Source organism: Gossypium raimondii, chromosome 4 (genome assembly GCF_025698545.1).
Source record: "Gossypium raimondii isolate GPD5lz chromosome 4, ASM2569854v1, whole genome shotgun sequence".
NCBI lineage: Eukaryota > Viridiplantae > Streptophyta > Magnoliopsida > Malvales > Malvaceae > Gossypium > Gossypium raimondii.
The window spans coordinates 15654260-15726348 of NC_068568.1; the positions used below are offsets into that span (position 1 = coordinate 15654260).

The 72089-nt window shown below is 33.8% G+C and overlaps 3 protein-coding genes across 9 annotated transcripts; 2 read left to right on the plus strand and 1 right to left on the minus strand.

Moving 5' to 3' along the window:
• The first annotated feature begins 19885 nt into the window (after positions 1 to 19885).
• Positions 19886 to 24842, plus strand: LOC105768030 (OVARIAN TUMOR DOMAIN-containing deubiquitinating enzyme 12). Of its 6 annotated transcripts, none has more exons than XM_012587723.2 (12): positions 19886 to 20325; positions 21540 to 21886; positions 21979 to 22142; positions 22314 to 22387; positions 22463 to 22517; positions 22593 to 22667; positions 22792 to 22865; positions 22957 to 23005; positions 23292 to 23376; positions 23499 to 23576; positions 23990 to 24046; positions 24368 to 24842. In XM_012587723.2, the coding sequence occupies exons 2-12, from the start codon at positions 21565 to 21567 to the stop codon at positions 24421 to 24423; spliced, it is 1089 nt and encodes a 362-aa protein (XP_012443177.1). In that variant the 5' UTR covers positions 19886 to 20325; positions 21540 to 21564; the 3' UTR covers positions 24424 to 24842. The 6 variants fall into 6 exon arrangements, with proteins under 6 accessions (XP_012443177.1, XP_052485368.1, XP_012443178.1 ...); XM_052629408.1 differs by having other exon boundaries at positions 21540 to 21851; XM_012587724.2 differs by having other exon boundaries at positions 19925 to 21427.
• A 12021-nt stretch (positions 24843 to 36863) lies between these two features.
• LOC105767271 (uncharacterized) lies at positions 36864 to 37708 on the minus strand. Its single transcript, XM_012586777.1, has 2 exons — positions 37297 to 37708; positions 36864 to 37126 (listed from the first exon to the last, which is right to left on the minus strand). The coding sequence occupies exons 1-2, from the start codon at positions 37706 to 37708 to the stop codon at positions 36864 to 36866; spliced, it is 675 nt and encodes a 224-aa protein (XP_012442231.1).
• A 21571-nt stretch (positions 37709 to 59279) lies between these two features.
• LOC105768026 (RNA polymerase sigma factor sigF, chloroplastic) lies at positions 59280 to 62750 on the plus strand. Of its 2 annotated transcripts, none has more exons than XM_012587719.2 (8): positions 59280 to 59584; positions 60034 to 60194; positions 60361 to 60482; positions 60587 to 60781; positions 60862 to 61132; positions 61231 to 61602; positions 61860 to 62060; positions 62209 to 62750. In XM_012587719.2, exons 1-8 carry the CDS (start codon positions 59491 to 59493, stop codon positions 62494 to 62496), a joined length of 1704 nt encoding a protein of 567 aa, XP_012443173.1. In that variant the 5' UTR covers positions 59280 to 59490; the 3' UTR covers positions 62497 to 62750. The 2 variants fall into 2 exon arrangements, with proteins under 2 accessions (XP_012443173.1, XP_012443174.1); XM_012587720.2 differs by having other exon boundaries at positions 60361 to 60476.
• The last annotated feature ends 9339 nt before the right edge of the window (positions 62751 to 72089 follow it).

Below are 72089 nucleotides of genomic sequence, written 5' to 3' on the forward strand. Positions count from 1 at the left end.
AGGTACCCGACGCTTCAGTCCTAAATCTCAAGCTACATCTGTACCAAGTGTGGGTAATACTAGAAACACCAAACCCAAGTGCAGACACTGTAACAAGCTACATTTTGGTGAGTGTCGAATGAAAATTGGAGCGTGTTTCAGATGTGGTTCCTTTGACCACTATCTTAGAGATTGCCAAGAGAAATCTAAAAAAGATAGTATGCAAACTTCGAGGCTGAGAAACATAGCTACGAGAGGTAGACCATCTTGTAATCCTGGAAATATGAGTGGTAGTCGGGGTGTGACAAAATACTCTACTATAAGGTCTGAGGCACAAACACCAGCTAGGGCCTATGCTATTCGTGCGCGTGAAGATGCCTTTGCGCCAGATGTTATTACTGGTACTTTCTCTCTTATTGATACTAATATAACTACTTTAATTGATCCCAATTTGACTCATTCATATGTTTGCACGAAATTAGTGTCTAATAAAAATTTACCTGTTGAGTCCACTAAGTTCGTGGTTAAAGTATCGAACCTTCTAGGCCAGTATATGTTAGTTGATAAGGTTTGCAAAAATTGTCCGTTAATGATTTAGGGTAACTGCTTCTCAGGTGATTTGATGCTATTACCATTCAATGAATTTGATGTGATTTTCGGCATGGATTAGCTAACTGTACATGATGCCGTGGTAAATTGTAGATGAAAGCATATCATATTGAAATGTCAGAATTGTGACATGCTTCATATTGAGTCAGATAAATTGAATGAGTTGTTTATTGTGATATCAGCTATGTCAGCACAGAAATATGTAAGAAAATGTTGTAATTCTTACTTTACTTATGTGTTGGATACTAAAATGTCTAAGTCGAAGCTTGAATCAGCGCTAGTGGTGTATGAGTATCTTGATGTGTTTCTAGAGGAGTTACCCGGATTACAATCGGTAAGAGAAGTAAAAATTTCTATAGAACTTGTACTGGGAACAACATCGATATCGATAGCACCATACAGAATGGCTCCTACTCAGTTAAAGGAGTTGAAACCACAGTTGCAAGAACTGACTAATAGGGGTTTTTCTCGACCCAGCTTTTCACCTTGGGGTGCACCGGTTCTGTTTGTTAAGAAAAAGAACGAATCGTTGATATTATACATTGATTACTGACAACTCAACAAAGTTACAATCAAGAATAAGTATCCATTGCATCGTATTGGCGATTTGTTTGATCAGTTCAAAGGTGTCACGGTGTTCTCAAAGATTGATCTTCGTTCTGGCTATTATCACTTACAAGTGAAAGATTCAGATGTACCAAAAACAACATTTAGAACCAGGTACGGACATTATAAAATTCTTGTGATGCCGTTTGGTTTAACTAATGCACCTGCAGTGTTTATGGACTTGCTGAATAGAATTTTCAGATTGTATTTGGATAGATTTGTCATTGTATTTATTGATGATATCCTGATATATTCCCGAGATGAGGCTGAACATGCCGAGCATCTGAGAATTGTTCTGCAAACTTTGCGAGATAAACAATTGTTTGCTAAATTTAGCAAATGTGAATTTTGACTTCGAGATAAATGATTGTTTTCGGTTGAAGGCATCAGAGTTGATCCGAATAAAATTTCAGCAATTGTTAACTGGAAACCACCGAGAAACATATCTGAAGTTAGAAATTTTCTGGGATTAGCTGGTTATTATTGAAGATTTGCAAAAGGGTTTTTGAGGATAGCTACACCGATGACATGGTTTACAAAAAGATGTGAAATTTGAATGGTCTGATAACTATCAACAAAGTTTTAATCAGTTGAAAACCCTGTTGACCGAAGCACTAGTTCTAGTTCAACCTAAATCGGGTAAGGAATTTGTGATTTATAGTGACACGTCATTGAACGGTTTAGGCTGTGTTTTAATGCAAGAAGGTAAAGTAATAGTTTATGCTTCCAGACAGTTAAAACCACATGAAAAGAACTATCCGACACATAACTTAGAGTTGGCAGCTATTGTATTAGCGTTAAAAATTTGGCGACACTATTTGTTCGATGAAAAACATCATATATTTACCGATCATAAGAGTTTAAAGTATTTGATGTCGTAGAAAAATTTGAATTTGAGGCAGCGTAGATGGCTCAAACTGTTAAAAGATTATGAGTTGGTTATTGATTACCATCCGGGAAAAGAAAATGTAGTTGCAAATGCTCTACGTAAAAAGTCTTTGTTTGCCGTAAGAGAGATGAATGCCCGATTTTCATTGTCTAATGATGGCTCAATTTTAGCTGAGTTAAAAGCTAAACCGATATTTCTATAGCAGATCTGCTAAGCTCAGAAATGTGATAATGAGTTGCGAGCTAAACGAGTACAATATGAGTCGACTTCTGATTCAGAATTTCAGATAAGACCCGATGATTGTTTATTATTCAGAGGTAGAATATGTGTACCAAAGAATCCAAAGCTTGTACAAAGCTCATAGTAGTAGTATGTCTGTTCATCTAGGAAGTAATAAGATGTACAATGATTTGAAACAGATGTACTGGTGGCCAGGAATGAAATGTGATATTTCTGATTTTGTATCTAGATGTTTGATATGTCAACTAGTTAAAGCTGAACATTAGGTACCTTCAGGATTATTACAACCAGTGATGATACCGGAATGGAAATGGGATAGAGTTACTATAGATTTTGTATCGGGGTTACCCCTATCTCCTAAAAAAAAGATGTCATTTGGGTTATCGTCGATCGTCTAACAAAATTTTCACATTTTATTCCGGTACGTACGAATTTCTCACTGGACAGATTAGTGAAGTTATATGTTTCGAAGATTGTTAGGTTACACGGAGTGCCAATCTCCATTATTTCGGATAAAAATTTGCGGTTTACATCGCGATTCTGGAAAAGGTTACAAGAAACTCTGGGTATGCGATTACATTTTAGCACCGCATTTCACCCTCAGACTGATGGTCAGTCCAAGCGTGTGATTCAGATTCTTGAAGATATGCTTCGTCACTATATTTTAAAATTCAAAGGCAATTGGGAGAAGTATTTGTCGTTAGTCGAATTCACATATAATAATAGTTTTCGGTCAAGCATAAAGATAGCACCATATGAGGCTCTGTATGGTCACAAATGTCGAACTCCATTATACTAGACTGAACTTAGTGAAAAAAAGATACATAGAGTTGATTTGATTCGCGAGACTGAGGAAAAAGTGAAAGTGATCTGAAATAGCTTAAAAGTAGCTTCAAATCGCCAGAAATCTTATGCGGATCTTAAACATAAAGATATAGAATTTCAAGTTGGCGACAGGGTATTTTTGAAAGTTTCACCCTGAAAGAAAGCTCTCAAGTTCAGTCGTAAAGGAAAGTTGAGTCCACAATTTATCGAGCCATATGAGATTACTGAGAGAATCAGACCTGTTGCGTACCGATTAGCTTTATCGTCAGAACTATAAAAGATTCACAATGTCTTTCACAAGTCTATGTTATGACGGTACAGGTCTAACCCTTCGCATCTTATCTCCCTAATAGATGTTGAAATCCAGCCTGACATGACATACAGTGAGGAACCAATCAGAATTCTAGCACGGGAGGTGAAAGAATTGAGAAATAAAAAGGTAGCTTTAGTAAAAGTTCTCTGGCAGCGACATGGAATAGAAGAAGCTACTTGGGAACCCGAGAAAACTATGAGAAAGTAATATCCGAACCTCTTTATTGGTATGATTTTCGATGACAAAAATTTCTTTAGGGGGAGAGTTGTAACAACCCATTTTTAATGAAATTAGAACAGTGGTTTCGGGACCACAAATCTGAAGTCAAAAGAAAATTTATTTTAATATTATTTTTGGTCTAATGTATGATAGAAATACAGTATAAAAATTTCGTTAAGAAATTTTACTATTTACATACCTAATTTGATGAAAAGGACTAAATTGCATTAAGTGCAAAAGTTGAGTTCTAATAGCTTTTTGTATTAAATAGCTATAGAATTTGAAATTAGAGGTCCTTATATAGTAATTAGACCAATAAAATGCTTAGTGGATAAACATGAATAGTCATCATTGGAAATTTCATGAAACATTAGGGTTAATTTTGGAAATTAAAAATAAAGTTATATTAAATGAAATAAAAAAAGATATTATCATCATCCACCAAACATAAAAAAAAAAAGAAAAGATACCCTAGCCATGTAAGCTTGAAATATTAGCAAGCTTACTTTGTTCAATTAGGTATGTATTTTTGTCCCGTTTTTTATGATTTCTATGTTTCCGAGATCGTAATAGCTTAATCTAACTATCTCAGGGATTAATTTCAAAAACTGTTAAAGTATTAGGGTTTTTCATTGGTGAGCATACTTGAGTTTTGAAGTTTTATGATAGAAAATGAAAGGTTGTTGTTAGATAAACAACTTTTGAAAAGGGAATTTTGATGAAATTATCAATTAGGGACTAAATTGAAAAGATGACAAATTTATGGTAAAATTCTAAATTTTTTGAAATACATGGGCTGCTATTAATATGTATGAAAATCGGTTAGGCTTGAGTAACGATTAAATTGTATGAATTTCATTTTTCGAGCCTAAGGACAAAATTACAATAACTTAAAAGTATAGGGGCAAAATAGCAATTTTTCAAAAATGTGAGTTAGACTAAATTAAATATCAATTGTGTTACATTGAGTTAAATTCATTCATATAGATCCGAATAGACCTAATATGGAGTTAGATCGAGGAAAAGAGAAAATATTTGATTAGTCGCCTTCGTATCTACATACACTTGTCGAGGTAAGTTCGTGTAATAAAATGGTACATTCATATGTATTAAATTGAATTATTGTTTGTGAATTGTATAATTGTCATGAAGAAATACCGGTTGCATATCCGATGATTACTGAGTCCCGTTTGAACCATAAGAAATTCGTAGGATACAAATGACAATGTCATTAGGGTTACCAATATGGTTGATGTCTTTCATGTGTTGTAGACGCACCACAGCTTGCATGAGCTTTTCGATATTTAGCTCGTAAGAGCTTCCCAATACTTAGCTCTCATGACCTTCCCGTTATTCAGCTCAGAAGAGCTTCCCGTTTACTGCTTGTATGAGCATACATGAATATGAATTAATAGATTTCAGTTCTGTACACCTCGTGTGTACTACCCGTGTATCCAACGATATTCTAAATGGTTCAGCGGGCACATTCTATTATGAAATTATATGAGTTTGATATGAACTATTACAGATATAGATATATTAAATTCATGAAATGTGGTTACTAGATGAATTCATCCATGTGTATTGAATCTTATATGTGAACTATATGGCTAACATGTTGAGTATATGTGTTTAGGCTTTTGGCCAAATTGGTTTGGATATGTTTGTATGCTTACCTTAAATGTGAATAATTGGTAAGTTAAATTCTAAATTATACGAACTTACTAAGCTTAAATGCTTTCTCTACATTATTTTTCATGTTTTATAGTAATTCAGAAGCTTGTACGGCTTGGAAGCTCGTCGAAGCTATTTCCCACTATCCATCGTCTCTTTTGGTAATTTCAGTAAATTAATTCGGTTGTAATGGCATGTATAGGTTATTTTGGCCATTGATGACTGATAAATATTTTGTTGAGATTAGTCATTTGAATGACTTGTGTTGGTATATTTTGATGTATATATATATGTGGTTTTATCATGTTAAAGTGTGATTAATATGTGGTTTGAAAATGCATTTATGAATTGGGTCAAATAGGTAAATTGAGATACTTGGTTAACATGTCTTTAAATTGTCATTTGAGGTGCCTAAGGGCACATTGGTTGTATGTGGTAATATGTCATGTTTGAGACATCATTTTGGTTTGTTTTGAATGCCTTGTTGTGGCTTGTTGATGTGCAAAAATGTTGAGTTAGGTTGATGTCAAATTGGGTGAGAAATGTGGCTTAGAAAATTGTCTATTTTTGTCCACATGGGCAAAGACACGGGCGTGTGTCTTAGCCGTATGTAACACACGGCCATGTACACGGCTGTATGTCCCCTGTATCTTTTAATTTGCACAAGTCAGTATGCTCAAATTGCTCACACGGCTTAGCACACGGGTGTGTGGTTTGGCTATATGACCTAAGGCAGTATACTCACACGGCTTAGCACATGGGCGTGTGGCTTGGCCATGTGTCCCAAGTCAGTATATTCACACGGGCATGGACACGACCATGTGTCCTTATTTTGAATGTCCATACAATCTGAGACACATGCGTGTCTCCTAACCATGTGAGTCACACGGCCGTGTGTCCCCTGTAACTTTGAAAAAATTTTAATATTTTCTGAAAAATTCTTTGAGTATCCGACTTAGTCCCGATTTGTTCCTAACGCGTATTTTGGGCCTCGAAGGCTCATATAAGGGACAATATGTATGATTTTGATTGATTTCTGATATGAATATAATATGATGTGAAATTTTTGTCTATTTGTTCAGTAAACTCCAGTAATTGTCTATAACCCAGTTCCGGCGATGGATTCGGGTTAGGGGTGTTACATAAGCATTCCTAACAAGCTCATCCGCTCCTAAATTATGAGAAGATCAGTTGCTTTCTAGGTACCCGCTTTTAGGTGTTAACACTCTTAAAGTGTGAACACGTTCCCAATGTAATTAAGGGCTCATTTAGGCGTAACAACCTCATACTAATTGAATGCATAATGGAATGGGTCTACAGTGCACGTTTTTTATGCTTTTCATGATGACAACTTTCCTTATAGCGACTTGTCACATTACGTTAATGGACAAGTAGACCTCTCCTATAAATACCCTTTCAATGATGAAGAATGGATCCATTTTTCAACCCTAGAGTTACTCTGAGCAAATCCTCCCTTCTCTCTCTCTCTCTTTGAGTCAGCCTGTCCTTTTGTTCCTTTCTAGCTCTCCACCTCTTTAGGTGAACTGAGTTCCATAAAACCGCCATTAACTTCTCCCTACCTCCTTACTCTCCTCCCTTGTTGTACTTTGTATCAACAAATATAATTTATTTTTATTGTATTAAATATTATTAATATTAGTTACATTTATTAATAATATTTCTAAAGTTGTGTGATTGTTTAAAACATATATTATGATATCCTTTAGATTAAACTAGTTGCATCTAAAAGATATAAAAGATGTTGATAAACTATTATGTAATTAGTTTGATATTTCTTATTTTCACCAAAAACAAAAAAAGATGTTGATAAACTATGCCTTATAAATATATATCTCTACTACTTAAAATCTCTGACGGAGTTGATATTAAATCTCTGACGGAGTTGATATTACAAGTAATTAGACATCAACAATTAAAAATGCTTGACTGAGTTGGTGTCAAAAGTCAATTGGACACTAACTCTGACACAAACTCAGTTAGGAAATGACTAAAATGCTCTTATATTTAGAAAGTAAAAAATATTATTATGAGAGTATTTTTATCAATATTATTATGAGAATATTTTTATATATTGTATAAAATCTATATATTGAAAAACAATTTAAACAAACCATAAGGTGTGCTGTGGTTGTTGCTCGCCTCATCTCTTAACCATCAGGTCAAACCCATGGGAATGGAGCACATTTCATGGTCAACTTTTTGCCTCTTTAGAGAGCACCTACAATAAGGGAATTAGTTACCACTATTGACTGTGGATACCCTAGTTCTGACCAAAAGAAAGTAAAATAATTTAAACAAAAAATAAATTCACAAAATGTGAGACTTGAACTTAAGACCTCAAAATCTCCAAAAAAAAAAAACATTCTGTTTCATCCAAAGGCTCATTTATTTCTTATATAAAATTCTTACAAATACATTTTTACATAAAACTTTTTACTTGTATCTTAGGTATGTCATAATCTCTTGTTTAAAATATTTTCGAAGGCATTCAAATAAAGACTTTTCAATGTGGTATAACAAATTTCAATTTTTTAAGTAATATTTGATTCAATTATTATATATTATATTTTACAAAAGATAGATTATTATTATTTGATCATCTCGCTAAAATATCACATTTTGACTTTTAATGATAATTTTTTCCTTAAAATTTATTATGGATAAAGATTAAAATATATATATTATAAAAACTTTTAATGAATTAATTTTAAATATATTTTTTTAAATTAATTATTTAAAAATTTGAAGTGAAAGTTTGAAAATTTTAACCAAAAATATATTTTTATTGAGGCAAGGAGTATTATTATTTTTATTCGCCAATTGGCACGCCAAACCAATAGTTGTATAAATACTTCAAAAAAGTCAACGTTGCCTTTTCATAACAAGTGTTAATATGCAATTAGAATAATCACTTTGTCTCATTTAGACTACCGTTGATAATTTTATTTTAAAAAATCATAACGAAATAGACGTTTTTATAATTACAATTTCTATACTTACACCAAAGATGATGTTTTAAGACAAACAAATATAATCTCTCTTAAAAAAACAAATATAATTAATATATTTTTTAAAATTTAATAAAATAATATAACTTTCCCTTTATTCTCCATGTTTTTTATTATGTATGTTTTAGATTTTTAATTGTCATATTTAATAATGTAATTTTAAGATCTAAATTTATATTTCTTTTAAAATGCAACATATTTTATCATTACATCAATTTATCAGAATTAAACCTAATAATAATATTTAATGATAAAAACAAGTTTTATTCTCAACCATCAATATTTCCTTCATGAAAATGATGTAGACTTTTCACGAAATTTCTAACCATTAAAAAAGAAAAAACTTAACAACAACTAGCATTTGTTGCAGTAGCCATACGAGAGAAAGAGGACCACCATAAATTTCAATACCAGCCGCATGCTATATAAATTATTTAATGAAAAATTAAACAAGAAAAAATTAAGTATGGTATTGTTGTAATTTAGTAATGCTTTAGTCTGCTTCTTGGCACGACTTTGTCTCTTTCTTGGCACAACGGTTACTTTCTCTTCTCGACTATCTTCTACGGTTTTGATGTTTCTTTCTTTCTTCTTTTGTTTTGCTTCGCTCTTGTCGTTCGCCTATTTGTGGGCACGGTGGTGGGGTTTCATCATGTTTCCTGGGAGGTTATGGAAAATGATTTGGCTACTCTACAAATTTCAGAAGCAGAGGATGATGAAATTCTGATTGTGGTGGCTTTGACAACACCAAATCCTTTGTACGATTTATGTTTGGTGGGTTGTTTTGTTATGGCGTATGGTGCATTTCGCTACGATGCGTACTACGTTGGCTAATCTGTGGCATACATTGAGGGGTGTTCAAATCACTGATCTGTGTGATAAGAGATTTCTCTTTCGATTTTTCCATCGGGTGGTGATTGGTGCCTTATGGACTTTTAACAATCACCTGCTGGTGTTTCATTGTTTGTAATCAAATGAAGATTCGATGCTTGTGCTGTTAATTTACTCCTATTTTTGGGTACAGGTTCATGGTTTGTCGCCGAGACTGTTCTCGGAATTTGTTGCTTGGTAGTTGGGTAATTTTGTTGGTACTTTTGAAGAGTATGTTGCTAAGCAAGTTAGTAGTGGTACTCTTTCTTATATGCGCATGCGGGTAAGGCTTGACATTTGGGCTCCATTAAAGGAGGAAGAAACTTCTACTTTCCCCTGGCAATTCTGTGTATGTTCGATTTTGTTATGAGAATTTGACATTGTTTTGCTACTTGTGTGGTTGTCTGGGACATGGTGATAGCTTTTGTCCCATTCGTTTGACAAGGGACGTTACTGATTCAGATATGGGGTGGGATGCATCTCTATGGGCAGTAGGTTGGAGGGCCACTGTTGTTGAAAGTGTTTGGCTGTGGAAGGAAGCTGCTGGGAGTTTCGTGGATGGGGTTTCTTCGGATAGGATTTTTTGCAGTGGTATTTGGACAAAGCCTTTCGAACCTGCTTCGGGTCCTATCAATCCAGTGTTGGGGTTTAATTTGAAGGGAAATGCTTTCAGGGGACAGGGTGGTGTTTTGGGTGTGGTGGGAATGCTGTTGATGGTTCATGATTTGGAAGCCAGCCTTTGCCTAGTGTTGAGGGTAAGAAATGACAACGAGTAGTTGGTGGCCCTAGACTTGTTTCTAAGTGTTCGAATTCAATTGGGGTTAATGATAAGTGTGTTTTGACTTGTCACAATAATATATCGGCGACCACTAAGGGGCAAATCGACCGACAGCCATGAAGCTATTCTGTTGGCACATCCGTGGGTTGGGGAGTCCACTAGTCGTGCGATAGAGGTATGGCTTTTTTCATGTAGTTGAGGTGAGGGTGGATGGTACGCGAGGGAGTTTGAGTTTAGGTTGGCATTCGGATGTCCGGGTTAACTTGCGTAGTTTTTCTTGTTTTCATATAGATGTTGCGGTTCAGGAATCTTTTGGTACTAATAAATGACGCTTCACGGGCTTTTAAATCAGAGTTTTCCTTAGCTGGTTTGTGGTGATTTTAATGAAATACTTTTTTCTTTTGAGAAAAGAGGTGGGGTTGTTAGGGACGAGCGGTGTATGAAGGGGTTTAGGAATGCCTTGTCGGATTTTCTTTTGGAAGATTTGGTTTTGAGGGTTCATGGTTTACTTTGGAAAGGGACAGATTGGTTTATTCTAATATTCGAGAACGGCTTGATCGGAGGGATGCAAATTCTGCTTGGTGGGATCGATTTCCTTCTTTCTATTTGAAACACTTGCCTCATTTGATTTCGGATCATCGCGGGCAAACGCGGCATTTGCGCACTAAACTTACGGCTCTTGATATAATGAATCAGACTGACAATAATTTATGGACCTTCTGATTGCACGATTGGAGATGAATTTGGAGATCGATAAGGTGGAGCTATATTGGGAACAACGAGCTCATGCAAATTGGTTAAAAATGGGAGATCGCAGCACGAGTTATTTCCATCGGTTTTTAACATAGCGTAGAAAGGTTAATAAAGTTTATTGTCTGATTATGGAAGATGAAAACTTGGTCCGTAAGGATGAGGGATTGTTTGATATTGTTACTACGTATTTCAAGAATCTATTCACATCTCAGAGTCCTTATTGGCACCCTTCAGACATGATGACATTTTTGAGGCTTTAAAGGTTCTAGCTCCGACCAAAGCCTTGGGTCTGGATGGGTTTCTAGTGTTGTTCTATCAAAAGTACTGGCATATTTTTTGTCATGATATTGGTGCTTATTGTCTTGCTGTTTTGAATAGTGGTACGTTTCTTGGCGATATCAATGTAACCATTATTGTGCTTATTCCTAAAATTGCAAATCCTATGAGAATGCATTAGTTTCTCCTTATTAGCCTCTGTTCGGTCCTATATAAGATTATTTCAAAGGTAGTGGTAAATATATTTCAAATGGTTTTGCACTTGTGTGTGGGTAAGGCTTAAAGTGCTTTTGTTCCTAGTCGTCTGATTATGGATAATATAATTTTGGCATATGAGATCTTTGCTCAATTTTAGCATCAGAGAATGGGTTTGAAGGAGTGGATTCGGGGAGGCCACCAAAGGAGGGGCTTTGGTGTTGAAACAAATTTTGGAAGAATATGAGAATTCCTCAAGTTAATGTGTGAATTTTGATAAGCCCGTGCTCTATTTTAGCTCTAACGTTGAGGAGTCTCTAAGGGCTCAAAATTTCGACCTCTTTAGGGGTTTGAATATCTATTGAGCCAGAGAGGTATTTGGGCCTGCCGAATATTGTTGGGAGGAATAGAAAGAGGGCATTTCAACACTTAAAGGACTGTTTGCGTAGTAGGATAGAGAGCGCCCTGGTCTCAAGGTGGTAAGGAGGTCTTTATTAAGAGCGTTCTGCAGGCTATTCCTACTTTTGCAATGTTGTGTTTTTTTATTACGCATTTCATTTTGTTTAGATTTGGAAAATTTTATTAGTTGGTTTTTGGGGAAAAACCATGGGGGACGCAGGGGCATCCATTGGTGTGACTAGTCCATTTTATGTTGTTCTAAAGAATTTGGTGGGATGGGTTTCAGGAAGTTAGCTCAGTTTAATGTTGCTCTTTTGACTAAGAAAGGTTAGTGTTTAGTTCACAATCCCAACTTATTGGTTGCGCGTGTTCTTAACCATAAGTATTATTCGCATTGTGATTTCCTAAATTTCTGGTTGGAATCTTACTCTTCTTACTTTTAGAAGAGCATATGGGATGTAAAGGGCCTGTTGAATTCGAGTCTGAGCTGGTGCATGGATACAAGCTCCCATATCTGAGTCTGGGACGATGCATGGATTCCCAGGATACCTGGTTGTAGATTACAGATTCAAGATATTAATTCGCCTAATATGCTAGTTGCTGAGTTTATTAATCATGATACAAGATAATGGAATGAGGCGCTGCTTACCAATGTGTTGGGTAGTGACATTGTGGATAAGGTCCTCCACATTCCTCTTGCACTGGATGCACATGATGATACTATGGTTTGTAGGGAGAAAGTTATGGGTGACTTCTCGGTTCATAGCGTTTATCGCCTACTCCTTCGATCTACCTTTTCTAGTGTTTATGATATTTACAAACCATTATTTACCAGATTATGGAAACTATAACTACAATCACAGATAAAAATTACAACATGGCAAATTTTTCAAAATTTTCTCCCTAGTTTTTCTAATCTATACAATCGATGGTTGCGATCTGATGCTTATTGCCCTTGGTGCTTAGCAGCTACTGAAACTCTGGAGCACATCTTCCGTGACTGTCCCTCCAACGCTAGTATCTGGGTGGACCTGCATATCACATGGCCTAGTGAGATTTCAGATTCCTGTTTGCAAGACTGGTTGTTTTACATTGTCCAAGTTTTCCCAATCAGACTTTCCAAAAAGGTAGGGTGTGCCCTCTGGTTTATTTGGAATGCATGGAATCAACATGTGCATAATAATGCTATTATACAGATGCATGTTCTAATCCAAAGGGTTGAACCTTACCTCCTAGAATTAGATATGGTTCAGGAGAAACTACCTGGGCGTCTGATTGGGCCTGAGCGGTGGCGGTCTCCGGATGGATGCCATCTGAAGATAAACTTTGATGTGGCTTTTCATGCACCTTCTAGAACATCCTGCGCAGGAGTTATTATTTGAAATCGCCAAGGAACAGTTTTGGGTTCTCACTAGGTGGTAAGCAAAAGCATACCTTCGATTTTTGCTGTTGAAGCCATTGCTTACCTTCAGGTGGTCCGCTTGGGCCTGGCTCTCAAGTTTTTAGATGTGGTTGTTGAAGGCGACACCCTTACGGTAATTCAAAAGGCCAACTCCCTTCGGTCTGATACGTTAGTCCTTGGCGCCTATATCCGAGAAATCAACGGCTGGGCAGTTTTTTTTTGCCAATGTGAATTTCGACATGTCCTTCGTACAGGAACCACAGTGGTCGATTTGTTGGCAAAGGAAGGATTGAAGGCTAGGTTGGACTTTTACCTGTGTGGGTGTGTTGAGTTCTACATGTTAGAAGTGTCCAATTGTTATGAAATTTTAAATTGGAGGTCCTTAAATGGTAATTATACCATTGGTTAAATTGTGGACAAAAATGGACATGAGATAAGTGAAATAGGAAATTTTAAGTTAGGGGCATTTTGGTAATTTGGTAATTAAAAAGTATTAAAAAGACAAAATAGGCCAAAAATCATCATCTTCAACCTCATGGCCGAAATTAGCAAGGGGGAAGCCATGGTTAGGGTTTTCAAGCTTCCAAGCTCGATTGTAAGTCCGTTCTAACCCCGTTTTAATGTTCTTTACATTTTTGGAGTCCTAGTAACTTGATTTAGCTTATTCTATCAATAATTTAACCTAGGTTTTATATTTGGAAAAATACCCATAGGTGAAATGTGTTTATTTTGATGTTTTATGTTAGAATATGAAACTATAAATTATGTTAAACAACTTTTACTAAGCGATTTTAAGTGAAAACGAGTAAAACGACATAATCGGTAAAAATACCTAATGTTCATAAGTAAGTGTTAGAGTGGGAATTTGATGTTGCCATAGAAGGGAAAAATGTTCATCATGTCATAAAACATAAGAATAAGAGATGAAGTTTAATTTCCGAGCTTTGGGGAAAAAAGTGTAAATATGCAAAAGTTTAGGGGTAAAATTGTAATTTTGCCAAAGTTCGAGTCAAGGATTGTTTTGATGAATATGAGTGTTAAATAAGTTAAATGTTTCATTATAAGTCAAGAAAGACAAAGAATTGACTTTGATTAGTGAAAAAGAAAAGTTAGAAAAAGTGAGAAATTCCTAGTTGAACTTTCGGAATAAACAGGGATACAAATGAAGTGACAGAAATGATCACATGTGTGGCACGGACTGTGTGTAGGCCACTATGTGAAAGTGAAAGTGATGGTCACGTGTGTAGTACTATGTGCAGGCTACTATGCGTACCAGATAGCTTCGATCACGTGTGTAGTATTATGTGCAGGCTACTACGTGTATCGGATAGTGATGGTCACATGTGTAGTACTATGTGTAGGCTGCTATGTGAACCGGTATCATTAATTATAAGGTGGTTGCTATGTGCTGATCCCACCGGATATCATTGATTACAAAGGGTGGTTGCTGTGTGCTGAATCCACTGTGTATCTGTTATTATTCCGATGTGTTCATCGGGAAATTGACTAAGTGAAAATATATGAGATCATACGATTAAGTGTAATTGAATAATGAATATATGTGTGGAATTGAATATTGACTTGAAAATGACAAAGTGAATTTTGAATTAAAGAGTGATTGAAATTGAAAAAGTGAAATTATGAAAAAGTAGAATTAGCAACAAAACAGTTTTGGACAGCAACAATCATGTGACTTTGAAAAATCACCAAAAGTGTTGGAAATAGAATTAGAGAGTGAATAAGATATGAAATGAAAGCTTAGTGAGTCTATTTTTACATAAAAGAAACAGAGCGAGTAAAAGAGTTATATATTTTGAGATATTTGAATTTTAGTGAGACAGGGATAGATTGATTTCGGAATCCCCTGTTCTGATTTTGTAAAATCATTAAAAATTATAAAAAAAATAATTATGAATTATAATTTATATTCTTAGAATCCTTAATTAGTCTATTTTCAATAGAAACAAACAAGAACACCATTTGAATTCTGTACAATGAGATAATTCATTTTTAGTAAAGAGTGGTCAGAACTGTCAGACTGCATAACAGGGTAAACTTTAAAGAATAAACTGTACTATTTGGCCAAACCAAAAATTCTAAAAATTTTATGGTAAGAAGATATGTGAGCCTAGTTTCAAAGAAAATTAACGGTTCTTAATTTGGAGTTCTGTAGCTCCAGATAAAGATAATTTAGTGATACTGACTCGGATAGACAACTTTGAATATACATAAGGGTGAATAAAGAAACTATAGAAAATGTTATTTCTAAGAGTGTTAAGTACACTAAGGATGTGGAATGGAGAGGAGGAGGAGGAAAATTAAATATATATATATCAATGATTTATGTATAATTAGTTATATGATCGATTATAATCAATAACTGTGGAAATAGAAATTATGCTTACATTTGTATATTATTGATCATGGTTTAAGCTCATATTGGAAAATAAAGTTTCATAGTATGTATGTATGGTATATTTGGTATATGATTTGGTATGAAGTAAGGCCATGAATGGTATATGGATTAAATGCACTAGCTTGCGACTATGGTTGAGTGTAATGTTTATATTTTGTGTGTTATGCATAGGAAACATGAGTGGAAAGGAGATGAAATACTAAGTTCATGCTTGAAGTGTAAATGACGCAAAAAGGGTCGTTAAGTTAAACGATAAATATGTATTAGTATTGAACTTAATGAAATTGAACTGTACATGAATTAAATGGAAATTGCAAATGATTTGATTTGAATTAAATGAATTATTGTGGTATTGAAATGTATATTGGATTGAGAAATTGAATTGAATCATGAACATGAGAATCATGAATTAAATGAAATGGAAATGAAGTATTGAATTATATGAGTATGTATTGGGTCTCAAAAGCCCTATTTGTTACAAATATAGTATTTTGAAGTTATAATGTGAAGATTTATAAAAGCATGTTAAAATTTTGAAGAGTTTAAATTTGAATGAAATTTTATAACTCGGTTTAACATGTTTATAAGTGTATGTGTTCTGGTAATGTCTCGTACCCTATTCTAGTGTCGAATATGGGTAAGGGGTGTTACAGAATGAATCGGGGTGAAATAAAGGTTTCAAAATTACCGAATCTTTATTCTGAGTAGACAGCAACGCCTCAGCAATGAGTAATCTGATCTACTATCGAACCAAGCCGCAATCTATCGTGACTCCGGCCTCTATGTAATCCACACAGTTGACAATGAACGGAAGGAATCCCCAAAACTGTTTTGGAAAAAAAACTTTGCTTTGACGGCTGCTAGACCCCAAGCAAAGAGAAAATAGGATTTTTATATCTATTTTTAGGGTTTTTAGAAATTAAATAAATATAACTATATTTTGAACCAAAAATTATAATTACATTAATTATAATAATGATTTCGGTAAACTATATATTTATTTGAATTTATATACTAACCAAATTCATGTTCTCATTATGCATACAACAACCTTGTACATAATGTGTTCGATATTTGATTATCCAATTAAATTAATTCTATAATTAATTTAATTGAAGCAACAACCAAACACAATACCAACTATGTTTTATTCCGTTCATTCAACTATAGGGTGTGACCTTGTAGGTTCTTGTAACGTTAGCAGTAATACTAAAACGATTCCAATGTTACAAATAATGAGTGGCACCTAGTAATGCATCATTGCTACCTAAGTCACAAGAAATCATGATTCGACATAACCTTTTTATGAATAACCTTTCATGCAATAATCCTTAAGTCCTTTATCCCTAGATTGGACACAAGTCATGGAATAGTCACACTTGCATAGTCTATTTCATGTCCCTTGATATCTTAAGTAGACTATGATATACAAATAAGTATGACATCTCATGTCAGCTTATTTGAGCATGACCATGCATTTCTAGTCTCACTCAATTAAGTGGCCTAAGATATTACTCCCATTATGTAGGAGGGACTTATCCTATATCGATCAACCATATCCCTCTACATAGATCATGGTATATCCAACATCAGCCTTTATAGAACAACCAGTTACGGTGTACGTTTGACTGTATCAAAATATACAACTCACGATGTTGGGATTATGATGATCTCAAGTCTGAGGATTATATACATATTAATTACTATGAGTAATGTTGTGACAATTACATAATAATCCAAGAAACATACTCATAACGGGTCAGTCCAATATGTTGTTCTCTAACACACATATTCGTGCATCGATTTTGACATTCCATATCAATGACAACTCTTTATCATCAATCAACTACATGTTAGTCTTAATGCATTATTGTTGTCCTATCCAACAATAATACTTGACTAAGGACCTTTTAAGAATAATCATATTACTCTCAGGACATTATTATAAAACAATTTATTTATACACACAGAAAAGAAACTGAAATAATAATGGTAACGTCTTATATTAATAAACATGATAAATCAAGTATGTTATTACAACCATATCATGATTGATCTTTGGGCATACTCTAACAGTTTGGGACAACTCTAGTGCCACCTCTGTGATTAGGGGTGTTTAGTCGATTAACCGACCCAAAATAACATTAACTGAATTAACCGACCTTTCAAAATTTTTAACCGTTAACCGAACCAAAAATTTTTCGAAAAAAGTAACCGAACCGAAATTTTTTCGATTAATTCGGTCGGTTAACCGAATTGACCTAAAATTATATGTTTTTTTTATTTTTTGTTAAAAATTAACCGAATTACCCGAATTACCCGAATTAACCGAATTGAATCACTACATAATTAAAAACATTACATAAGTCTTTGAATCACTAACATTACATAAGTCTTGAAATTAACACATAATTGAAATTTTATTTTTATTTATTAAATTATTTGTAATTTTTATGATTGGGTTGGATTGAGTTGGATACTTGGGTTTGGATTGGGTTTAGGTGAATAGTGGACCTATTTATATATTATAATTTTATTTATTAATTTTTTCGGTTAAACTGAAAATTCAGTTAACCGATCGGTTTCGAACCGAATTAACTGATAATCGAAAAATCAAAAAATAATTAACCGACCCTCAACCGAAAAAATTCGGTTAACCGACCGATTAACTGAATTCGGTCAGTTAACCGAATTTTTTCGATTTTACCCGAATTTTTCACACCTCTATCTGTGATTCTTGCCCGTGGATTGACTGCTGAGTTTCTTTTTTTGTTGGATTTTTGTGTGCTCTGGCTGGTTGGTCTCTTTCTCATTGGAACTTGTTGGCGTTTCAGCTGCCTCTGTTGCCATCCAGTTAGCTTTTGGAGTTGCTCACCATTTGTTTCTTTAGGGTTTTGTTTCCAGAGTGGGCGTTTGTATTGGGCTTTTGTTTTGGTTTGCTTTGTTCGGTTTATTTTCTGTTGGTTTCACATGTTGGACTTACTGTTTGTTTGTTTAAATGCAAGTCCAATTCCTTTAAAAAAAAGTATGGTATTGTTGTTTTAACGGTAAACTACACAAATAGTCAATCAACTATTAAAACTTTTTATTTTAAGCATCCAAAATAAGAAGTTTATAATTTAAACACTCACGTTACATAGTTTAATAATTTGGTCACTCTCGTTAAAATAAAAAATAGCAAGTTGCGTGATAGTTAAAAATCGATATAATAACAAATTTAGTCCTCAACTTTTACATGTTATAGAAATTTAGACATAATTTTAAAAAATTAATCCTTAAAATTTACAAATAATCTCAATTTGATCCTACTTCTAAAAAATAAAAATATATAAATATTTTAAAAAATATAATAATAAATTAAAATTTTATATTAAAATTTATATTAATGTTAAATAATATAATTATATTAATATTATATAAAACAATAATTCCCTCTACCTCGTCCCTCCCATTTGTTAAGCAGCCAAGAATGCCTCTTGGAGAATGTAACTTGGCTGCTATTAACATTCACTATGCTCTTTATCTCTATTTTTCTCTACCTATATTTTTTCTCTTCCCTGTTTCTTTTTTTTTTTTTTAAAAAACACAGAAAACAAGAGGCAAAAAAATCTCCCAAAGAAAGTTTTTTCAATTCAATCTTTGAGAGACAAAATAAAAAGACCAACAACTTTTCGTCCCCTTGAGTGGGGGTGAGGGGAGGGGAGACATGGACGGTGGTGGGGGAGGTCTGAAGGGAGAGAGCAACGGGAGTGGGGAGATTTTTATTTTATTTAATATTTATATAAAATGTAAATTTATTATTATATTTTTTAAAAAGATATTTATGTATTTTTATATATTTTTTGAATTTTTAGAATTAAGATCAAATTTAGATAATTTATAAATTGAGGATTAATTTTATAAAATGATAACTAAATTAATATAATATGTAAAAGTTGAAGACTAAATTTGTTATTATATTAATTTTTAATTGTCACGTCAATTGACAGTTTATGATCTTAACGTGAGTTACCAAATTGACTAACATGAGTGCTTAAATCATAATTTTATTTATTTTGAGTGCCTAAAATGAAGATGATGTATAATTTACAATCATAAAAAATAAAATAAACAAATTATTGCAATTTTCATGCAACTCGTAAATACAAATATAAAAACTAGAATAAAAATAATATGAGGTAGCTAGTATGATGTTGATGTGAAAATGAGAGAGGACGGGGTTGGACTGTTTTGGACCATTTTTAAATTGTATTTTCTCTTTTTCCGAATAAAAACCATTTTAAATTGTTAATTGATATCCTAGGTAATAAAATTGATTTCAAAGCAAAGGTCAGAACCGTCAAATTCGCAACAACCTAAAAGCAGTCCAAATTCACGAAATTACAGCCGTAGATCTCGTAATTGCTCCAATTAATGGAAGGATCTCAACACTTCATTTTCCATAGTTTTCAACTCAAAAACCAATTATTCGCCAGTCTCCTTTAAAAATTCAGAACAACTCATTAAATGGATTTTGAAGATGCCGCTTCAACTCAACGGAATATCACGTCCGCTCGAAACTCTGATCCAACGGTTGAAAGGGCCATCCGTACGGAATCAGATCGGGAGTTGCTTGTCTTTTTAACGCCCGCGGGAAACAATTTGTTTATAAATACGTCAAAATGAAGCTATTTTAGTTTTTTCCCCTTTTTTTATTTATTTTTGTATACTTTTTTTTCGTTTCAAAAAATTCAACGTTCGATCGTTATCTTAAGTCACTCGTGTACTCCATTGTTTCTTGTGAAATAGTTCCTTGTTTGCTTTTGTGTCTTGTTTTTTCCTTTTGAAACTAAGGTTTCAACCTTCCTGGTTTGGTGAGTACTGTAAATTCCAGATCTTTTTTTATTGTTTTGATTGAATGGACTTGGAAATGATCACCTATTTCTGGGTTTAATTCGTATTGTTTATTAGTGTTTTCTGAATTCTGGGGTTTTTTTCTTTTTTATGTTTTTAGGTTGCTTAATGATAAAGTTCGGATTTTTTATTTTTAATCTTTGTGTTTATCTGTTTGATCGGCTACATCAAGTTTTCATTTGAATCGACGTGTTTTTTTTTTTTTGGAAATTTCGAGTTTTGTGCTTTGTGGTTTCCATGGTTTTGTATATGTTATTGCTAAGAAATCGTGTGTATGAACTGTAAATTATATCCAGGCATAAGAGAAACCTTAAAGAATTAATTGTCGTTTTAGTCATTAAATTTTCAGTAGTTTATTCAGAAATGAAACTCTAAGTGGAGAGTATCTTAGAGTTGGATCTAGATCAAAGTGTAAATAAAGAAAGTATTTTATCTAATTTGACTTTGACAATTTTTATTTATTATCTTTTAAGATGGTTGCTTTAGGATAGAATAGAATTGATTCCACTGGTAAATTTAGAGGGCTAACACGATTTTATTCTGTAGTGCAATGAAAATCCACTAAAACAAACTTTTTTAATGTAGTCCTTTTTGTTGGCTTTATTACAAAGTTATTCTTATTTGGGGTTTCGTCTGAAATGAAAAGAATATCTTTCTCATAACTCCTTTTGGGTTTCTTTTTAGACAAGGTGGTCTTGATTCTTAACTCATGATCAATAGTGCTTACTTTTTTAAAGATATATTTGAAGGAGAAAGTATCCTCAGATTGAGGAAAATAAATTGATACTTCATCATTTGTTTATTTACAGAATTTTTAGTACCTTTTTGCAATTAATTTTAATTATTTTGAATGAACTTTCACAGAGTATCATCAATACAAATATAGTTCATGTAGAACTTGGTGCTCTATAGACAATTGACTTAAATAGTTTGAAAAAACTAGAGCAAATAGATATGACTACTTAGATTTCTAGGTTTCCATAACTTTCCACAAAGAAAGTGTATTGCTGCAGTTTCTTAGTTTGATGCTTGCAGCAGAGCCTTTGCCCTTTGGTTTTCAGGGTAATTGCAGTTTTAGGACTTATTTCTTCATGCATGAATACGGATATCCAAATGCTTTTTTTTATTATTTTTTATTTGTGAACAAATATCTAATTGAGAATTGCTTGTACAGATGGTCAAGTGTTTGTTTGAAGTTGATGATTATGAATCAGCAAGATTCAGATTTCATGCATTGGGTTCTGGGGGGTGACCTGTTTTATCCTTCCGTATATAGTTATACAATACAGCATGATAATGGTGAAATGTATCATCACATGCATGATTTTAGAGGTCATACGGATGCTCAAAGCAGCCAGATAGAGAATGATAAGGTCATTGCTGGTATCCTTCAGGAAGAGTTCTCACATCTGGATGTAGCAGAAGCTTCTCAATTTTCTCATGCTGATGAACAACAATTGCAGGCATCCAGTGGACCTTATGATTGGTATAGTCCATTAGCAACAAACTACAATTATTCAGGTGTCTAGAAGCTTTTCCTATCATGTTTATATCATTTTCATGATGTTTATAAGCTTATCACTATTTGGAATTTATTTTGCCGCAATATGCAGCCTATGAATATGGCCAGGATGAATCTGATGTTTTGGTGCCACCTAGTTCGTGCCCTAGCCCTAGTGATTCGGAGGATTTTTCCAGCTCTTTGGAGCCGACTGATGGATATTATATACTAGATGATGATTTAGGCAAGAGGTTGAATCAAATGATTCCTATTCCTGTAAGTTTACCTTATAAAAGTGTCGTTGTTTATTATTTATTTTTATTATGTCCATTTACGTGATCCTCTGATTTGCATTTAAAATTGTTAAAAGGACTTAATTTTGGTTGATGCATGAGAACCTGCAACTCTTGCATTTTCTTCTAATGCATTTGAATCTGTTTGTTGCAGCATGTCCCTAGAATCAACGGCGAAATACCATCCTTCGATGAAGCAATGTCTGATCATGAAAGGTTGTTAAACAGGTAATTATTCTTTTTGTTTTTCTTCTATATGTTAGCATGTAGGTTTTCATCAATGGAGTTTCTTTCCGTATCCAGGTTGCAGCTATACGGTTTTGATGAGCTCAAGGTTCAAGGAGATGGTAACTGTCAGGTGTGTTGTCTTTATGTTGTGGTTTAACCCTTGCATTTCTAGAATAATATTTATGGTCAGTTTCTTGGTTTCCAGTTCCGTGCACTGTCAGATCAGATATATCGTACACCAGATAATCACAAAAATGTGAGACGTCAAGTTGTAAATCAGGTTTGTTGTCCTGGAATTAGTTTTTTATTTTGCTGGATCACACAGAACATTAAATTTGTTTATTGAGGTATAAGATATGTAATGATCCTGATGTAGCTTTCACTACAATGGCTTGTTTTGGCAGCTTAAATCTCACCAAGAGGCATATGAAGGATATGTCCCCATGGATTATGCTGACTATTTGAAGGAGATGTCCAAGTATTAGTAAAACTTTTTTTCCTTGTTTTTTACCATTCAAGCTTATGGGCAAAAGAATAGCAATGTTAATACCATCTATGAATGATGCCAGGAGTGGCGAGTGGGGTGATCATGTCACATTGCAAGCGGCTGCAGACACGGTATGGGCTACAAATTTTATAATAAACAAACACCTTTCTTTGAAGAAATTGTGTTGTGACCAAACTTATATGATTACCAATTTACTATTTTTAGACCTAATCTCTTTAGTTGCCTGAATCTAGTTCTATTAACATTTTTCATTATGTGTCCCAAAGAAGAAGCATAGATCTTTCTGTCTCCTGCTCCCTTCCATGTGCTGTAGCTCCCTCGGGTTTTCTTTCACTTTGCTAATGATTAAGTGTTCATGAATTTTTTTTCAATGACTAACACTAGCAATTTTTTCAGTATGGTGTGAGAATTTTTGTTCTAACTTCATTTAAGGATACTTGTTACATCGAGATCATTCCTAACTTCCAGAAGCCAAAAGGAGGTAAAATTTTAGCCCTTGGCTTCCCTGTTGATTGAATTTTGGAGAATTTTTTATTCCATATAAAGTAGGATCATGTATTCTTTTATCATTCAATTAAACTAAAGGAAAAAATTTTTGTTGAGGGGGGTCGGCTCTCCTATTAGGAGAAGCCTTTGAAGTGTCGTCCTCTGAGCAGCTGATCAGACCCTCGAACAGTGGAGGTATTGTGCCCGGAGTGTCTATGCTCTGTTTTACCCTTGAACAGTAGAGGTATTGTGCTTGGGGTGTCTATACTTGAACCCCACTAAGGCCAAAATGCTAAAAACATTTACCTGGTGGACCAAGCGCTCCCACTAAACTCCGTGAATCCCTTTGGGCTCTTCTTGGAGTCTGGAGACAAAAACCCGAGGCTAAAACCGAGCATAGACACCTTGGGAACAATACTTCGTTTGAGGGTCTGAGATCGGCCCAGAGTGCGACCTCCCCTCAACACTTTTTATTGTTATTTTCTTCTAAAACTATTGTTTGCTTTTGTTTCCCACTGATTTTTGCAAATTAAGCAAACAACATAATAAAGCCTTCTTTTCTTCTCATAAATGCTATGTCTTATGAAATGTTATGTGTACCAATGCAGTGATTTTCTTAAGTTTTTGGGCCGAAGTTCACTACAACTCAATCCACTTTCAAGGAGGTATTATATTACATCTTTTCTCTTTTCTTTAGCTTCTATTCGAATTTATCTTTACTCGAGCTCCGTAGTAGCAGTAGTATAAAAGTCTCGAAGTCCTGGTTTACTTATCCTTTCAGATAAAAGGGATAGTGTCCTGTGGTATTTGAACGAAGATTTTGGACTGAGCTGATTAAATGAAGAATCATGGTAGTATAGTCGGGAAGTCTAAATGAAATCTGCTAGACTCTGCATTGAACTTAAATTGGATCTTCATGTTTAATGTTATGTGTTTTAGTTTCACTCCTCTAATGTCATTAAATCTTTCTTTGTGCTCGATTATAGATTTCCCCTCAACCGAGGTTCAAAAGAAGAAGAAGTGGTGGAATTTTGGGAACTAACAGAATAAAGATAAGCCAGCCATGCTTCCATCATTTTCTTGGTTTGACTCGACTAAAACAGTTTGATAGCTTGAAGACATACATATGAGGACAGTGTTTCCTTTGAACCTTAGAAATACATTTTCATTTCCGAACAATAGACGGGTACCTAATACTACTATATACTATGAAAAAAAGAATAAAAGACAGCTCCAGCCTATGAATAAGGAAAACTGTAGCAGATGTTGAGATTTGATCTCTACATCTGTTGAAAGTCACTTAAGAGTGGCCATAAAAACGAAGGGGTTAAATCCATGGTTCATTCTTTTTTGTTTTTGGTATCTTTTTACCATTTTACCTTTCCTTTGAATGTTACCAATATGCACAGGTCATATTTTGCACACAGGAAATAAATACCAAGGGGTTAAATCCATGGTTCATTCTTTTTTGTTTTTGGTATCTTTTTACCATTTTACCTTTGAATGTTACCAATATGCACAGGTCATATTTTGCACACAGGAAATAAATCAAGAAGCAGGAGTAATATATCTGTTATTCGTACTTATTCTTTATTGATTCAAGCATAATGAATCTCAGTTTTGAGAACTTTTTTACCTCTTTTATCAATAAATTTCTAGTGCCTCAGTGCAGTACAGTTTTTCTATCTTACGCATTAACTTTTTATTATTTCTGAAGTATTTACGTTCTGATGCTTATTCGGATATTTGCATGGGTATATGATCACTTGTGAGTCAATTTCCCTCCATTTTTCCATTTCTTTTGTTTCCCTTCACACGGTAATAATATAATATTTCATAGATTTATTATACAATTTTTAAAATTTCTGATTATGATGAAGAATGACACGCATTTTTTATTATTAATACTGGCATTGTAAATATGATTGAGAAAGTATATATGCCTATCTTTTATCTTCTTTGAATTTAAATATTTAGCACCTGAGGTGTGTAAGCATAAGGCCTAGGCAGGGTTTGGATTCTGGTATATGGTTCTGTTCGATATTGTCATGCTTTGTAAGTAGGGCTGGCCTTTGTTTATACAGAAAGCAAAATAAAACATGAGTCAACTCTTTCGATGCTTCCCTAGTTACCCTCTTAAGTGTTTCATGGTTGTCCGTATTCCTGCCGTCAAGACATTGATGTCGTCGAGGATTGGTTGTGCATCCCAATGCAGAAAAACTTGTCTTCAATAAAATTTCTTATAAGTTAGCCTTTGGTTTAGATGATGCATATGATGAGATTTCCAGTTGAATGGCCACTGGTAGAACAAATCAGATTATCGAAAGCTTCTTGACAACTCCATCACTTACTAAAATTCCCACGAACAATACGCCACATCTTATGCCCTGGTATTTTAATAAGCAAGACAACAAAAACTAGTGTGTTTTCTACTCCATCGAAGGAAGATATTATAGGAGTAAACAGACACAGACTTTGGTTGGTCTTGTTCTTCCCTATTACGTTGCGGTTGAAGTAAACTCCAACCCGAATACACCATTCTAGTATTATTTATCAACTCAAAAGCTACTTTAATCACCCCCACAGAATTTGGAGCTACACCTTTGAACAGTACTTTGTTCCTAAAATCCAAATACCTCATAGGGTGATAGCAAAGATCGTAAAATCTTCCTCCGAATACCCCATCCTTGTATGTGACATGGTTTGTAAGGCTCATAGTATTCCAGGTAGTTCTTTTAACCAGGCCACAATGGCCTTGCCTACCTTCCTTTTTGATAGTTTGCAGGATCTTCTTATTGGTTGTCTCTACCTGCTAATTGTAATTGGTTTGTGGAATTTTAACACGGTTATCAATGTGAGATATATGGAGCATTTAATGAAACTGTTCTGTCTTTTATTAATTAAATAACTGAATTTAAATAAAAAAAAAGAGTCATAGCCTAATTGGAAAAATAATTATCTTATTCTAATAAACTACTAAAAGATAAAACAAAATATTCTTAAAATATATCAAATGATTTATTCTAAGATTTATCTACCTAAATAACTTTAAAATATATCCCCAAAATATATGAGTTTCACATATTTCAACACCCTCCCTCAAGTTGGTGCATATAGATCAATCATGCCCAACTTGCTTACAAGAAAATCAAAGCTTGTCTTAGAGAGCCCTTTGGTGAGTATGTCAGCAATCTGTTGTTTTGAAGGAACAAACGGCATGCACACTTGGCCTTCTTCAATCTTCTCCTTGATAAAATGTCTATCAATCTCAACATGTTTAGTTCTGTCATGCTAGACTGGGTTGTGAGCAATACTAATGACAGTTTTACTATCACAGCACAACTTCATTGGTGAAGTTATTGGTTTCCTCAGCTCTTCCATAATTCTTTTTAACCACATCATTTCATAAATTCCTTGAGTCATTGATTTAAACTCAGCCTCTGCACTAATTCTTGCTATAACATTTTGTTTTTTGCTTCACCAAGTCATAAGGTTTCCCCAAACAAAGGTATAGTATCCTGATGTAGATCTTCTATTTGTCATTGAGCCTGCCCAGTCTGCACTTGTATAAGCTTCAATTCCTCTTTGTTCGGATTTCTTGAAGAATAAGCCCTTTCCAGGTGAACTCTTCAAGTATTTCAGAATCTGAAACACTGCTTCTTCATGTTCCTCCATTGGGGAGTGCATAAATTGACTCACTAAGCTCACTGCAAAAGCTATGTCTGGCTTTGTATGTGATAAGTAAATTAACTTATCGACTAATCTTTGGTATTCCTTTTATCAACTAATCGACCTTCTTTATTTCTGAATTTTACATTTGGATCAATTTGTGCGTCAACTGAGCGGCAACCACTCATCCCAGCCTCTTTTAAAAGATCAATTACATATTTTTTCTGAGAGACCTCAATACCCTTATTTGATCGAGCAACTCCCATTCTAAGAAATTATTTCAAAGGACCCAAGTCTTTGGTCTCAAACTCCAATGCTAGATGCTCATTGAGACGCCTTATTTCATCCACATCATCTCCTGTAAGAATGATATCATTGGCATAAACTATAATAACTGTTATTCTACCTCTTTGTGAGTGTTGATAGAACATTGTGTGATCAGCTTGCCCTTGTGAGTAACCTTATTTTTCAATAACTTGAGTAAACCGTTCAATCCAAGCTCGAGGAGGCTGCTTTAGACTATACAAAGATTTCCTGAGCTTACATACTCGAGTTCCAAATTTTTCTTTAAAACTTGGATGAGGATCCATGCAAACTTCTTCTTCAAGTTTCCCATTTAGGAAAGCATTCTTCACATCTAGCTACTGTAAGGACCAATCAATATTAACAACAATTGATAAAAGAACTCTAACAAAATTTAGTTTGGCTATGGAGCAAATGTTTCAAGATAATCTATCCCGTATGTTTGAGTGTACCCTTTAGCCACCAGCCGAGCTTTGTATCTATCTAAAGATCCATTCAGTTTGAATTTGGTTGTGAACACCCATTTATAGCCCACAGTTTTTTTTCCCTATAGGTAATTCCATTGTTTCCCATGTACCTATTTTTTCAAGAGCGCGTATCTCCTCAAAAATAGCCTCCTTCCACTCAGGAACATGTAAAGCATCTTTCACATTTTTAGGTATTTTCACAGTATCGAGACATAAAAAAAAGGCTGAGAATGTCGAAGACAAGGCTTTATAGGACACAAAGTTAGACATGGGATATTTGACAATATTTCTAATACCTTTTCTTTTAGCAATTGGAATATCTAAATCAGAAAATTCATTGGTTGGATTATGAGTTTTACCTAGAGTTTTGACAATATCTTACGGGTCAGATTCTTGGTGATGAATCTAGTGGATTCCACTTTCTTGATTTTGATTTCTTATTGAGTAAACAATTAACTCCTTTGTTTATTCTCTATTCTCATGATCAGACTCTTCACCTTCATACTCATTTTCATTAACAACATTAAAATCATTAATTTTTGTGTTAATCATAAATTCACCTTTCCCATTATTAGAATTCCTATGTTGTATATTCCTAGTGTTTTCTTGATCAATTATAGAATCTTCCTTACTATAATTCCCTCTCCGAAGATTAGAATCAAAGTAAGATTGCGTTTTAACAAATGTGACATCCATGGTAACAATAATCTTCCTATCAATTGGATCATAACATTTGTAACCCTTTTTATTAGAAGTATAGCCAACAAAGACATATTTTTTTCTCTAGGGCCAGTTTACCTTGGTTGTGAAGATGAACAAAAACACTAAACCCAAAAACTAAAAGGGATAAATCTGTGATCAATTTAGAGTTAGGAAAGTTATCTTTAAAGAGATGGAAAGGAGTTCTATAGTTTAGAGTTTTACTAGGCATTCTATTAATAAGATATGTAGCTGTTAACAAGGCTTCGCCCCAAAGATAATGTGGTACCTAACTAGTGAAAATTAAGGCTCTAGTTACTTCCAAAAGATGTCAGTTTTTCCTTTCTGTAACCTCATTTTGTTGTGGTATATTTGTATAAGAGCTTTGCTGGAGTATACCATGTTTGGTTAAAAAAACACCTAATTTGTCACTAAAAAATTCCCCACCATTGTCACTCCGAAGTACTTCTATTCTCACACCTAATTGTTTCACCATAGCATAAAAAGACTGAAACATATTTTTAACTTCAGACTTATATTTTAATAAAAACACCCAACAAATGCAAGTATGATCATCAATAAATGTGACAAACCAACGTTTTTCTTGAAAAAGTTGAGACTCTCGAAGGTCCCCAAACATCACTATGAATTAATGAAAAAGGTTTGGAAGTTTTATATTTTTGAGGTGGGAAGAATGACTGATGATGTTTAACCAATTCATAAAACTCACAGTGATACGAAGGACATTTATTTTTAAATAGATCAGGTAACAAATATCTTAAATAGTAAAAATTAGGATGTCCAAGCCTATAATTCCAAATCATAACCTTATCAAAACTAGAAGCAAAATTTAAACATAAAGTAGTTGTTGGCTGACTTAGATAGTCGTCATCAAGAAAGTAAATTCCACCAGATTCTTTAGTATTGCCAATAATCCTCCCTGATACTATGTCCTGAAATTTACAAATAGAGGAGTCAAATATAATATGACAATTCGAGGACTGGGATAATTTACTAACTAATATGAGATTACAAGCTAGATTTGACACATGTAAAACATCATGTAAAACTAAGGAAGACGAAATTTTAACAGTGCCTTTCCCGACTATTGCAGAGAATGACCCATCTACTACTTTAATTTTTTTCTTTCCTGCACAAGGTGTGTAAGTTGAAAATGACTACTAGTCATGTGATTACTAGCTTCAGAATCAATGATCCAGGTGTTTGTTTTACAAGGCTTGACACTGAAAAAAATAGAAAAATCAGTACCTGATTGGGAAAAGGAGGAAGAAGGATTATTGGATGAGTTAGGAACAAAAGAATTCATCTGAAATTGTGGTGATTGAAAAAGCTTGTGTAGATGCTCTAATTGTTCCTTAGTGAATGGAGACCCTTCTAGAGAACTTTGGCCCTCATAATTTTCATTAGTTGTTTCAACGGTAAAACTTTCTTCCTCTGTTTGATTGTTGGATCTCATATCTCCAGTGAAGGCTATTTTAACCATGATACTACTAGAGATTTAACCTAGCTCAAATGCCATGAAAGTTTTCAAGAGAGCATTTAATAAAACTATTCTGTCTTTTATTAACTAAACAATTGAGTTTAAATAGAGAAAAGAATCATAACCTAATTGGAAAAATAATTTCCTTATTCTAATAAACTACTAAAAATAAAATAAAATATTCGAAGAATATCTCAAATGATTTATTCTAAGATTTATCTACCTAAAAAACTTTAAAATATATCCCTAAAATATACGAGTTTCACATATTTCAACAACTAGGTTCCATTATCTGTGATGAAAAGGTAAGGGCAATGTAATGGCCCAAATTCAAAGTTATCGGAATAGTGGTTTCGTAACCACAAATCCGATTTAAAGATAAATTTATTTTAATATTTTTTCATGAATATTGATATGATAGGAAAATCGTATGAAAATATCGATAGAAAAATTTTACCGATTTAGTGGTTAGTTAGAAAAAGAAATTATTGAAGAAATTGGGTAAAAATAAGGTATCGAGACTTTGATCTCGTAAAACCGAGTCAAAAATAATTTTATAAATAATTATGAAATATTATTAATATGGTATAAAAATTTCGTTAGAAAATTTTAATGTTTGGATAGTCAATTACGTAAAAATGACTAAATTGAAAAGGTGTAAAAGTTACTAGAAGGATTAAATAGCTCAATTGTTAAATGAGGAGGGACATAAATTGCAAATAATCCCAAAAGAAGATATTTTGGGCGGCATACGTTGAGAAAAATCAGGAGAATTGAAGAATTAAGGGTAAAATTGGAATATTGCAAAAATTGCTTTAAAAGTTAGGACTAAAGTGGAATATCTAGAATTCTCTTCATATTTTCTGCATTCTCATCAGCCAAAAACGTCCTAAGGGTTTCTTCAAGCTGGTTTTTCATAATTTTTGCACCAAGTGAGTTAATCCTTGCCTTTTTCTTGTAATTTTTGTATTTCTAAGACTTTTACAACTAGGTCCTATTACTAAATTCATTAGTTTTTGATTTTATGAATGAATTTGAAAGTTGCTATGAATATGTGCTGGAATTTTATGATGAAATAGGATGAAATTTAAGCTTTAATTTGTTTGTGAGATGATTTTATTAGGTAATTTCAATAGAAATTGATTTGTAGGACCTAATTGTGAAAATGTTTGGAATCAAAGTCTAGTGCTGAAATTCTGATTTACAAAGGTTATAAAGTAGTCTAAAGTGATGGGATAAAGTGTTAATTGAGAAAAATCAGCTCAATTGAGAGGTTAATTGAGTAGGGATAAAATTATCATTTATTGAAAGTTTAGGGAAAAATGATAATTGATATTGTGCACTAAAACAGTTTTGGACAGCAGCAGTACTCTAACTTTGAAAAATCACCAAAAATTGTAGAGATCGAATTAGAGGATGAATAAAATATGACATTAAATATTATTGAGTCTAGTTTCTTATAAAAGAAACAGTGTAAGCAATGAAATTGTAAATCATGGGATATAATAGATTTTGTGAGACAAGGTCAGAATGAATTCTGGTTCCCCTGTTCTGACTTTGGAAAATCATTAAAAATTGTACAAAAATTATTATGAGTTAAAATTTATATGGTTAGAATCCTTAATGATTCTATTTTCATAAGAAACAAACAGAAACATCATCCGAATTCTGTACAATGAGATAATCAATTTTTAGTGAAGAGGGGTCGGAACTATCAACAAGTGAAACAGGGGAAATTTAAAGAATAAACTGTACTTATTGGCTAGGCAAAAAATTCTAAAAATTTTATGGTAAGAAGATATGCAAATCTAGTTTCATGGAAAATTAACGGATCTTAATTTGGAGTTCCGTAACTCAAGATATAGATAATTTAGTGACTGTGACTCAGTAAGACAGCTTTGAATGCACTATAAATAATAATGGAATTTTAGAGAATGTTACATATGAACATGAAATGTATTAGATTAATGATTAACTTTATTTATTTAGATCCGGAAAATTCAAATACGAAGCTAGATCGAGGAAAAGAAAAAGTTCGGGATTAGTAGATTTTTATTTACGAACAAGTATCTAGGTAAGTTCGTGTAATTTGAATTATATTCTTAAATGCTTGAAATGTTTGTTATTGATGTGAATATGATTTGGATGTTAATTGTTTGATAATTGATGAAACATTGATATATTTGATAAAAAGAGGAAGAAATCCTGGTTGAATGAAAGGAAAATTTGATGGATCTCTGAAAAGGAATTGACGGTAAAAAAGATCTAGCCCGGACGGGTGATCCTATCCTGATATAGCCCTCCCGAAGAATATGTGGAAAATGGATTTAGCCCGGACGGGTAATCCGAATTAGGGTCTGAATTTAGCCTGGACTGGTAATTCAGATCCAAGCTCATTAGAGTAATTGTCATTGCAGGGGATTTAGCCTGGACTGGTAATCCCGACAATACTCTGTGAGTTTATATTACTGAGTGATTTAGCTCGACTGGTAATCCCATTGTAAGGATGAGGTTCGCTGGAGTGTGCTCTCTGAAATGGAAATGTGCGCACATGAATATGAATTGACGGACCCGAAATTGTACACTAAAGTGTACCTCTGAAAATCCATCGAAATTCCAAGTAGTTCAACGGGGTAAATATGGAAAAATAACAAGGAAATGGAAATCATGGTATTGATGAGCTCATCAATCATGGTATAAATTATTGATACATGGAAATTATTGGACTAATTTGAATGTTGAGTTTGTGCATGATAGGGGAATAATGTATGGAATGGGTGTATGAATGTTTATTACATTGTATGGAAAATATTAGGTAAGTATAATTCTTGTTACATGAGCTTACTAAGCACAAAGTGCTTATCCTGTTTCTTTTTCCCCTGTTTTGTAGTGTTAAGAGCTCGGAGGTCGAATTTGGTCGGAGAAGCATCACACTATCAACCTCAAGATCTCGGTACATAAAGAAACTTATTTTGGAAATCAATGGCATGTATAAGCTAGTAAAGTAGATGTTAATGTGGAATGAATGTATGGTTAGCCATTGGTATGGCTAACAAATTTTGGTTTTGGCATGTGATGAGATTATCTTATGAATACAATAAATCTATCTTGAAAATATGTTGAAATGGCTTGGTTGTGTTGTCTTGGTCTCGGTTTAAAATTTGCAGGGAGGATTAGATATTTATAAAGGGATTATATTGAGTTTTAAAAAAAATCGGTAAAATCTGGTAATACCTCGTATCCTATTCCGGCGACGGATACGGGTAAGGGGTGTTACAGGCAACCATGCTTGGTACTTGGACGGTTTTGTGTTAGTAACTGATGCATGTTTTAAATGTAAAAGTGACTTTGAATTTAGAAAAAGAAGATAGAGTGGTAGCAAGATGTTAATATTTGCATATTGTTGTTTTTCCATGCAAAGTTATACTCTTTTTTTTTTGTGTGATCATATCGAGAGGTTCTTGTTGGGTTTTTGAGCAACAAAGAGAGCAAAACAGAGAAAATTAACAATCCAATTTGACTTTCTATGTTTTTCATTATCTTTTTCAATTCAGATAATACATTATATATTAGTTTATTCATGACGTAACTCAACTAATCTAACTAATACAATCTTGAAAACATTAAAAACTTCACTTGTACACAAGTTGATTTGTGTCAATCAACACCTAAATATATCACAAAACCTACCAACTAAAAATGGTTTACATGTAACATAACATGTGTAACATGCATCAAAATATATCATTGCAACCTGTAGATCTTCAATCCGCCAATATCTTTAATCCACTAGTAGTTTCACATTTTGCCATACAGTGCGCAGCTTGGGCTTCGGTGAGCTTGTTCTTACTTGTTGCATATGGAGAGTCTGCCAATCTTTTTCCACTTTCAGACTACTCACCAAATGACTTCTGCTTGGACTATTTGCCAAACTTGAACTGTCTTCTAGATGACTTAAATCCTCGATTGTCCGTCATATGTCGTTCGCCAAATGTACTCACCATTACATGGTTGGCCATCTTGCAACACTCCTCATTGGCCACCATGCTGTGAACACTAATTTACTTTCTGAGCCTTTCGAACATTACCTTTCCCAGAGGCTTGGTCAAAATATTCGCTGGTTGATATTCAGAGCTGCAATAAATCAAAGTCACTTTTTTACTCTATTCAACTTCTCTCTCAAAGTGATACTTTATCTTGAAGTGCTTTGTTCTCCCATGAAAAATGAGATTCTTCGCAATTGCAATGGAAGATTGATTGTCACAAAAAAATTGTGTTGCTTCAGTTTGAACAAGATTAAGTCGCCAAGACGTTTTCTTAGCCAAATAGCTTGATTTACAACTACTGCTGCAGCTACATATTCCGCCTCAACTGATGACTGAATAACTTTTGGCTACTTCTTGGAGCTCTATGAGAATATGCCAGATCCAAGTGAAAAAAGATAACCAGAGATACTTTTCATATCATCTATCAGACCTGCTCAATCACAGTCGACGTAGACAACCAACTTTAATGCTTCTACCTTTTCAAACCATACACCAAGGTTGTTGGATTCCTTGATGTATCTCGGCACCCTCTTAGCAGCTTTAAAATGTAATATGTTGCAGCAATGCATAAATATCGACAACATGCCTACTGCATACATAATGTCTGGTCAAGTAGCTATTAAATACAACAAACAACCAATGAGAATTCTATAGTTTTTCTCATCGACCCTCTCAAGCTCATCATTCCTGTTAAGCTTTTCTTTAGTGCAACTAGTGTGCTGACTGGTTTATAATTTTCCATACAAAACCTCTTCAAAATCTTCAAGGGAAAGCTCTGCTGATTGGTAAATATTCCTTCTTGTACTTGTAGCACATTCATCCAAGAAAATATCTCATTTCGCCAAGATCTGACATCTCAAATACTTTCTCCATTTGTAGTTTAACTCTATCACGGAATTATCATTGCTTCAAATTACCAATAGGTCATCAACATATAAGGAGATGATTAATGTTGTGGCCTTTTCAACTATCTTCACATATAGAGTTGGTTAACTTAGGCTTTTCTGAAATCCCAAATGTTGCAGGTACTTATCGATCCTAGCATACCAAGCCATTGGAGCTTGCTTTAGCCTATACAAGGCTTCTCTAAGCCTGTAAACCTTCTTTTTACTTCCTTTAACCATGAAACCAGGTGGTTGATCCACATATATTTCTTATTACAGATAACCATTCAAAAACTTTGATTTAGCATCTAGCTGATGAATTTTTCATCCCATCTGTGCTGCCAAAGCTAAAATTAGCCTGATTGTATCCAGTCTTGCTACTAGTGCAAAGGTATCCATGTAATCAACCTCGTATTGTTGATTGGTCCCCTCACAACCAACCTTGCCTTAAACCTATTGAGTGAACCATCAACATTGAGCATGGTTCTGTACACCCACTTGATGCCAACAACTCTCTTGTGTGATGTCTTATCAACAAGCTCTCAAGTTTGGTTCTTGTGAATCATTTTCAGCTCAGCTTACATTGCTTTCTTCCAGCCTTCTATTAATGTAGCTTATTCATAACTGGTGGGTTCAAGAACTGCCATGTCAGCTTTTTCATAAATTTCACTAATAGGTCGAGAGTCCCCCTCATTGAAAAATCATCATAATCAACTTCTTGCTCATATACTTCAGCTTCATCAGTCACAAAATATGCCTTTCATTGACTTGTTATGGTTTTGCCTTTTCCTAATTCCATGTTGCATCTTCATCGAACACAACATCTCTACTTGCATACATTTTGCAGGATGATGGATCAAAAACTCTATGACCCTTTTTGTTGTTGCTATAACCCACAAAAATATCAGGTTGGGCCTTCTTCCCTAACTTCTCCCTTTTGATTGTTGGAATATGAACTACTGAAGGTTTAAAACCAAACCATGCTTCAAACAGAGCCTTCTTCTTTATAGCCTTGGTTGGCAACTTGTTATGGAGATACATAGTTGAATTTACAGCTTTATCCCAAAAACTCTTAGGTAAATTTTTCTCAAACATGAGGCACCTAGACATATCCATCATGGTTCTATTCTTCCTCTCACTTACACCATTTTGCTAAGGTGTATAAGTATTGGTGAGCTGGTGTTCAATCACTAAATCTTCACAAAACTTCTCAAATAGTTCTGAGGTGTATTTAGTTCCATTAATAAACCTCACAATTCTAATCTTGCACCCAAGTTGAGTTTCAACAACTGACTTGAACTTACAAAACATTTGTGGAACTTTAGACTTTTTTTTACGAAGTAAACCCAACAAAATCTTGAATAACCATCAATAAACAAAACAAAATACTTGTTACCACTTAATGATTGAGTTCTCATATGTTCGCACATATTGGTGTGAACTAAGTGAAGCTTTTTAGAAGTTCTCCAGGCCTTGTTCACCGGAAACAACAACCTACTTTGTTTTCTTAACTAACATACTTCACAGACTTCTTCATGCTCAACCATTTTTGGCAAGTTTTCAACCAACTCAACCTTAGATCACTAAGATAATGACTTGTAATTAATATGACCCATTCTCCTATGCCACAATTCAGATTCATCAACTAAAATTGTATAGGCTTTAGATGTTGCTAAGTTCTAATCCACAACAAAGCTTCTATCAGACATAACAACTGATATAAGCTCACATCTATATGGATCAACAATCAAGCATTCTCTATTCTTAAACACAATAAAATAACCTCTTTCAAGAAATTAGCTTACACTTACTAGATTCAAATTGATTTCTGGCACAAAAAGAACATTTGAAACAAGTTTTGTACCTGATTGACTGTTGATTAAAACATCTCATTTTCCTTTCCCCTTAATGTGCTAACCATTTCCAACCTTGATGTTGGAGTTGGAACTTGTGTCAATAATTTTAAAGATGTTTTCATTTGAGGTCATGTGATTTGTGCAGCCATTGTCAATGAGCCAGTGTTTCTCAATGTTGCTTATTGTAGTAAGGCACAAGACAATGAAAATGAGTTCCTCCTGAGCTTGGTTTCCATCAGTTGCCTGTGCCTGAGCATTTTTCTGTTGTGGTTGCCCATTATTCTTGCACACCTTCTCTATATGGCTAAGCTGCTTACAGGCTTTACACTAAACATCAGGCCTGAACCAGTAAAACCTTTCTGAATGACTTATCCTTTTACAATGAGAACATGGTGGATACTTCTTCCTTCCCCTTATCTTTTTATATTTTCTTTCTTTTCTGTCAAGACCTCCTTTCCTTTGTAATTTGTGGAGCTCGATCATTTTTTACCTCTTGCTTGAAAGCCTCCCTTAACACGCTCATCTTGTCTTGATGCTCTCTTATATTCTTGAGCATATAGTACATTGATAAAATTTGGTAGTGAGATTGTTGATAGGTCCCTCAAGTCTTCAAGAGAAGAATTCTTTGACTCATACCTCTTAACTACCTTACTATCACTGAATTGGCCTCCTAGCAATCTGATGCTATTGACCACTGCTATTATCCTGTCTGCTTTCACTGTTTTAGCCTCCCTTATTTTCAAGTTATCAAAATCTCTTATGAGATTAATAGGTTGCTGCTGCTTGTTCTTGTCCGAACCTTGAAACTCCTCCTTTAGCTTATCCCAAGCTTCTTTAGGAGTCTCACAAGCTATAATCTTGGTGAAAATCACATATGAAACACTACTTTGTATGCACGACATCGCATTGTACTTCTTAGCACGATCATCATTATGTTACTTGATTTGTGCTAAGGTGGGATTCACTCTCAACGGTGGTGGTTCAACATCAGCATTCACTTCCTCCTACAAGTCAAAAGCTTGAAGGTAGGTCTTCATTTTTACTACCCAGATATGGTAGTTTTCACCATTGAAAACAAGTGGTGGTGGAGTTGAAAAGCTTGTTGAAGACATTTTACTGAAACACAAAGAAGAAAATGACCCTTAAAGATCAATGACTCTTGATACCAATTGTTGGGTTTTAGAGCAAAAAAGATAGCAAAACAGAGAAAATTAGCAATCCAATTTGACTTACTATGTTTTTCATTATCTTTTTCAATTCAGATAATACATTATATATTAGTTGATTCATGATGTAACTCAACTAATCTAACTAATACAATATTGAAAACATAAAAGACTAACTTGTACATAAGCTGATTTGTACCAATTAGCACCTAAACATGTCAAAAAACCTACCAACTAAAAATGGTTTACACGAAACATAACAGGTAACACCCCTTACTTGGTCCAGTTTCTGGACCTGAGCAATAAGGTGTTATCAACAATAACGAAACATTTACAAGAACCTTATAATTCAAAATATCAATTATTTATCATACAATCTCATAAACAATCAAATTAACATGTGTTTCAATCAATTTCAGATTAGTATCGAGTTTATGAAAGTTTTAAATCAACTCAGTAACATATAGGGATCAATTTGAAACTTAAATAAAAAGTTGAGAAAATATGAAAGCTAAGGTCACACGGCTATGTCCCCTGACCATGTGCGAGAGCCAAGCCCCTATGAGATGGGTCACATGGCCATGTCACCAGACCATGTAACAAACTATGACCGTGTACACCAAAATCACCTAAAAACTTATAGACCACACGGTTGTGCCATATGCCCATGCATGGTACACGATTGATCGCCAGGTCATGTCTCAGACCGTGTGTACTTGGAATTACCTTTCAAATTAAGTCATTCAACCTAACCTCACTTAAGCAACAAGCAACCATTCATACCACATTCATACCAATTCAAAAGCATTAAAATCAGACCAAAACCATCATTTATAACAACCAACCTAAGTGCCTAACCATTATGCCACAATTGGCACCTTAATTCATAATTAAAAACTAACCAAATATCATATATAAGTACCATTTCAAATAAGCTTTCATTGTCATCACAACTTTCAACTAGCTATGCATCAAAATAGTCATTCAAAAAATTTTATATTTTCCTAAATTTAACCTTATGATATACACATCAAACCTACCAAAACATTTCAAACATAACATAAGCACATCATTCATTATTCATCATTTCCATAGATATTATAACAACCAAAACACATTTCCAAGCATGTTATTTTCTCAACCATTACACCATTATGCATATAGCTATAACTACCTTAGCAAAATAAAATCAACATAACCATTCTCAATACAAATATATACATTTATAAACGTAAACCTCAAAATGCCAACAAGAGTTCAAAACCAAAAATTATAACCATAAGATATCCTAGGTACATGCCAAGACCAAAATGAACACATCACCAACGCTTGAGTTCGGGATTGCTGCTATATGTTGGTTCGACGATTGAATCTTTAGATACTTAACCTATGCACGAAAAATAAAGTTGTACGCTGATTATAACTCAGTGGTATTTCTATAATCAAACATTAAAAAATAATATAAAGTTTATAATGCATTTTAACATGTCAATCTACAAGTCCTAATACATCACCTAAATATTAAATCTATTTACGTACCTTAAACCAAGCTATCATAGTTGCAACATATACATTTTCCCCTATCTCAATTGAATTGATTAAATCATACAATGTCAAATCCACAATTTCAGGCTTATAAACTAAAATCCACTATCCACCTTTATTTCAATTTCATTTATACTCGATTTCTCAATTCGACAACATAATTTCATCAACCAATAATCAAATCACATATGTGATAGCCTAATTCAACACCAACTGAATACAATTGAACAATTATAACGATATATCATATTTTTAAATCTATTCAATTTAGTCCTTATCACAACCAACTAATTCAAATCGGTTCAATTCACTCATTCAAACATTTCCATCTTACCTTATATTATTACCATTCAATGAAATTTGAAATTTGAACAATTAAAAGGTTTGGGTTATAGAAATACTAATTTACGTAACTTTTGCATTTTATTCAATTTAGTCCATAAAACCGGACTAACATAACTTTCACATTAAGCCTCAAATTTTATATTTATTTCACTCTAGGTCCAATTAACTTTCTATTTTCATTTCTATCTCAAATTTATAAATTAATGCATTTTAGTCCCTATTAAACAAAACTATCAATTGACTTTGCAATTTAATCATTTTCCAACTCTAAACTTAAAATCTATCAAATTAACCCTAAATCTTAAACTATTCATTAATGACAACATTTTCAATCTTTAATAGTACCAAAAAATACTATATGGGTTAGCTAACTTAATCTCCCGAGATTCTGAAAACATAAAAATTATAAGAAAAAGACTAAATTGCACTTACCAAATTGAGCTTTGAAAACTAAAACACCATGTTCATTCTCCCCCTTTTTCTCACCTTCAATTTGGGTTTTGCATGAAAGAAAATATGAACATGTTTTTGGTTTTCTTCCACTAACTTAATTTTATTATTAAAGTTATGTTTTATTTTATTTATTAATTAATATAATTTATAAAAATTTATTAACATAAACCATTATGCTACCGTCCACTAATAATTTTATAGTGGTTTAATTGCTTTATAAGTCCTTTAGTCTTTTTCTAATTAAATATTCCTTAAGACTTGCACTTTTGACGCTTTTATGATTTAGTCCCTATACCTTAGTAAAACACTAATTCGATAAAAATTACTTGGCCAAAATTCAATTCACTTCTAAAACAATTCCATAAATATTTACGAGTCTGGTGTACAGAAACAAGGTCTCGATACCTCAAGTTTCAAAACCACTGACTTTAGAACCGATACACTTGTACATTGTCTAACTTTCCAAATAACCAAAATTATTAAACCAAACTTCAGTATAATAATATAATACCCTCGTAAATATTAATAAATAATATTCAATTACTCTATCATCAAAAAATAGAACTCCAAAACTACCGTTTTTGACTCCACTAACTTTTGGGTCGTTACATAACATGTGCAACATGCACCAAAATATATCCTTGCAACCCACAGATCTTCAAGCCACTAGCAGGTTTACACTTCACCCTACAGCGCGTAGCTTGGGCTTCGGCGAGCTTGTTTTTACTTGTTGCATATGGAGAGTCTGCCGATATTTTTCCACTTTCAGACTGTCCGCCAAATGACTTCTACTTGGTTTGTTCGCCAAACTTGGACTGTCCACAAGATGATTTGAAGCCTGAACTGTCCATCATATGTTGTCCGCCAAATGTACTCGCCACTGCATGGTTGGCCATCTCGCAACAGTTCTACTTCCATGCACTTCATGAAGTATTCAATAGCTGCAACAATGTATTTCTTCCATGTGACTATTGTTAGTAAAAGATTGTGTAATAGGCCCAATTTGCCCGGCCCGTTAGTAAAATAAACCAAATGAAAAAAATAAAATTAAATAGTCCAATAAACAGTCCAAACTACAAAAAAAATCCACCAGACCCAAAATTTAACCCATACCCAATCTAAATTCCTAAAACGGTGGTCCAATTACAGTGGCCCGATATCTAGCCCAATCACCTTACAAGCCCACACATCCCATTTTTTTTACATTTGCAGAAACCCTAAGGGTTTCTAGAAACTGAGCTGTCGCAGCATCCTTGCAACACGCCACCTTCGGTTTTCACCACCACCACGCCACGTTGGTCTCCGTACCGCCAGCTAGACTCCTCCGTACCTGCAAGAAGGACAAACAAACAACACAAAGAAACAAGCGCAAAGAAAAAGAACAGATTGTATTTTTCTATTGGATGATTTTTTTGAATATGCGGCTATAAAAAGAAAACAGAAACCATTGTATTTTTTTCACGAAAAACTGTATCAAAAAGGAAATCAATACAAAAAAGGTTCTTTTTTTCTCTTGTCGATTCTGTTCTTTTTCCGATCGCTTTTCTTTCTTTTTGTTTTGTTATTAATACATATATATAAGCATATAAAAAAAAGGAGAGAAGGAAGAGGGGAGATTAGAACCCGTAACTGGTTAAAGCCGCCGTCGAGCCCCTCATTGGTTTCGATCGAAACCTTATGGTTGGGGGTTCCGAAGTTGAAGCGGCGCTAGGGAGGGGATGGATATTATTAGTTTTTTTATTTTTTTATTTAAAAAAAAGCTATAGCTGTTACTGATTTTAGGGTTTTAAAGTTGGTATTTATAGTGTAATAAACGGCGCCGTATTGACCATTACCCAGCAACCCGCGCGCGACCTGACCCGCTCCATGGGGGATCTGCGCGCTCCTGTTAATGGGGTTATTTGCAACCCTGGCCCCTCCGTTTTTCAAGGGCGCTTCAATCCAATCCTTTTATCTCTTCTTAATTTTAATCTCTCATTTTATTTTCGTTTTATTTTAATCCACGTTAAGGCACTGTGTTTTGAGAGAAGGGAATATTTCCCATTTGGTCCTCATACTATTCGCGCGTCACGATTTTGCCCTCCATTTTGATTTATTTTCATTTTTCTCCTTTTGATTCTGCTTGGATTTTAATTTAATCCCCTTTTTACATTTGTTTTTATTAATTCATTTATTATTTTTTATTATTAATATTATTGGTATACTCGGTCATATTTTGATCTATATTTTGTATATTATCTTATTATATATCATCATTTTGAGCTCTATTTATTTTATTATTATAATTTTATAATGTGTTATTTTATTCTATAATGTATTCTCTCTAAATTCACTCATTACATATTTCTAGATTTGTGAATATACCTTTTTATATTATGCTATTATATAATACTATTATATGTATACATATTTCATATTTAATTATTTTCATTATACATACATAATCTATTGTAAATTTCACATTATTATATAGATATTTTATTTCTTTCAAATATTTTAACATCTTAAATCTATTTCAACTTATGTCAATATTGTTAATTTATTTAAATTTATTTTAACATTTTAATTCATATATTATACTTATTGCTTAAATTATGTTTAGATTTGTATATTTCATTAGTGTTTATGTAAATTTACTTGGTTTCAATTATTCTTCTATTACTTTCCAATGTTGGTATTTGTATGATATATGGTTGAGATAATTATTGCTATGTTTGTTTAAATTTATTTATTGATTATTGATTATTCATTATTCATTAATGTACATTCTAATTTATGAATCACCATTTCGCGTTGTACATTATTATTCAATCATTTTTTACAAATGTCAAAGTTATTGCATACGAAAGTTTTCAAAAACAACGCAATGCTCGGCATTTAGGATCTTCGAAAAGATTGAGGCCTAACGTATTGGGTTCCAATTTTTCTCGTTGAATCTAAATAATCGATGATATGCTTTAATCAAAACAAAAATAAAGAGCTCATTCTCGGGAATTCGACACGTTGTGTCCTAACGCATTGGATATGGCATGTTGTTTTCTCGAGGTGAGGATTTTTCTAATAAATGAAAATAAAGGCAATATTTGATATTTAGGATTTTTGTGAAATCGAACCCTAACTTATTGGGTTTTGATTTTCTCATTTGACCCTAATGATCAAATACCCTTCTCAAAATGCATAATTTTTAAAGGTCAAGAGATAAACTTAATTTTGAAGATTTAAAATGTTGCACTCTAACTTACTGAATGTGACAATTTATTTCTTCGAAATAAGTGTTCCTTACCATCCAATTCATTTTATTCAAATTTTCTTTTCAAGGGATCGCATTTTAAATCTTTTCAAAATTTCGACACTAAGACATTAAACAATCAATTCGGTACCAATTTTGGGCGTCACGAGGGTACTAACCCTTCCTTGTACGTAATCGACTCCCGATTCCAATTTCTTAAAATTTCGCAGACCAAAATTAATTTCAAGGTGAGCAGATCACACCTCAATAAAGGATTGGTGGCGACTCTCATTTTATTTTCAAAGTCGATCCCCAAATTTTTGATTTTTCAAAAATGGTTTCGACAGATTAAATGTATCAATCCCCTTATATGGAAAAGGAGCCAATGACTAAATATCAAATTCAGGGGTTCTATTTACTGGTGAAGTATGAGGGCAAAATTTTTATATGCATCACAAATGATAACTAGCTTTAATGTGTCATTGTGCATGGCGGGCAAATAATAACCTTTTTGAGGTAGTTCTCTAGATCTTACATAGTGTTCACAAATGACCTCATGAATTTCTTGTAGTACATAACTAGCTTCTTTTGGAGCTAAGCATCGTAGTAATAGTTAAGAAAGTACTTTTTGTAAAGTACTCTATTGATCAAAATATACATATAGTGTAAGGTAAAAATATATGAATTATCGCATTTGAATGAAAATTTAACACTTGCAAACTCACCTAGACCTTTTACTTCAATTTAAACTATTCCTTTGAATCTATAGGCAATTTCACATTAGCAAGGTATTTGATAACTTGGACATCATAATATTCCAAAAGGATTTTACCTCGTTGGTGGATTTTGACTAACGAAACAAGCTTTGAAAAAGAGTTTGCTTTAGCATTGTCCGTCTTGGCAATTTGTTGAATATTGACTTAAGCAAACTTTGTAAAGATTTGCATCAACATTTTATGATATTTAACTGAATTTTATTCACACACTTCATATTTACGGTAACTACACCAATGGTTGATGTTTGATAAGGAAATTGAATAGAAGGATGAAAGGAGAACGTTATTGGAGAGGTTCGCACAATATTGTTTGTGGGGAAATCCTAAAAGAGGGGAAGAATGGGAGAGTCCACATTTCAGTAAGCGTCCTTGGATAGGTTTCTTCTTATCTACTCCTAAAGGATGAATCATGTGGTCCTGTTGACATATGTGCTAGTGTCACGGGCCGCAGTTCAAAGCCCGTGACCATCGCACCAAATGCTTCTAATGGAGGTCAATTAGTTAGATGGGGATCATTTGGTCTACAAAAACTGGCCTGATTCAGTAAACTATTGGAGAAGCCTATCAAATTGAAGCTTAGGTGGCCCAATAATGAAGATATGGCAACATAGGCTATTTTCAGTAAATATGGGAATCATATCTTATAAAGATTAGATTTGATATACTGTATCTTATAAATCCCATGATTTAAGGGATAGGCTAATCTCGTCCATCGATGTAACTTAATCTAGATCGTCGGTTTTGGGGGAGCTCAACTATAAATAGGGAGCCTTCCCCTTACTTGTAAATCACTTCATTCATCCATTATTTCATTATTCTTTGAAAGTAATACAATATTGAGAGTATTTACTCAAACACCTCTTGTGCGTTCTTTTCTGTGGCTTTCTATTGTTCTTTTGTGGCTTCTTTTAACATAATTGCTTCCGTTATATAAATTAGTACCTTGGAGGAATTCTAAAGGAATACTCACTTGTGGTGTTAAGGCTGACTTAGGCGAGTTTGGAATGAACGGATCGTATAAGACTACATGGATTGTAAGACAAAAGATTTAACCCCGTGATAAGTAGTATAAGAGCTATTGGTTGCGAAGGCACCGTTTGGATGTCAAAAGAAGAGTTTGATCAGAAGTGGGCTAGAAAATCAGTCTATTTGAGGGAGATGTTGTTAGCAGTAGAGGAACAATGGGTCAAACTCAAGGAGTCTGTGGAAGACGCGAAGAAGTTAGACATTGTGCTTGGTGAATGCATAGATGACTTGAGGGAGCAGTCTAGGGACTTTGTGACCATGTGTCTCACTTTCAATAGGGATAATGTGTAAGGGTTGTTGAATTTTCAAAGAAAGAAGCTGATGAAGAGGAACGATACTCTTAAGGCCATGGTGATGGCTTTGAAGGAGGAAATAATGGACACGACGAAGGTTTTGAGCACAAGAATAGAGGAGCTCAAGGGAAAGCTTGCCTTGTGTCGAGCAACCGCGAGGAATGGAGTGTCAAGTGCAACACTTAATTGCGAGGATATCCCGAAGCTAAAATATTTTGTGGGGATAAGGTTTGTATGCAATATGGAGAATTTATTATGGAGGATGGAAAACTACTTTCGTGCTAACGACATCATAGACAATACGGTTAAGGTAAATACTACTTTAATATTTCTTACTGATATTGCACTTTTATAGTGGTGAGGTAGGTCCACAGATAAATGGCAAAGTGAGATTGGGACGTGACAAGAGTTCCAATGTGAGTTGAAGGGATAGTTTTACCCAAAATTTACCTAGGAAGAAACTTGAGCAAAGTTGCGATGGATAACACAACGAGGCACAGTGGGAGAGTATGTTTGAGAGTTCAAGGAACTCATGCTCTAAATTTCAGATGTGACAGAGAATGAGGCATTGATTACTTTCAAGAACGGATTGAAGCTGTGGGTCAGACAGGAAGTGGAACAGAAAGGGGTCCAAGAGCTGTCGAAAGCTATGATGGTAGCGGGATCCATGGTCGAGCTTGGTCTAGGGAAAGACAGACTTGAGTCTTCCAAGTCCGAGGAAAGGGACATATGTGAAAAAGAACCCAAAGAATATGTTGATGGCAATGGAAATAGCTACAATGGTGGTAATGGAAAACGACGAGTTGGGAAGAAGAAACCCAACGGAAAGAGGGAAAAGTTGAAATGCTTTCTTTGCGACAGTCCACATATGTTGAACAAATGTCTGAAGAAATCTTCACTTTCTAAAAAAGAGAAGCTAATAGGTAAGGCCTTGAGACTTGGTTCGAGTGCAAGGGGTGTCGAAGCCAATGAGGCCGAAAGCGAGAAGAAGCCAGTGGAGTGCTTCTTGTGTCATGGTCCGCATAGGTTGTGAAAGTGTCCGAAGAATTTTGTCATCGAAGGGAAAGATGGAGCAGACAAGGAGCCTAAGAAACTTGGTTTGAGCAAGGGAAAAGTCAAAGCCAAGAGGGCAAAGAGGAGCAAAAAGAAATAAGTAAAATGCTTCTTGTGTCGTGGTCTGTATGAGTTACGAAACTGTCCAAATCAATCCAAGTAAGTTGTGGTCAAAGAAAAGGCAACATCGGAGCTTGTTGAGTTATCGGAGGGGCTTCCACACAAGGAAGATGTGAGTTTGTCATCGAACTTAGGGAAAAAATTGTAATGAAAATAGTGAAACTGGGACCAATGAGACTCAAATTGAGAAAAAGCGACGGAGTTGGCCGAGTCGTCGGCGAGGCTTTCACCCATGGAAGAGGTGAGTTTGGCAGCAGACTTAGAGGAAGAAGTCGCGATGCAAACCTTGAAGCTAGGATCAATGATGCTCATTTCTGTTGACACATCGAAGGAGCTACCATCTATGAGAGAGGTGGGGTATGCATCAAACTTTGGGAAAGTGGTGATGCAAGTTGGACAGTTGACCAGAGTAAATGCAATCAGGAATGTACATTCTAAACACTCTGATAGCGTTTTGCATTCTAACTTGTTGACTTGGCATGAACGTAACGACCCTTTCGAAGTTCTTAAGTAAAGAAGACGAGGGACTGTGGACAATTCGAAGCCAAAAAGTGTGAATCAAGAGAATTCTGTTCGAGGCGAGTTAGAATGTGGGCAAGAGAGAGACGTAACTTCTTGCCAACAAGATGTACAAACGAGTGAGACTATTTGAGTTAAGAAGCAACATAAGCAAAGGCAAAAGTTCCGAAGGAAGGAAAAAGCTAAGGCGTCGAGACGAGACCGAGGCAAATCAAGTCAGTGCCATTCTGAAGGCGCAATGAGGGCGTTGCGAGAATGAGTGGGGGAGAATGTCACAGGTCATAGTTCAAATCCCATGACCATCACACCAAATGCTTCTAATGGAGGTTTATTGGTTTGATGAGATCATTTGGCCCATAAGAACTAGCCCGATTCAATAAACTGTTGGAGAAGCCTATCAGATTGAAGCCTGGGTGGCCCAATAATGAAAATATGACAACATAAGCTATTGGTAGTAAATATGGGAATCATATCTTGTAAAGATTAGATTTGATATGGTGTATCTTGTAAATCCCATGATTTAAGGGATAGGCTAATCTCGTCAGTCGATGTAACTTAATCTAGATCGTCGATTTTGGGGGAGCTCAACTATAAATAGAGAGCCTCCCCCTCACTTGTAAATCACTCCATTCATCTATTGTTTCATTATTCTTTGAGAGTAATAGAATATTAAGAGCATTTACTAAAACACTTCTCGTGCATTTTTTTTTGTGGCTTTCTGTTGTTCTTTTGTGGCTTCTTTTGACATAATTGCTTCTGCTATACAAATTGGAGCCTTGGAGGAATTCTAAAGGAATCTTCACTTGTGGTGTTAAGGCTGACTTAGGCGAGTTTGGAACGAACGGATCGCCTAAGGCCGCATGGATCGCGAGACGAAAAATCTAGTCCTGTGACACTAGGATTTGGTTCTTAAGTTGTATGTTAACCTGTAAAGTAAAGTAATTTGTATCGTACATACCATTTTTATCTTGGCACTGATATTGGTACGTATTAGTCCAACATGTTTCTGTGTACTGTGTCGGGTTTATCAATATTATTAAATATTTTCCACATATACATTTTATAATCTACTTTTTAGTTTCTTGATAAATTATGTACACATTGAAATATTTTTTTACATACATATGTTTATAGTCTAATTTTAGTTTCTTAATAAATTATACATTATTTTGTAAAAAATTATGTATATGTATTATGTTTATGAAAATATATCTCAATTACATCCATATAATATATTCAAGGGCTAAGGTAAGAAAAGTTTTTGGTTGGATCGAAATTAAATTAAAAATGTGCACGAGAGCCAAAATGTAATTTTTTTTTCTTGTAAGCTTAAAACTTTATTAATTTTAGAAAGACTAAGTCACAATTTTATCATTTTAGGGAGGGGTAAAATACAATTTTATCATGTATTAAGTTAATTTATGGATTTTAGAGGGGCTAAAACACAAAATTTCCCTTTTAGGGGCTAAGACCCATGCCTGTCCCTTCTAGTGTGGCTACTGAGTATATTTATAAGTTCTAAAATTATTACTTAGGTTCCATAATTTAATTTAATTTAGGTTCAATAATTTAATTTAATAATTATTAATTTTAAATGTAATTATATAAAAAAATAAATTGGCTAAGATAAAAAATTTCAAAAGTTAGTTTTAAAATATAAAAAATTATACCAATCGATACAAGCTAGTACACACCGGTACAAGTAAGTATTGATCAAAACATGTCAAAACACATTGAAATGGCTAAATCATATTGAAATTTTGATTGGAATGTGTAGACACTCAATTTTGGCTACTAACATTTTATCTCTTCATTGAAATAAAGAATATTATATTTAAGGAAATTGTGCTACCAAGCATATTTCTTTTAGAGCAACAACTCTTATTTAGAATAATTTGAACAACTGTTGTTTGAGAATAAACATGTTTAGAACAAGACATTAGTTAGAAAAAATGTCATCTAATGTAATTGTTATTTTAGAACAATACTTGTTGTAAACAATTGAAGTTTGGAACAACTATCTTTTAGAATAATGAAATTTAGGAATAGTCATGTTTAAAACAACTATGTTGAGAGAAACTCACATTTGGATCAAGTCAAAATAATCATTATTCAGGAACAACTCTCATCCAAGAATGACCATTGTCTTATGTTTCAAGAGATATTCCGCAAAAAAATGTTTCACGTGGTATCGCTTCACCAAAGTAGAAGTGAAAGTAACCCTAGAATATGGTAGGGTTCTTGGGTTATCTTCACTTTTGGGATGTTTCGGAGAGTTTAGTTTGGTGGATCAGATATAGAGGTAGTTAATCCACTTAGCATTTTCCTATAATGCTAAATGCATTTCCTTCCTTTTAGAAATATAGTGAATGCTTCTTCACTATTCATCACTATTCACCATCAGCTACACAACCTTTCACTATCCCTTATTAATCATTAATGCAATTGGAACTGAAAAATATCTATCATTACTCTCATTAATTATCATCTTTGTAACTTTTATTCTTGAAACACTATAAATAGGAGCCTTTCACAATTGGTGAAAGAATTTTTGACACTTTTGTCATTTTTGGCATTTTGAACTCTCAAAGGATTCTATTTGAAATTCCATCAACTTACTTTTTTGTTAAACTTTATCTACCATCTCCTGTTGCGCTCAGTGTTACCAGATCTGCTCCAGTCTCCCTCTTCACCTTCTTCTAATACATCTCATTCATTTGTTTGCAACGCTTCCTCTCTCCATTAAGGAACCCTCTATAGAATGAAACGTGGACTACTTAGTATTAATTTAGAATTGGAATAGTGCATATCGGTTGATACAATACCAACTACCATGCTATAAAACTCTCTAAGTTTTCATGATAATGAGTCTAGCATACTTTACAAATGGCAAATCATACATGGCTAGGTTTCTTCTACAAACAAGGTGGTAAGCCTTAGCGAGGTAAACATCCGGCTCAATCCTAGTGAAGCAAAGTGGACCAAGGTAGAACATATAACCAACTCAAAACACTGACTCAACCACAATACTATAATACGTACCTTGCATTCTTTTATCTCTTTACTTGCCATACTCTTCAAGATCAAGCTTCAAATACCAAGTATCTTCCCACAATAAGTGTATTATAAAACACTAGCGTAATGTTTAGTTTGCTTTATTTAGCACAACTAATGGTTCTATTATTTGCTTCACTGAACTAGTTAAATGACAAAATAGTTAGAGAATCTTATTCTTTAAATGAATTTAATAGCCATTCAACACTACCATCCCGACTCTCACGGAATAGCCATAATTTTTCCCAAAATTACCCCAAACTAAAAACATTATTTTAACCATAATTTCAATAATATTACTACAAGATAGCATTAGGAAATTTCAAAATTTCATGGAGAGAAAGGGTGAGGAAGAGAAGACATAACAATTAAGTGGTGGCCAACCTTGGTAGGAATGTACACTCCAATATGTTGTATCTTTCCCCCACATGGTCTTACCGTGGACATCAACCGGCACAAATTGTCTACAGCCAAACTATCGCATAACTCGATCGGCATTGTACCAATATCAAGCATGTGAAATTATGTTCCCCATCACTAGGGGACTGTCCAAGCAATCTGTGGCATAGTATAAAGGTTCCAACACTTTGCTTCGGCCCGTGACCACAGCACTGCCAACTTGTAACCCAAGCTGCATAGCGACGTCTTCCAATGTGATAGTGCACTCCCTGCATGGCATAATAAAGGTGTGGGTCTCCGTACACCACCGCTCAATTAAGGCGGATATTAAGTTTGCCCTCAGGTCAAACCTTTGGATCAATGCGAGGTCCCCAAATCTCGCTAACTGTAAGTATGGCATGACCCACTCGTCCGGATTGTACTTGGGAAAATGAAACCACGACCTTAAAACCCGATACCCATCCTGTATGGTAAATTTTTTTATAAAAATATGATAAATCAATTATCTGTATAACTTAAACATAAAATTATATATTAAAGAGTAAAACTAAAAGCTTGAGAAAACAAAAATATCACACTTATATTATATCAACGTAGTCATTCTAAGTATTTTTTATTTAAGTTAAATTAAATGAGTAGTAAAATATTAATAATAGAACAAAGATTAGTCATAAATATTAATAATAACACGAAGAGATCAAATGTTATTTCCAAATCTCTTTGAAGCTTAACTACCATTGATTCTCTTTTATTATTATGTCCTAATCATAGTTAAGCATTAAAACAAAAGGCAAACATATAACTAAAAAAGTACATCAAACACACACACACAAAAAAAAAACAATAAAATCCTAAAAAACATAGGTGGTATGGATAAATATAAAATATAAAATACTTATTTTATTGAATCGATATCTATAATAATACATAGAGTTTTACATATAATATAAACTAGGCATATTCAAACTCGAAAATTTATCTTACATGCGAGAACTTTTATAAAAATATATATTCATTCGTTAAAGATAAATTTAAACGTAACTCTAATAAGTTCGAGCTTGATTCAATCTGATTTGAACACTTATAATATGATATATAGATTAGTTGAAGCCAAATTAATATATATTCCTAGTTTCCTCATGTGAATGCGATTTTTAATTTTTATTTAGGTGGTATCAAATTAGTGGAAGACAAATGTAACTTTTTGTACCCCATAAATGGAACCAAGCACATCAATAATGCAAAATTAACTAGAAAGGTCGTCATATTAAAAAATTAATATATAAATTTATGAATTAAATTTAAAAAATTATTATTAACACGTAGAGATCAATTTCATGCAAAATGAGTTAAAAGGGTTAATAGTAACCAAATAGAGATTGATTTCATGCAATCAAAATATGTTGAGCAAAGTAGCGCTCAATAAGAAAAAACAAGAAATTAAAACGAAATTATTTATTTAATTTATAATTAATTTTACTGTTTCGTTGATCCTCGATGAAGTATGATCCGTATTTACTCGAGAAGACATTTTGATATCTACATAATTTTAAAAATTACATAAATTAAATATAATTAATTATTTTATTACAATAACTGTAAAATACAAAATACAAACTATAAATACTTTAGGAGTTTTTTTTTCTCTTTTCTTCCTTCTCTTATTGTACAAAATACAAAATATTTGAAGGAGGCCAAAACCTTACCTTCATTCCTTGGCTTTTTAAATAGAGACCTTGGCTCTCCTTCTCTTCTATTCCTTTTTTTTAAACTAGCAATTATTAACATTATAAACCTATTGACCAATCACATCACTGATGTCACTAACGTCATTAACACCAGTCATAATATGTGTTTTAATTATTTAATACATTTTTAAAAAAGTCATACTTTTCTAACAAATAAATCCTTTTTATTTTTTCCAATCAATTCAACTTTCACTTTTTTCTCATTGTTTTCATTTTTTTAATTTTTGTTTCTCTGCTTTTTATTTCTATTAAAATGTCCCTTTAAATTTTTGATTTCACTTTACATAAATTATTTATATGAAAATTATATTTCACAAAATAGCTATCAATTTACATTATTCCAAATATATATTTTACAAAATATAATTTTACATTTCAAACATTCTAAATAGTTTCACTTAACTTACAATATATCATTTTACAACACGAACAACTTTCTCAATACAAAAACTAAATAAATGATTTTTTAAGACCAACAATATTGTGTCTTACAAACAAAATATAATTAAACGATTTTGTTCAAAACTGTCATCATTCTATCTTACAAATTGAAAAATAAATTGTTTAGTCATAACAAAAATGACTTTCTCAGTGTTATTAAATTGTAGCTCGAATGCTGCCGATATTGATGATCTCACCTGTGCGGTTCGATTTGATATTTCTTTTAGCCTTCAAACATCCCATTGAGTTAGGGAATCCCAAATAATCCAGCCGTTGGCTGCATAACCAATTTGAACTCGTTATCATCCTGCCACAACCAACGGAGACACTTACATAACCAATTTGAACCCGTTACCAAATAAATAATTGGCATCCGAAAATAACCATTAAATTTATCGGTATCAAAGCTCCACTAGATTATTGTTAAACAAAACATACCTTCAAATTAAAAAAAACACAATTACACAAAAAAAAAGGTTCTCATATCTCTCCCATTCATCCTCTAACATAGTATAAGTAATTTTTTTTCTTTCAACTTGGATTCATATGTCATTGAGAGGCTTATATATACAAATCTGGTCACACCAAATTAAATGACTCCACCAAATAAATATTATTTTTTTAAAATCTTAAATATAAAAAATAAATTAAAAAAACGTACTGGTGTGGCGCCATTTAGAATGGCTCCACCAAAAAAATATGCATAAAATATTATAAAACAAATAATAAACAAATTAAAACTAATAAAAAACAAATAAAAAAACTGAAAAAGGACAAAAAGTACCAGAGGCGTTGGAATCTGGTGGTGCCAAATAATTTGGCTCCACCAGAAGAAGGAAAATTTGTTTAAATCCCCCCCCCCATTTTTTCAAAAGCCGCAATATTTTCTTAGTATTTATACAGGTGGCACCATTCTACATGGCTCCACAAAAAAATTAATTTTTTTATCTCGATTGCTGACGTGGCATGTTGGTGGCGCCAAACACTTTGGCTCCACCAACTTTTACGGTACGTTTTAGGTTATTTACGTATTTTATCAAAAAAATAGGTCATTTACGTAATTCATTAATTTTTTTGGGTTAGTTTTATAAAAAAAAACGGCTCCTTATGCTTCTTCACCCAGTCTTAGTCGTTCTTCCCCTGCATGTCCACTTTGTGTAGTTCCTTCATGTCTCGCGGTGGTGGTGAAATTCGTTGCCTATACCTGAACTGTCGTGGAACCTGATCCGATTTGTGTATTTTCACTGTCGCGTACATTATAAACGGCACCTTCACATCCCACATCTCTCGATTGGCCAGCACTTCTAGCGGGATGCAAGATATGATATCGGGATTGGCATGCAACATCCATTCAAACTGAAAAGCAGGATTGTAAATATCGTTATGTACGGATTTTTTTAATGAATCATTGTGTAATATAGGTTCGAAAAGGATAGGTAATTAACCTTGGTTTTCGAGCATTAATCTAACAGTTGTCTAACGTCTTCCAACTCGTCAGTTAGTCCCACTTAACTCGGCCCATGGTTCCACCTGTACAAGCGATATATTAGTCGAAACATATAATAAATAAAAATATTTACTGCACAAACTACGTATTTATTGATAAATGATGTTTACCTCATCACCAACGGGAACATGTATGGGTCGATCACTCTGGGATGTAGGAATAGTATTCGCCACTAGGCCCATGATTATAGTAGCAGCAGGCAACCACCATTCGGTATCTTATCTGGTTACGTTGCCCGAAAAAGCTCCCGGTATAACGTGGACAACACAGAAAATCCCCAACTTAGTTTTGCACATTCACGGAAGTCCGCTAGATGTAGAAGCCAGCTTACGTGCACCAAATTTTTAGATTTATCGGGCGTATTGTTATATGACCTCCTCCATTGCGCCATCGGGAGGCTTATCAAAATTTGTCTCCAACTAGTTGATCAATATACGACCACCTTCGAACCTGTTCAGGACCTTCCCCAACATTCCCATGTAGAGGTCCACTTTCCCCCAAACCACTGTTGATCCCTTGATGACTGGCCCAACCACCGAAAGACTGAGCTATAATGCTACGTCCTCGAGTGTGATTGTACACTCACCGCATGGAAGGTAGAAAGTCTGTGTTTCGGGCCTCCATCTTTCCACTAATGCCCTGATTAGTGTGGGATCGAGTTTGCAGCCCCCTTACATGCGAGATGCATGCAAGAATCCAGCCTCTTGCAGGTACCCATGAATTTCAGGGATTGGAGGCTCCCCTGTATTATGTATGAATGCCTCCAGCACACAATTGTCCGCCTATTTATAACATAAAAACTATTTAGATTTATCAAAAATAAATAAATTTTAACATAATTAAAAATAAAGAAATTTTAAATTTTATCTTACCATTGCTAATTGGACGGCGAAAATATGGTTGTCGTCGAAGTGGATTAGAAAGGCGTCCATTCTTGAGAAATTGATCCGAACGAATAAAATACAATATAATTAAAATAATAATATTTTAAATAAAAATATAAAAACAGCCTATTTCCCTGATTAAAGTTTAAAACGACCTAAAGGCCTAATTGAAAAAAAATTTAACTTATTTTACTAATTTAGCCTCATAACACTATTCTTGTAAGCCTAATAATAATTTATTATTCCTTGTTAATTACATGCAATCAACCATTGTAATATACATTATTGTAAATTACATAGTAGACGATCCTAAAGTAACATTATTTTATTTTATTTACTTTAATTAAAATAATTGTTCGAATTAGTCATTATCATTAAAAATTCCATTAATCAACTAACAAATTGCTAACATAATATTTTTTAACTTTTAACTAAAGTTAGAAATTTCTCTATAATTAGTCCAAAATACTTTTTTTTTTTTGTTTATTTGTAACATAAGAGCTACCAATCTTCATCACCACTCATCCCTTCTCCCCTATAAAAACCACCTTACACCATCGCTTTTCCATAAGAAAAGCCTTAGCAGCAATTGAAGCTGGTCAGGGACGGAGTGAACTCATGATTTGGGTTTTTTTCTTAATATATTGTTATTGGTAATGACTTCATGAGTTACCATACAAAGCTGCTGGCTACTAGCATTCTTAATTAAATCTAATTATTCCAATAATATTAAAGATTTTGGCTGCTTATGATTGTATTTTAATTTTGAATTGTGATAAATAATACCTTTTATTGCTGATATTGTTGGCCTAAGTTTCTAATCCGTCGTCCATGTTAATGGCATAAATTTTTTTTTGTTGCTTTATTACCTGCTAATCTGCTTTACATGTAGGTGAGATCGAAATACCTTGATCACTTGATTGTTGAAAGGAAGTATATTGAGGCTGCATCCTTGTGTCCCAAATTGTTGCGAGGATCTGCTACAGCTTGGGAAAGGTACCGAAAGGCATTATATGTAATTCTTTTCCTACATTTCTTGTTAATCACTTGCATTCAATTGCTTTTGACAGATGGGTATTTCATTTTGCTCATCTTCGTCAACTTCCTGTATATATACCAACTGAGAACACAAGGCTGCGTGATACTGCTTATGAGGTTTGTTTGGACAGCAACTGTGTGCAAATATTCAAGTAGTCCTCCGCTTGGATGGTTTTTCCTATATGTCAGCTTGGATTTAAAACTTCTTTTTTATTATGCTGTAGGTTGCACATGTGGCCCTGGCAACAAATCCAGCCTTTCATAAGGATCTAATACCGACTGTTAATTCTTGGCCACGTGTCATTTATTCTGTCTTCCCTGCGATAGAGACAGATAAATACTTCATCGATGACTGATGCCCTTAAAAGAGGTTTCTAAGGCAGTTTGTGAATATATGATATAATTTGTTAACATCTTATGGTGCGCTGTGGCGAAGTGAGGAGGGATAGAGATACGGAGTAATGGATGGGTAGTGATGAGTATAATGGTTTTTATATTGTAAATAAATTAAAAATATATATTTTGAACTAGAGAGGTTATTCATTTTAGTTAAAAGTTAAAAAAAATATCACGTCAGCAATTCGTTAGTAGATTAATGAAATTTTTAACAGCGGTGATCAATTCGAACAATTATCTTAATTAGAGTAATTAAATTGACAAGAACAAATTTAGAGTAACTAAAATAGGAACGACACTATTTTAGGGTGACCAACGGTGTAGTTTACCCTGTATATCATTTCTCTATTCCATTCTCACCAAATACTTATTACATTTTTCTATATTAAATTACATCAAACCAAACATATCGTAGTAGTTCTCTTATTGCTATGGTTATCAATGTTTTTAAAACTAAATCAACGATTAAATCCATTACGATCGGTTCAATTGAATAAAGACTCATATACTAAAAAGCCTTAAACTATTATACCTTGTTTAAACAAGCACTATGTTATTTTATAGTTAAATAAGTTGTTAACCTATAATTTTTACTCATAAAACTCTTGATTTTAATATTAAAGTAAAAATATTTTAAAATTTAAGCTAAATTTCATTTTTGTTGATTTGACTTTTATGAGAATAGTTTATTAAATAAAAATAAAATAAAATATTAAAATTTCTTGAAATTACATAATATAATCAATATTTTGAAAATTTTGATTACTTTTTAAATTTTATATTGTTAAAGTTGTAGCAGATTAATGAGAAATTAAGAGACTAAAGTTTTAAAAAATTAATAATAAAATAAAAGGTATTATGGGTAAAAATCATAGGAGAGTACTTATTTAATTACAAAAAGTTTAAGGGTTTATTTAAACAAGGTGTATAGTAGTTTAAGGACTTTTTTAAGTATATTTGTCTAAAATAAATTATTAAAATTTTTGACTTTAGGGCGTAAAAAACCTTTAACTTTTCAAGAAAAAAAATTAAGTCTATGCTTTTATTTTTGCACTCAATTAAGTGTTTAAACTATCAAAATGCATAAAAAAATTTTTTGACCATTAACTTTACAGTCTCCAGATTTTTTTCAGTTAACAATTACACGTGTCACATTGTAATTGTGATATATGATAAAAAATAAAAATTATAATATATACAAATATTAAAATATTAAAATATATAAAAATTATTAAAATTTTAAAAAATATATAAAAATATAAAAATACGGCACCTCACCCCTCTCCATCATTCGCATACCACTGCAACCTTCACCTCCCCCAGTCTCAAACCCAAAATCCATACTCATAAACCATAATAACAAACAACTCAAAGAAGCGTACCTCGGTCTAAGCTTCTTACTTTAGAAATGAAAGGAAACTTATGAGAAAATCAACAATCAAGATTCAAAACCAGCAAGCAACACAAAGAGAATCAAATATCAAAGCCAACAAAAGTGAATATCAAAATAAAATAAAAAGTGAAGAAAAGTGAAACTAAAACTCATTTAGGTTTAATAGATATTTTTATAATTTTTAATATTTTTCTATTTATAATTATTATTTTATATTTTTAAATAATTTTCCATAATTTTTATCATTTATTTATCATTTTTCCACTATGTGTCACAATAACCGCATGTGACGGAGATAAAGAATTTAAGATTTATAATTTTCTATGTTTTAAAAATAAATTTTCTATATATTTTATAAATTTTCTATATTTTTATAATTTTCTATATTTTTATTATTTTTTCTATCTATGTAATCACGACGTGACACATGACATATGAAAAAGGAAAAAATGGGACCCTTTAACCTTAACAAATTGTAGCGATAAAAGGACTTTTTTAAATACATTTTGATAATTTAAATACCTAATTGAGTGAAAAAAAGGTTTAATTATTTTTTTAAAGTGGATTTTACATTCTTAAAACTAAAATTTTTAGAAAATAGAGAAAATTAGTTCAATTAATTTAGCCATTGGTTCGATGGTCTTATGATTGGTTTAATCGATTTGTTAATTAATTAATACAATCATTATTTTAAAATTCCTAATTCAATTAATTCAACTCATCGTGATTGTAAAAGAAAAAATAGGCATAATTAAGTATGAACTCATAAATTAAATCAATCTAAGTCTTTTGCTATAGTTGACCTACAATTCAAACAATAAAAAACTTTAATTTAATAAAAACTTGCAGTAAAAAAAGTGAAATACGATTATAATTTCAGTACTTTTGGTTTTGGAACTCTCTTGTACTTTTCCTTTGGGCCGAACACGTTTTTCAATGAAATAAAGCTCAACCAAAACTAGACCATAAGTTGTGGGCAAGTAACTTGGGCTTTGTCAAAATCAAGTTCTGGCCTAAACTTGGATTCTGGGTTACAAGTTTCTTTTGTGAAGCTGTTTTTATGGGGTCTGAAGCAAATCAAGGCCGAACCTCATCCATTTGAACCATTGATCATCAAATTTGAGGCGTGGAAGGGGAAGAATAGATTTTTTTCCTTAGCCGAGCTTGGCTTCTTCTTCTTTATCTACAAAGTCCAAAGCTTTTGAACAAAGTAAAAATAAGGAACACATACCCAGAAGAACCAAACAAGCAATGTTTAAGGTTACATTGTAGACAAAACAAATAGTTACTTTTGCATCCATGGAAGCTTCAAGGAATTTGCTTTATTCTCCTCCAACAATTTCTCCAAGAACCCAACTCAAAAATTCTGTCTTTTCACCATCACCTTCTTCAGGTAACGTATATTTCTAGTATTAGAACATGTTTTCTTTTGTTTCTTATCGTTAGTACAATACCCAGTTTTCATTTACATGTTTTGCCTTATTGGGTGTTTGAATTATATTCTTGTTAAATCAGCTTTCCTGGGATTTTCGTTTTGAAGCATTTTTGTTCCTTAAGGATCTGTGTATGATTATTATTGGCATTGGAAGGTAATTACAACTGGAAACTTACAGTTACTACAATGGTCAAATGCCTAAATTCAACTCTTTTTGCTTGCAGTCTTGTAAAGTTTTTGAATACATGTTGTCGTTTATGTACTTGTCTAGCTTCTAGGTTCCAAATAAAAATGTATATAGATAGATTACAGAACTGCCTATAATGTGGTTATGCATGAACGTATGTAGTTTACTCTCAAGTGCTTTCAGATAAGGTTCCTATGTTATTCAATGTACTATTATGCAGTTGCGTTGTTTCATCATGAGCAAGCGGTCCCTGCTGCGACTTCTATTCCTATTACTTCCGTAGCTAGGCATTTTCCTACATCAGTTCTCTCACAAGAGCAGCGGGATGACTATAGACCACTGCCTGTCTTGCATTTACTTAAGGAAGATAAAGCATACTCGGTGAGACTCCTGTTTTATCTTTGCACGACATATATCAAGATGTAAGCTAAACTTTTTATGTTTGCATAACGGTAAATGTTGTTTCCCTCTGGTTTTATTGATATATTTTCTCAAATATTATTTTGGCAACTCCTTACTTAGCATACCGCGGTTTACTTTATTACAGAGAGAGACAGACAAGCTGCGGATTGGGAATGGGCCAACACTTCAAGAAGAGAAGGCATCTGATAACATTGGCCAGCAGGAATTTGAACAGCAGTTGCTCCAGTGGCCTGATTTAAGGCAATTGTAAACAAGCTAATTCTGATTTATTGCTTCATTTGTTAAACAGTTGTGAGTGTAGATCTTTCTCCATTGAATTGCATCCTCATGTTTCTTTTTCCCCATCACAGATTGGCACTCTTGGAATTAGGGGAAAATCCATCATCTTCCTTGAATATGCTGTCGGTTGCAGCTGATACCGAGACCATGACTCTTGAACCAAGTAATGTAGTTGCTCTTGCTAAGAAAGCATTGTCAGCTTCTAAAAAAGCTGCATCATTGGCTGAGGGCCTCGAATTAGAACTGGATGATTCACTTTCTAATAGGTTAGTCTCTGTCTTGTCTTACTAGTTGGACAACTGTTCTCAGATAATCTGTTGACTACTGATACCTAATGCTATTGCAGCTTGGGGTCTGTTGATTCCTCTACTTTGCCCGTTGAGGAGATAGCGGTTGCAGTTAGGTCAACCAAACGTTTAGAGAGGCAGTCTAAACGAAGGAGGGTGCAACCTAAAGTTGTGATATGTGAGACATACAGTTCACGAAGGAAGGATGTAAGAAGAAAGTCGAGCAAAGGTTCTGATCCCAATGATCCCCTTCGGTTGTTCTTGTGGGGTCCTGAGACAAAACAACTCTTGACTGCTGAAGAAGAGTCTGTTTTGATTATTCAAGTTCAGGTGTCTTTTTTCAATCCCGCCTTTTCGTTTTAAAGCAGGGAATTAGGAAATGTTTGGTTCGTGATAGGTCTTACAGTTGGTTTCTGTAACACCTACAGGATTTAAAGAGATTAGTGAAAGAAAAGAGTAAGCTGCAATCTCAGTTTGGGCGTGAACCAACCTTGGTTGAATGGGCTGAAGCCATGGGTCTAAGTTGTTCAGCCTTGCAGGCAGAACTCCAATCAGGCAAAAGGAGCCGGGAAAAACTGATCCATGCGAATTTGCGCATGGTGGTTCACATTGCTAAACAATATCAGGGCCGTGGTCTTAGCCTTCAAGATCTGCTGCAGGAGGGAAGTATGGGTCTTATGAAAAGTGTTGAGAAGTTCAAACCACAAGTTGGATGCCGATTTGCCACCTATGCCTACTGGTGGATAAGACAAACAATTACAAAGTCTATAATGCAACATTCCAGAACCATCCGTTTGCCGGTAAGTAAAAAATTTATGCTTGCTTAGTACATATGACATGGTCACCTAGGCACGGAGCCATGCATTATATTTAAAAGTGTATAGTTTTTCTTCCTTTGCTTTCAGGTCATTTTCTAAAAGAATAATATTGGATAAGATAATATCTCTCCAAGTTTCAGGAGATCTTATAACTTTATTGTGTGTCTAAGTGAGACAAATAATTTGTTATATATTAGAGACAACATTATACGAGCAAAAAACCTACTTCCTATTCTCAGGAGAATGTATATGGCCTATTGAGCAAAGTGTTGGATGCAAAGAGATCATGCTTTCAGGAAGGAAACCATTATCCTTCCAAAGAAGAATTAGCAAGACGTGTCGGGATTACAGTTGAGAAGTTGGATAAGTTGCTGCTCTCATCAAGGATGCCACTTTCTATGCAACAGCCTGTATGGGCGGACCAGGATACCACTTTTCAGGTAACACTCCCTTTTTTTGCTTAACCCCCCTGCAGCAACGTCTAATTTTCATGCAAAAGGGTGTTTTTTCATTTTGGAAAAACTAGTTTTTTAGTTTTAACCATGGACATCTAATCATGCTAGGTTTTTTATCTCATCATAATTGCAGGAGGTAACACCAGATACTGGTATTGAGATCCCGGATGTCAGTGTGGCAAAGCAACTGATGAGGCAGCATGTCCGCAACCTTCTAAGCATTCTGAGTCCGAAAGAAAGGAAGATAATCAGGCTAAGATTCGGTATTGAAGAAAGTAAACAGAATTCTCTGTCGGAGATAGGAAAGATGTTCAGATTATCAAAGGAAAGGGTGCGGCAGTTAGAGAGCCGAGCATTATACAAGCTCAAGCAATGCCTGGTCAAACAAGGTCTTGGTGCTTATGAAGATTTGCTTGTTTAGATATAGAGACAGGGACACATTCTTTAGATTTTACCGGTTCATTCAGGGGGAAGAGGTTAAAACGCTCCAACGTTGTAATCTAAGAATGATGTTTTTTTCTTCTTTCTTTTAGCTAAACAAATATAATAGATTGTTATCCCCCCAATGTTGTCTTAAATTGAAACTTGGAACTACCAAAGGTTGACAGACTATGAGGTAAAAAACGTGCTTAAAATGAAAATAAATAAATGTTGTTACAATCCATTTTATAATTATGTTAAATTCTGTTTTGCTGTTATGATATGATTGGTTACTTTGATAAAACACTGTATTTCATTAATGATAATTCTGAAATGTTCTAAGGAAGGTCAAATCAGGCTAAAAAATATGGCAGTCGCTCAAGTCAGTTACTTTTTCTCTCAAATTCTCTTTTTCGTTAATTTCTTTCTTGATTCTTTTTTTCCCCTACTACTTCAATCTTTTTTTAATTATTTTGAATTTGATTATGTTTATGGTATTAGAGCATATTTGATTTTGTATTAATGGTTGACAATTTATCTAAGATGAAATGAGAAATATTGTAGCCGAGGTAGAGCTAGATGAATTTTATTTTGAGTTGAGAGCTGATTTCAAAAAACTTTAACGGTTGCGAGACTCGAATGGGAGGAAAATGAAGGTAAATCATCACTAATAGTGTCACCAAAAAGGCTTTCATCTTCATTAACTTTGGTAATTCACTATTCCTTTGATTTGTGTAAGCAATTTAAACTAGAGTGTGCTAAGTTGGGGGGTGAGGGTTATAAGGGTTGGTTTATAAAGTTAAAGCAAATATTTGAGGTTAGAAGGGTGCCTAAGGTATCCAAAGTTAGATTTACTATGTTGAAGTTAGAACAAATCTCAAGGAGGGTTGACAAATTGAGATAGGATACTTATATTGAACAAATGAAGGACTATTTTGTGCCTATTTTGTTACTAGGGAATTTGATGATCCGATGATCAAGCTAGTGATCTTGAAATATACGCGTACTATAAACTAATATCATGATGCTTGTGATGAAATTCTGAACCCCCTTAAACTCTTTGACCTATGCCCTAAGCATATTTGTTAGTAATATGAAACTTGACATAACTCAGACCATTCACCTTTTCAAACCTAAATCTTTTAACCAAGACTTGCATTTGGCAAAACAATTAGAGTCCATGGTATACCCTACAGCTAACGCCAAAACAACCTAAATTTACTCCTAAATCAACTCAAATAAATTCTTGTGTTAGTTCCTACAACAATTCTTCCATCACCATGAGACAACATAACCTACCAGTTTACTTCCTACACTTAAGATTCCACAAAATCCCAACTTGTTAAACACAATTAAGACCAAACCCTTGAAACCTTTAGCTAGGACTATGAACTTTAATAATTCAAACATTAAGAATTCCAACAAACGTCTTATTCTTGTTGAAATGGAAGAAAGGAAGAGGAAAGGCCTCTACTACTATTTTAGGCCAAATATACACTTGATAACAAGTGTATAAAGTCGCAACTATACCGGTTGTTAATTGATGAGACTATAAAGGAGGGAGAATAATAAGAATTCTTGGATTCCTAGGGCAATCCAAAGATTTTGTTAATGAATAATAAGGAAGGCAAAAGTCCTATTATTACATTGCATGTTATACTCAATACAATGGATTTCATACTAAGAGAGTGCAAGGGATTATTGAAAAAGAACCTTGTTGGATTTTGGCAGCACACATAATTTCTTGAACTACACTATGGTAAAGAGATTTAGATTAACAATTAATCATTTGTGTAGTGTTAAAGTTACATTAGCTAATGGTGAAATTCATATTGTAATAGGTAAGTTTTGATAAGTGGTTAGTACAAGAATTTCACTTAAACCCCGATTTCATGATCTTACGACTAAAAGGTTATGCCATCTTGTTTGGCATTCAATGGATGGTGTCATTAGGACTTATCACTTTGGGACTTCCAATCCCTCACTACGTAGTTCTAGTGTGGAAGAAAACATTACAATCTACAGGGCAGTTCTTTTGGAACTTTGGAGTTCATGTATGGGTAGAAAATTGAGAGAGTTTCACAAACAATGTCAGTTGTTGATACTATGAGGCCATGTAATTTGTTACGGTCAGAAATTGAACAAGAGCATCTCGTGTTGATGCACTCCATTGTTAATAGTTAATATATGGATAAATTGAACCAATTGTTAGAGCAGTATAAAGATCTTTTTGAGGTTCCATCTAACTTGTTACCAGGATTACAGGATTCTCTTGCATGATGAAAGCAAAATTGTAAGAGTTAGGACTTACAAGCATCCTATTTTTCAAAAGGATGAAATCAAAAGAAAAGGGTAAAAAAGATAAAAGATAAAAGATAAAAGGGTTTATTAAAGAATGTTGTACTACTTTTGCTTCCCCTATAGTCGTGGTGAAGAAAAAGGATGGGTCTTGGAGGCTTTGTGTACTATAGGCAACTGAATCAACTCATCATTAAGGATAAATTTCCAAACCCTATGTAAAGGAGTTGTTAGATGAATTGGAAAATACTACAACATTTTTGAAGTTGGATATCATTAGCTAAGGATACATGAGGCATAGATTCATAAGGTTGCCTTTTAAACCCATGATGGCCATTATGAGTTCTTAGTAATGTCATTTAGGCTCACTAATGTACCCTTTACATTTTAAGGGTTCGTGAACTTCATATTTAAGCATTTTAAGGAAAATGGCTCTAGCAAGTTTAGATGATATTTTGATATATTCATCAAATTTAGAATTACATTTGGTCGAGTTGAAAAAAAAGTCTTTGATGGAATAAGGCTACATCAACAACACCTTAAGAGGAGCAAATTTGAATTTAGAATTAAGGAGGTGGATTACGTTAGTCACTTGATCAATAGAGATGGTGTAGTTATGGATGTTAATAAAGTTAAGTGCATAAGGGATTGGGCAATTCCAAAAATAGTTAAATGTTGTGGAATGATACAAAAACCCTTGAGTTAAGGCTTTATAAAAGAACAATTTTGTGTGGATTGAAGAAGCTTAGGATGCCTTTGAAGCCTTAAAAGTGGTAGTACCAATTACACTTGTGCTGGCACAAACTTACTTCAATGAAGAGTTTATGGTGAGAATGATGCTTCAAAAATAGGAGTGGCACTACACCAAAATAGGCTTTTAGTGGCGTTTTTTTAGGGCTAAAAGTATTTGCAGCGCTTTCACTAGCGATGCCAAAGAAAATGATCTTTAGCGGCGCTTTACCCACAAACGCCTTTAAAGGTCATAAAAAATAAAAAATAAAAATATTATGAAAATGCCACAAATCCATTTTAGAAATGTATAATTTAATTTGAAGACGTATTAAAATGGAAATTTATGACGTATAAGGAATTGTGATCGAGGTACGTTGATACCAATAGCATGATCAAAGAACTTAATCACGTAAGGAAAACACATGGTTAGACAGATCTTTTTACATTTTAATACATCATAACCATAATTGGTACAATTTTATACCCTAATTGATGCACCAGCTGCAGTTTCCAGTTGAAGAACCTTGATTCCATTGACCTCCTGCAGCCAATTTTATAGTTTAGAAATTAGAAATCCACCAGAGACAACATGGTAAGAAAGTGATACAAACCTTCGAGTTTGGAATGATCTCCATCTTGAGTGCATCAGCTTCCACAAGTGATACGGAGGTTGCGCGCGGACCAAGATCGAGTTGCCAAGTCACGGGAAAATCCTACGAAAGCTCTAAACAATCAGATCTGAAACGAAATAGAAAATTAAAAGATTAGAACTTTGAATTTCCAGATCTGAAATAAAATCCCCAAATCAGCAAAGAATCAAATTGAGAATAGAAATAAGTGTTAATAAGGGTTCTTGAAACCCTAAAGGAGATTGCGATTCTGCCCAATTGAATACCAAGATAGTTTTCCCCAAATTTCGGCAATCTAATTTTACCCAAAAAGAGTATGGATGAATCGGTAAGAACCTTAGAAATTGAGGATTTTTTTGAATCGATTATGTGCTGCCGACAAGAGATCGATTAAACGAAGAGTTCTTGGAGTTTAAACAAATCTAAAACGCGACAAAGAACAGCAAAGAGATTAGATCAAGATTCGGCACAATCAGAAACAAATAAAAGAACTTGAACAACAAGAATTAAATTAAAGTCCTAAGAAGCCTTGAAATCTCGAAAGATCTCACAACTCCCTTCAAACGGCTCTAATCTCCCCTCCAAAGAATATCAATGGGAAGAAGAAGGCTGAAGATGGCTCCCACAATCAAAAGATTGTTAAAACAACTTCTAAAGAAAACCCAAGAGAGAATTCTTGGAGAAAAACTCAAAGAGAATTCTGCACTTAAACAAATTTGAAATTTTTGATATAATTGAGAAGTATCTAACACGGTGGCTGGCCAAGCCTTTATATAGGCTTTTCAAATATTTTCCTAATCTAATTAGAAAACTAAAACTAAAAAAACTCCTAATTATTTTAATTTTAAATGGAAATTCGGCCAAGGGCTTTTAATTAGGCCTCTTGGACTGAATATTTTCATAAAAATTTAAACTAAGTATTTAAAAAAAATAAAACTTTACAAATTGAGTCACTTTGACAATTTGGCCTGATTTTCAAGTAAGCATGGTTTGTCTTCTTGTTTGGGCTTGGGTTGGGCCTTTGAGACTCGTATCATTCCCCCCGTCCTCAAAAAGATTCGTCCTCGAATCTGAAAAATCAAATGGACTCGACTTTCCTCGATCGAATGAGACTAATGGCAATTGAATCAACTGAAAAGAATAGCCATGAGTTAGTAAATAGCAACGCAAACAAACTTGTAGCCCAATCATAAGCATAACAAAACAAGTATAACACATGCGAATTGACAGATTCAGATTACCATGCAAACAAGCTAATTTACTCGCCAATGCCTCGTCAAATATTCGAAACAAAGATGGACATGTTTTAAGGCATTCAGTCGTCTCAAATTGTTTCCACAAACCATGAATAAATTGCGAGTAATGAATCAAATGGTAAACATAATCGTCACAAGCAGGTATTTGAAAAGATTCACACGGTTCACAGAGTTGCACAATCATACCATGTATTAATCGACGGACTATGGATTCACTCACACATGCATCAAAAACAATAATCTTTTTATCAATCATTAAAACAGATAGATCATCAATAAGTAAAATAGGATAGTCAAGCACGTTTCGATCTAAGTGTTTTACAAAAATTAAATCATCAACACGATCTTTGTCACTATCCGCGGAGTACAAAGGTGTTTCAAAAGTTTCGAGCATCTTACCTTTATAAGCAGAAGAATAAGGGTCGATTTTACCTTTTTCATTTAATACAAACCTTCGCTCATCGGGGGCATAGTGTAGTCGAAGTTCCATTGTTGAGTTAACCTTTGTCAAATGGAACTCAAACTTTATGTATAACCGTAAAAATTGTTTAAGGCACGAATATAAATTGAAAACAAACTTGGCAAAACGCGTTACCTTATTCAAAAACCAAGTATCAAAATAATAGAAAGTATTTGCCAAAATAGATTTGCACAAATTCGAGGATTTTACACAAGGCAAATTAAGAGAATAACAACTCATGCTTCCTTTCGTAATGACTTTATCAACCACAATCAAAGAATAACAATTAATTGGATCAAAATGAGGGGATCTTTTAAGAACTAAGTCACCAAAAGTTTTATCAATTATTTTCAAATCTGCACGGGACTTGGTTGCTAAAATTTCCTTACCTCGCTTACCTTCGGGCTCATGTGGTTGGATTTCATCTTTGCCTATGTTGATTGTATGAAAGCGTCTTTCATTTGAGAGGTATTGAAGTTGAAAGTTATCTTTCGGTCTTTCAGGAACCTGAAAAGTAGCAACACAAGAAAAATTCATATCTTGGTTAGTGGAAACATTCTCACTACCCTTTCCTTGTCTTTTTCTTTTGTTTCTTTTTCTAACTTATTTTCTCTTCTTTCTTCAATTTCTTTTTCACTTTTCTTTTCTGTTTCACATTCCTTTTCACTCTCAATCTCTTTTTGCTCTTTTTCATTCTCTTTTTCTTTTTTCTCACTTGTTTTAACAACAGAATTTTTCAGTTTGATTTGGTCCTCATGGACTTGTTCTGGAGTGAGCGGCACTAATGTGATTTTCCTTCCTTGATGCTTGAAAGAATACCTATCGGTACGATCATCGTGAGTGACCTTTAGATCTAGTTGCCATGGTTCTCCTAGCAACAAATGGCAGGCTTGAATAGGTACTACGTCGCACACGACTTCATCTTGATACTTACCGATAGAAAAGGCGATGCGCACTTGTTGAGTGACCTTAAATTGGCCTTCGTTGCTAAGCCCTTGTAGTTGATAAGGTCGTGGATGCTTGGTAGTGGTTAAGCAAAGCTTTTCCACCATCGTCGCGCTGGCTACATTCGAGCAACTTTCACCATCAATAATAACTCTACAAAGCTTACCTTGTACATGGTAGCGAGTATGAAAGAGATGTTCTCATTGCTGCTCGCTCTTTGGTTTTTCCAAAGAGGGTTGTCCATGATCATGAAGATCATAATCAGTTCTAGGGACACGCCGAGGAGCGCGCCTATGAGCAGGAGGCTGGTTATCCACATCATCTTTAATTGGATCTCGATATTGAGGCTCTTGATTCAACTGCACCTCATTGATGGTAGCAGTCAAAGCTCAAAGTGCAGCAGCCTGTTCTTCCAACTGTTGTTGGAATTTTTTAAATGTGTCATCATTATTATCACCCTTAGACATTTTGAAAAACCTGCAAAAAATAAATACTCAACACTCAAAAATAAAAGTTAGCAACCCTCACCGTTAATCACTTAAAAAGAAAATCAAATTCTCAATGAGGTAGAATTCAGGCTTGTGAGTTCTTTAGTAGAGTTTATATCAATCAATTAGAGAGTGTATGAACCGAACTACCAAAGAATCCTAATTTGCACTAGCATGCCAAAAACGGACGAGACACCAACTAATTTGTGTTGCACCGAGGAAGAATTGTGCACACTTTAAAAATCCTACTAACCCAAGAAACAAGAAGGTGTTAGATAGTGTAAAGGAAAAATAAAGGCAAACAAATGAAAACCTACAGCTAAGAATCAATAAAAATTGCTAAAACCAGAAAACCCGGAAAACAACGGAGTAACTTGACAACTTCGTTCGAGGTGTTCCCGATCCCCAAAAATCACAAAATTAAATCTGGAATGTCCTTAAATATTGAATTTTTGATATGGAAATTTTGGGCACCAAACTCAACCCGCTGAATTTTTTTTAATTTTTATTGAATTTTGTCTTTTTCAATTCTTTTGACTTTTCAGACTGACTTTTTTGCGGGAAATATTTTTTTATCTTCAATAACAGTGCCACAAATATGTATGAAAAATTTCAGATCAATCGGACAACGTTTACCCACTCAAATGAATTTTTTGAAAAATTTTACGGTAAAAGCTAACATTTGTAGTTTTAAAAATAGAGATCGGTTTAGAAATCAACCAAGAACACCCAAAACGCCCAAAATCTGATACCAAATGATATAGAGGTTGCGCGCGGACCAAGATCGAGTTGCCAAGTCACGGGAAACTCCTACGAAAGCTCTAAACAATCAGATCTGAAACGAAACAGAAAATTAAAAGATTAGAACTTTGAATTTCCAGATCTGAAATAAAATCCCCAAATCAGCAAAGAATCAAATTGAGAATCGAAATAAGTGTTAATAAGGGTTCTTGAAACCCTAAAGGAGATTGCGATTTTGCCCAATTGAATACCAAGATAGTTTTCCCCAAATTTCGGCAATCTAATTTTACCTTAAAAGAGTATGGATGAATCGGAAAGAACCCTAGAAATTGAGGATTTTTTTGAATCGATTATGTGCTGCCGACAAGAGATCGATTAAACGAAGAGTTCTTGGAGTTTAAACAAATCTGGAACGCGACAAAGAACAACAAAGAGATTAGATCAAGATTCGGCACAATCAGAAGCAAATAAAAGAACTTGAACAACAAGAATTAAATTAAAGTCTTAAGAAGCCTTGAAATCCCGAAAGATCTCACAACTCCCTTCAAACGGCTCTAATCTCCCCTCCAAAGAATATCAATGGCAAGAAGAAGGCTGAAGATGGCTCCCACAATCAAAAAATTGTTAAAATAACTTCTAAAGAAAACCCAAGAGAGAATTCTTGGAGAAAAACTCAAAGAGAATTCTACACTTAAACAAATCTGAAATTTTTGATATAATTGAGAAGTATCTAACACGGTGGCTGGCCAAGCCTTTATATAGGCTTTTCAAATATTTTCCTAATCTAATTGGAAAACTAAAACTAAACAAACTCCTAATTATTTTAATTTTAAATGGAAATTCAGCCAATGGCTTTTAATTGGGCCTCTTGGACTGAATATTTACATAAAAATTTAAACTAAGTATTTAAAAAAAATAAAACTTTACAAATTGGGTCACTTTGACAATTTGGCCTGATTTTCAAGTAAGCATGGTTTGTCTTCTTGTTTGGGCTTGGGTTGGGCCTTTGAGACTCGTATCAACAAGCCTCTTGATAGCATTCAGGTTGACCCACCTGTAACATTGATTATTAGTACTAAGCCAAGCAGACAGTTCTAACATGTTAAGGCAATATGACTTACAGATTGTTTGTATTGAAAATTTTGAACTTTTCTATAAACTTGAACTCATTGACCTGTTACAAAGAGAGAATCGTGTCAGCCTCAACCATAAAGTTTAATTATGCCCCCAATCCAAACATTCATCTAAACATTGATCTCATTGGAGTTTAAGTCACAATATAACTTTTTTTTTAAATCTAAACATTCATGTCATTGGAGTTTTTAATTCTTTGATTTGCCTCAAAATCAAACAAACCAATCAAAATGAACGTGCAATGCCTAAAAGCATAAGTTCATAAAGCCATAAACCCTACCATATGCTAAAATTTTCTAGTCCCAACATTCATAAAAGTGAAATTAAACAAGCATAGATGTAACGAAGCTTTGGTTAATTATCCCGTTGACTTTCTTTAACGTTTTAAAATTCACTAAAACTAAAGGCACCATGCAAACTAAAGCATTATCTAGTAAAGAGAAACAAATGTAAAACAAGTGGTCTCCAATCAATGTATACATATATTTTTAAAACACACAAAAATTAAGTAGTAATTATAAAGACAATAAATAAAATCAATACTCACAATTAAAACATAAAATGCCAAACATCAAAGAGACTAAGGACAGTATATATATACCTATACAAGATATAATAACTCTCCAAACACATGAAAAACTTTAAAAAAAAAGAAAAAAATACCTATATAGGACAGTATGCGTATCCATACAGATACATGAGTACAAGTAAACAATGCACACTAAAAGTATCAGAAAATAACATCAGTGATTAAAGACCTTAATAGTAACATTAATAGTAACATCATGACAAATTTTGAAGACTGTACATGCTCATGGACATTTTTCCTACTAGTAGAAATAAGGGACTTTATACTTTTAATAGGAGAAAAGGTGGGTTTCTGGTAGGTGGAGTAGGGATTTACAAGAGGT

What these genes read in the sequence shown, in the direction of transcription:
- LOC105768030 (XM_012587721.2), top strand. Translation starts at nt 21,391, where the DNA reads ATGCTTGCAGCAGAGCCTTTGCCCTTTGGTTTTCAGGGTAATTGCAGT. An exon ending in AACAAACTACAATTATTCAG is followed by an intron (nt 21,887 to 21,978) that starts GTGTCTAGAAGC and finishes CGCAATATGCAG; the next exon opens with CCTATGAATATGGCCAGGAT. An exon ending in CTTCCAGAAGCCAAAAGGAG is followed by an intron (nt 23,377 to 23,498) that starts GTAAAATTTTAG and finishes ATTTTTGTTGAG; the next exon opens with GGGGGTCGGCTCTCCTATTA.
- LOC105767271 (XM_012586777.1), bottom strand. Translation starts at nt 37,708, where the DNA reads ATGTCGTGCATACAAAGTAGTGTTTCATATGTGATTTTCACCAAGATT. An exon ending in GGGAGGCTTTCAAGCAAGAG is followed by an intron (nt 37,127 to 37,296) that starts GTAAAAAATGAT and finishes TTTAGTGTAAAG; the next exon opens with CCTGTAAGCAGCTTAGCCAT.
- LOC105768026 (XM_012587719.2), top strand. Translation starts at nt 59,491, where the DNA reads ATGGAAGCTTCAAGGAATTTGCTTTATTCTCCTCCAACAATTTCTCCA. An exon ending in TGGCCTGATTTAAGGCAATT is followed by an intron (nt 60,483 to 60,586) that starts GTAAACAAGCTA and finishes TCCCCATCACAG; the next exon opens with ATTGGCACTCTTGGAATTAG. An exon ending in TTTTGATTATTCAAGTTCAG is followed by an intron (nt 61,133 to 61,230) that starts GTGTCTTTTTTC and finishes TAACACCTACAG; the next exon opens with GATTTAAAGAGATTAGTGAA.